Source organism: Chamaea fasciata, unplaced genomic scaffold (genome assembly GCF_029207755.1).
Source record: "Chamaea fasciata isolate MVZ Bird 193981 ecotype frontalis unplaced genomic scaffold, bChaFas1.0.hap1 SCAF_1, whole genome shotgun sequence".
Classification (NCBI taxonomy): Eukaryota; Metazoa; Chordata; class Aves; order Passeriformes; family Sylviidae; genus Chamaea; species Chamaea fasciata.
Window position 1 is genome coordinate 132,655,059 of NW_027094086.1, and position 62,312 is coordinate 132,717,370.

At 40.9% G+C, this 62,312-nt stretch overlaps 2 protein-coding genes and 1 long non-coding RNA gene across 7 annotated transcripts in view; 1 reads left to right on the top strand and 2 right to left on the bottom strand.

Moving 5' to 3' along the window:
• The window catches only part of LOC136292604 (uncharacterized), a 5,331-nt gene extending 4,593 nt beyond the window's left edge, over positions 1-738 (bottom strand). Inside the window, exons 1-2 of the long non-coding RNA XR_010721923.1 lie at positions 573-738; positions 99-260 (exon numbers count right to left, since the gene is read on the bottom strand). This is a non-coding gene — a long non-coding RNA (uncharacterized lncRNA). The remainder of the gene's footprint in view (positions 1-98; positions 261-572) is intronic.
• A 24,173-nt stretch (positions 739-24,911) lies between these two features.
• Positions 24,912-45,793, top strand: PTER (phosphotriesterase related). Of its 5 annotated transcripts, none has more exons than XM_066198358.1 (5): positions 24,912-24,995; positions 35,680-36,154; positions 37,869-38,134; positions 41,532-41,672; positions 44,964-45,792. In XM_066198358.1, the coding sequence occupies exons 2-5, from the start codon at positions 35,723-35,725 to the stop codon at positions 45,172-45,174; spliced, it is 1,050 nt and encodes a 349-aa protein (XP_066054455.1). In that variant the 5' UTR covers positions 24,912-24,995; positions 35,680-35,722; the 3' UTR covers positions 45,175-45,792. The 5 variants fall into 5 exon arrangements, with proteins under 5 accessions (XP_066054455.1, XP_066054448.1, XP_066054476.1 ...); XM_066198351.1 differs by lacking the exon at positions 24,912-24,995 and adding an exon at positions 26,007-26,092; XM_066198369.1 differs by lacking the exon at positions 24,912-24,995 and adding an exon at positions 29,585-29,759.
• A 2-nt stretch (positions 45,794-45,795) lies between these two features.
• Positions 45,796-53,793, bottom strand: C1QL3 (complement C1q like 3). The gene is made up of 2 exons (XM_066198390.1): positions 53,176-53,793; positions 45,796-48,686 (listed from the first exon to the last, which is right to left on the bottom strand). Exons 1-2 carry the CDS (start codon positions 53,761-53,763, stop codon positions 48,507-48,509), a joined length of 768 nt encoding a protein of 255 aa, XP_066054487.1. The 5' UTR covers positions 53,764-53,793; the 3' UTR covers positions 45,796-48,506.
• Between the last annotated feature and the right edge of the window lie 8,519 nt (positions 53,794-62,312).

The window sequence follows — 62,312 nt, forward strand, 5'->3', positions numbered from 1 at the left end:
AGGATTCAAATAAAAAATACATACATAAAAACAGACAGTTACTTCTAGCAGAAAGCCAGGATTCGTGCATGATAGGCACTAGAATAGATATTACTCACTAGTTGCATCTGCTGAAAGTCTGGATCATTCCCTGGAATCTGTCATCTTAGCTTCAAGCCACATACTGAACCGAGGGGCTTCTCAGAGACTGCGAGCTTGTGTCTGCCGTGAGGGTGAAGATGGCCACAGGTGTTGAGGACAGCTGAGACAGCTGCGTGCAGCTAGAACACCGAAAAATATTAGTCCTACTGTCAGAAAACTGCCAGCAATTGAATGATTTGTCTTTCTAGTGTACAGACAACCACTGAGATTATTTAAATTAGCTGTACACATCTAAATGAGTTGCATGTGGCCACATCTGCCTTCCTGATCAGTTTGCAGCACAAGAAATTACGTGCAGAAAATTGCAAGTAAGTGGCTTATCCTGGGCAAGGCCCAGAGTTGTTGAAATGGCCTCAAAATCATTGAGTAAACTTGCTGTATCCCTGAACCCTCCACATGTTTCCCCATTCAGTTCTTCCTGTCTGTCACACCTTTGCTGCTAGAAGTGCTTCATACTGGATTTCTGCACCCGTTACTTTCCTAAAACACCAGAAATATCTTCCCTTGGTATGAGTGTGGCTATTCACAGTGACAGGAGTCTGCAGAGTCTCAACCCTGGCTGGGAACACACCCACTGTAATTGATAGATGAGGTGATTACCAGCAGAAACACTACCCCAAGGAAGGGAAAAAAGCAACTAACTGCTGACAAAATCCTGCTGTCAAGTGGCAACCAAGTTGCAGAATATGAGTCTCACCTGTTAATTGTTGTGATTTGCTTCTGAGGCAGCTGAAGGTCAGCAAGAAAGAAATTTGTTTTGTTCAGTGGAAAATAAAAGCACTTTTGGGATGTAACACAGTTTTTTTGATTACTCACCTGGGCAAGGTCAGACTTAAACCTCATAATTTTATTTGGAAAAGAGTCCTAATGAAGGAAGAATGTTTAGGCAAGTGGGGAAAAAATTCCCTCTTTAAGATTCCTGTGATTTGAACTTGAGTGAGAATTAACCCTTGAAGTCTGGACAGCAGGAAGTAGAAAAGGCACTGACAAGCAAGGCTTCGTTTCTCCCTGACTTATTGTGCTGACTCTAGCAGGAACGTGGCGACAAGCAGGAAGGACAGAAAAGGTGGTCAGATGTTGCCTAGGAATAAAAGCAAAATGCTTTTTGCAAAAAGCACAAAGAAATGAGTCAAACAGAATCAAAAGGAAGGTTAGAAAGCAGATCACAAACATAAAGAAAAAAAAACCCCACCAAAACAAATAATGATTAAGATGGAAGAGGGAAAATGCAACTAAAATGGGGAAAGGACCTACCTACAAATTTACTGTGGTCCAGGAGAAGAAAATAACTGGACTTTTAGTAGAAGCTGCTGACTCTAACCATCCATAGGTAACAGAAGTAGCAAGACAGGTCTGTGTAATTCGCTACATCCTCAGCTGCCTTCAGGAAATCAGTACATGTACACTGAAGTGATACTAATGGAGTTCCTGCCCCAAAGATTTCAAATGTTCGTGATTAGCTGGCTGTCAATAGCAGATGTGTAACTGAAGTAAAATCCTTCCTTAAGTGAAGCTACAAGTGTATCATCAAACACAAATCACAATGAAACCCAAAAACTGGAGGACTCATCCACGCTCATTCAGTGATGTTTGAGAGATCCAGCTTGGTCATGGAGTCTTGTTTTTCAAATTGGACAGAACAATATTTACACTCTGGACTTGGGAAGCCTCATAGCTTTGAGTGTAAGCAATACTTACATGAATCTGGACCAGCTGATCATCCTCACTTGAATGGTGGGATTATAGTAGCAAATAGCCATGTCTGCAGAGCTGGTTTCTGTTATTGCTATTCATGCTTAGAATAGCATGAATTAACAGGTTTAGAAAACTGGTTTCTGTTACTGCTATTCATGCTCAAATGTCTCTCAGCAATTAAACTGCAACTTTACGTTTGAAAAGCCTTGTTAGAGGGAAATTAGGATGGCATGTAGGTGGTCAGCCAACATAGCCAGCAAAGGAATCCTCCTGGTCTTATTGGAAGGCAAATGGTGAAATATGACAATAAGCACGAAAGTTGCAGTGGAAAAGGTGAGGGTTGATCAAGCGCACTGATTTTGGGGACCCTTAGAAACAAATCTGGCCTGATGTAAAACTCCTGTAAAGATTCTACCAAAGCAGTCATTAGATGTGACTTCAGCACCGGTCAATGTTGCCCATTCAATATTCCTCACAGTGTTAACAATAATTACTTCTCAATACAGATAGTCTAACAAAAGTCAATGACAGTGAGGAGAGTGAAATAGTTCCTTCTCTCATTGCTAGGCCACTCCTCTTGCAGATGCAAGAGATGCAAGAGATGTTGGTGAGAACATGAGTTGGCAGGCGGTCTGCAACACACAAGAACTTCCTGTAATCAGCTCTGCATGGGGGGCTGGTCTCTTACAGGACTCTGAAAAGTCTAACAAGAATTTCACTAAACCTCACTGAACCTCACTGACCTTCACTGAAGTGCCAAGCAAATTTAAAAAAAAAAAAGTTAGAAATAGTTCTTCTTTTCTATTTTTCCATCCTTTTACTTTCCACTTTACGAAGTCCTTCCTACTCTTAAACAGTCTTTCTTTACAGTATTTGCAGTAGTTTCAGACCAGATGGAGTCACTCACTGATAGGCAATACTGTATAACAAGTGTCCAGTAATTAATAATTACTTGGCATTTCATAATTTGTTATAAAAATCATCATACACCAATTTACTGCAAGTATGAATCCAACAGGCAATTCCAGATGACTGCTATAGCTTGGCATCAGCTCATATTCTTCATGTGTGTATGGTAGAGCATTTTCATTTTAAAAAAGAGCTCCAGCAAAACTTTACAACCAAAATACACAGAAAAAACCCACCAGATCTCTTCTGTGCAGTGGGCTTTTCTGTGTCAGTAGAGAGTGTAGATCTTCTCATAGAAACATTTTTCAACTTTTCTGATGGCAACCTTGCTACTGCATCCAGAGCAACGAAAATTCTCCTGGTCAAAAGCAGTAGGAGAAAATTTTACTGTATTTAAAGTAAATGAGGATTTCTGGCCTGCGACCTTTTAAGTAAGGAGTATCATGACTTGGGTACAAAGCTTTTCAGCTACATTGCATGGAACCTGCAAATGTGGGTTTTTTTTCCAAAATATTGGTGAGATCTTGATGTTATAGGAGAAACTGTTCTGAAGGAGCAATAAGGGATCTATTCACCTGTGATGTGGCTCTCGCAATGTTCATATGATACAATTTCATAGGCTATTTTGTAATCAACACATGATCCCTCAGGAGCCTAGAAGTAGGAGCAAAGCATAATTACAAAGGTTGTCAGCACATTTCTGCAAATAAAGTGGCCAAAACTTCCTCCCCTTAGTTCCAGTTTATCTCAGAAGCATAACTGAGGGAGTTCCTGAGATACAGGGGAGTTTCAAATGCTTCTGAACAGTTCCCCCAGTATGGCACAATGCAGCAGAACTAGGTTTAATCTTGGTGTGATCTTTTTAAAATGATTTTGCATCAGGTTAAATCAGAGCTCAGGACTAGTATTCAGAGAAGCCAAACTTCTTATTCACCCAGAGATGCAAACTATTCCCACCAACCTAGGGTAACTGCATTTTTTCTTATGATCTAACAGTATCTATCAGTGCAGCAAAGTATCTGAAAATCTTTCAGATATGAAGGAAAGTACTATCTAAAACTATGCTTGCAGCTTTCCATGACAGATTTTTGCAAGTTTCAGAAATGTCGGTGTATGCTAATTGGATACAGTTAACTATACAGTTAATGAAAAAAATGCCTATATGGGCATGCAGATACAGGGTCTAATTGCACAAATCTCCAGATGTGCTCTGACAGTACATGGCAGATTTGGTTTAGGGCATCAGGATATGGGTTTTCCCCTTTCAGAGGGATTCTGCACAAGTGTCTGTGCTGTTTGCCACAATAGGAGCTATGAAGAATGAGTTTCCAGGCCACATCTAATACACAATTTTGCTATTGAAATATCATGAGCCTTTTGCAATATTTCATGGTGATTCTTAAAATTTCATCTCCTCAACTTAAATAGTTGAATCTAAAAATGTTTGATGTTGGTTTGAAAACCAAAACAAATCAGCATACCTCTCCCTCCCCAACACTTCTAGTCCTTAGGGGAGCTGCTGAGAAAGTCCTATGAACATAATTCAAGCTTTCAGAGACTGAGAGGCTAAATGAGAGCTCAAGCTGCATGACTTTGTCCCCCAAAAGCACCCCTTCCCCAGATGCTGGAGGAACCCTCCCCATGACACTGGGGAGTGGGCAACAAAGCTCCCTGGGGCTGTGCAGCAAAGCTTCTGCTGCAGAGCAAATCCTTCACTTACCCTATGACTCTGTTACCAGGAGCATCCATTCCAACAGCTCCCTGGCTGCTCCCACCTCAGCTCTCTGAGACATGAATGGTTCAGATGTTTTTTCATGTCTTGTTTAAAGCCCTAAAGAGCCTTTGTGAATAAGCCTAGTTTCAGTGCATCGTGCAAGCTCAGTCTGCTCTGCAGATTTCAGATCCCAGCTTTCTCCTAGCCTACAGGCAAATTAGAAGTACATGCGCATTTTAGGAAACTAGAAATCTCAGAGGGACATCTAAAGGGAACTGGAATGGTTTCACAGTTAAGTCACACCAAGGGATCTTACCTTTATTCAAATAACCTTTACATAAGTGATCATTTGTACTGCTTGTGAGATGTCAAAGCAGTCGAGACAATCAGCAAAATGTCAATTCTCCTGCTTTCAAAGACTTTGCTACAGATCCCAGCAGAATCCTCTGGCCCTCTGGGAATAAAGTTGTCATGCTGCAGAAGCCAGAAGTGAAGGTGGGGTAGTTAATATCCCCAGCAAGGCAGCTACATTGATCTCCAGTCTACTGCTGTTCATATTTCTCTCGTTGGGATTAGATGCAGAGCAGACTCCCCAAAGACCACTTAGCAGGAGTCTGTGATTTGAACCACTTCAGGGCTTCTCGATCGGGCTGTTACCAAGCACTAACAGCCAACATTTCTCAAGCTGCTTTGCCCTTTTGCTTAAGGTTGCTTTGTGCCTGCTAACCAAACTGATATCTCAATCATGGCAGATTAATGTCACTCTGCTATACCCTGAGAAAAAAGGGAGGAAAAAACCCTTGTGTTTCTTTTTCATAAAGGCTGCCATGCACGAAGGGACAATGATGAAGTTGCATGATACACTTGCCCATCTGCTCTGCACCCTCTCCATCAGGCGCTATATTTAATTCCTCTTTAGCAAGGGAGAATATCCTGAGCAGTGAAAGATTCTGGGTAACACAGTTATAAAAACTATCAAGCCTGTAAATGGGGCAGTAAGTGGTAAATAATTTACCTTTATCAGAATTACTAAATCTTATTACAAGTTCAGCAATTGCATGTCCTTCTAGTGCACAACCATACCAGAAAAGGGAAACTTTCAATCGTCTGGTGGTTAGGTACATTGAACTGCTGTACAAGTACTGAACTTGCCAACCTTTTACCTTTTGTCCTTTCAAAGTTGCCAAGGCCACTATTATGGCGGGATCTGCAAAATGTGAAATACAAACCATTTCAATTTGATTTTTGGAGAAGATTTTGTCATAAATAAATGACAAACTGTCCCTGGAGGACAGATATATCCTCACCTTCTTTTCAATCCCATTTTAAGGCTTATATTTTAAATGATCAGAGATATATTAAACCGCTCTGATTTTCTCCTGTTTCCCTCCCCACTCTAAGCGTCTGTATATAGAAAAATATGTGCGGTCACAAAAGAAATCAGGCAAGGCAAAGTAGGGGGTCCTCTACTAGCCCTGCAGTCTGGTTCAGAAGTGACTGCTGAAACACCCACTATGTTATGTTAAACAGAACAAAACTCTTTTGACACCTCAGAACTGCCAAAAGACCCAGGGCGTGATTGCACTCAAACTCCCATTCTTGGTTTTCATAACCAAATTTGGCAACAGCAACAAAGAAACCTTTCTCATCTCTTCTTTTCTTCAAAAAGCTGGAAAATAATTTTTTACATGTTGATTTTCATCTTGATTCCAGGAAAGAAACAGCTTGAGAAAGCACATGCCTCCTATGAAATAACCAAAATTCCAAACCACTTCTCACTGTCTGTTCTGTTTCTGGCCTTCTGATCTATGCTAATTGCTAAACTTTGAGTATGCACTTGAAATTTTCTGTGGGCAATGTGACTCTCTTCAAATAAAAATAGATGCCAGAATTTTTTTCTAACTGAAATACATGTGAGAGAATGACATTTAATGTAAGTGTTTAATCATTATTAATTGCTTTGGTATTCATTGAAATCATGATGGGTTCATTGGAATGTATAGCACCATTTAAGAATAATCTGAACAAGTAAATATGCCAGATCAGTGTAAAAAAGCATAGTGAAGCCTTCTAGGAATGTTATTTAATCCAGAAATGTGTATGTTGGAGATAGTTAGAAATTCCAATTAATTGCATGAGACAACTTCAAGAAATAACCCCACCTATTTTACTGAATAAAGACTTTTGTTGAAAAATTGAAGTCTAAAACATTTTTTAAAGCAAAATCATTAAAATAATTGTATAAAGTTTGAAATAATTTTTTTTCCTAACAAGTTTAGTTATAAAACTATGATTTGTATTTTCTTTAAATTTTCATTCAAAAAAAAGTAAATGCTCAGCTCCAGCCCAGGTAGGCAGAGAAAAGTCATCAGCCAAAGTACACATGACCTGTCAGGAAACATGGCATCCCAAAGTCTTGCCAAAAAGGCCTCTACAGAGCTCTTTCTTGTGAGTCCAGAGAAAACTGTTTGCAATCCTGCCGCCTTAAGGACACAGAGACTCCAGATCACAATTTTCAGCAGATACCCTCTCTCCATTAAAATATCCCTTAACCTCTTAACACAGAGATCTGGTCTCAATTTATCCACTTTTCCCTTCTCAAAAACCCCCAAAACCCTGTTAAGACTTTCAAGCTCTTTACACCATCAGAAATATAGTCAAAAGAACTGACAGATGTAGCAAGCCAAGCAGTTATAACCACACAGGGCAATATTCGGGTATCTATGAACACGTGCATGCACACAGATGCCATACAATTGAGTTTCAGAAGAAAACAAGTCTAAAATTTTATTATTTCTTCTTCTTATTTAGTAACTACACTATTTCTTCCAATTTCCTACTCATTAAACAGACAATTTTCCAAGTCTCAGTTATGAATCCCTGAGCTGAACAGGGTCAAACTTTTCAATATTAGACAGCAGTGTTTCTTATTGAGCCAGTTGATGGCATTGCAATTTTACTCAGTTTTATTGCTGACAATGGGCATCAAACAGAAGAGAGAAACAGAGGCTAGATAAAGGGATGGAAGACAGCTTTTCCACTGGAAAAATCTATCTTGATGATTGGGAAGAGCAATTTGTTTTCTTTTTAAAGTTGTGTTTCTGAGCAGAGTAGTGTTTTATAAACTGCATAACTACAGATGTAGGAATTTAGAGCAATGGATGCTACAAAATAATGGGTTAAAAGTAAATTATTTTGAAAGACAATAGATTTATTTACATGACAATTTCTATTGCCATATCAGAAGGTGAGTGCACAGCTGAAGATACACAGTGGTGAACATTTTGATATCTATCCTGCATTGTACAAGTGCTGCCCATCCTGTCAGCCCTCCTGCACTACAAATACAATAGCATAGTAGTGCACTTCTCTCTCATGTTAGCAATTTTATCTTACCTCTCGTGCTTTACAGCTACAGTTGAGAAATCTTAAATAGAAAGATTCATCTGGCCTTTTACATATAAAAGTTGCTATTTCATTTTAATGCAACAAAAGGATAGTTAAGATACTTAATCATACAGAAAGACTATTTTGAACCAGGCAGGAAGATTCTAATAACAAATTTTATATATTCTTTTACAAAATAGGGAGATGTTCCGTTCTCCTGGCTTAGAGCAGCTGAAGGAAGAAAAACAATGGCATTTCAAAGTAAGAAGAAGAAATCTGGCTTATTTGTAGAAGCAAGACAAAAGACAATGGGAAATATGAATTCAAGACAAAAGGCAAAGGGAGATATGAATTCTCTTTCTCAAATTAGTGAAAATATTTGAAAATAAGTGCTCTAAACTCTCTACGTTTATATTTTTTGGTGGAATTCCTGATAGAATTGGAGTCCTCTTGCTCCCCTCCAAAAGGTCAACATCAGAGTTGGTGGGAATTTTTCTGGTAAAGTGGCTTTCTGTCACAAATATATCAACTGCTCTAAGCCAAGCATTTGTACAAAATATAGATGTGCTTCCATAAAGATGAACTTCCCTCTGCTGGGGGGAACCTGGAGGGGGAAAAAAAAAAAATTAGAGATAATATTTGCATCCCAACCTTTTTTTCTCAGATCACTGGCCAAAATACTTTCAATCATTCTGAAGTGAGCATGACCAGAAATAGAATAACAAGGACATGATAGGCTGCCCCCCCCCAATTTTGTATGGTGTGACTTTCACTTTTAAACCTGAGACAGGGAATAAGCTTCCCCTTTCATGACCCCATTCACATAACATTTATGTCTATCCAGGATGAGAACCAGTCTATCCAATTTTCTCATTTTTCCAGTTTGAAAACAGGTGAATATGTTTGGGTTAATCCCCATGTGGAAAAGGCAATCAAGAAAACTTTTCCAAGGAGGAGGAAAGACATTTCCTATTTGGACTTTATTAATATTACTAGTGGCTGAAGAGCACTTTCAGAGTCTTAAAAAAGTGTGAAAAGAAGATGTCCTTTCCTGGCTAAGTGAAATAACAAAAAGCTTGACAGCAAGATAGCTCTCTTTGCAATTAAAAGCATCAGCAAAGATGTAGCTAAATATGTTTCAAATTCCGTTCTAGCAAATGTTAATCTGCAAATTGTATGCAGCCAGCTCTAATAGTCAATGGCTTGTTAGTGAACTGCATACAAGTTCTGGTACATTGATGCACATACATAATGAAAGCAAGGCATTTGAAGGTACTTCATGAAATTTTTTCAAATCAGCACTGAAATTTAATTCTCTTTTACAACTGGAGTTTTCTACTCGGCTAGTACCAGCAGTCATATGATGTTCACAGACATTACTAATATGAACAATTATTACTGTGGGCAGCATCGAAAGTGCAATTGTAAACCAACAAACGTGTTTGAAGCCTTTTCTGGGAAGATGGCTGAGGGTAAAAAGATAACAGTATGAAAATTATAGGGGAAAATATGTTTGCTGCTCCCTAGACAGCATGTGGTCAGCATACCCAAATTCCCACACACAGCACAGCCTAAGGGGGGACTAAACAGGGGGTGGAGAGGAGAGGAGAGGAGCGGAGACACACCGAGTGACCAGGCTCTGTTAAAACCCTTGTAGAGGAGGGAACTCAGTGGTACTTTCTTGCTGATAAACTGCACAGCAGCTGAAAACCAAGGGAGATTAAGGAAGATGTTCTGCCATTGAATCAGCAACCATGGCAAAATCACTCTCCTTGGACTGATGCATGTCACCATCCCAAGGTTATTTCAGGTACAGAGAGATGAAACAACTAGCTCACTGTCCATATGGACCCTGGTTTTCCAGAATCCTGATGTGGTATCTAGCACTGGATATGTTCCTGTCTTGCAGAGATATTAAGAGCTCTCAGTAGAAAGTACTAGAGAAGTATAGAGTGCTGTCCTTGAAGTCAAGCAACCAAAAACAATTAATGGACTCCAAGAGTGTGGGCCTTATGGAGCAGAGAATTTTGTCTCAAAATTGTAACATCACAATCAAAAGTTTGGATTGAATGACTATGGATCAAGTACAAATGCATCCTTTGATTTACAATCAAGATGTGGATACTCTGCTCTTTCCCTTAATAAAATATTCAAGGGATTAATTACTCTGGCTTGTTAGACAACAGAGTATTTTAATTTGAGTTTGTCTAGTTCAAGTTCACTATTTTTACCTTTTCAGATGAAGAGCTATGTACAACCAGTTGCCACAACTTAATGTATAAGGATCATATATTTTAATCTTACCCTTAATAAACAATATTTGAAAAGGTAATGGATTAAGCATGACTCTCTATTTTCCTTCAACCCTCCTTGTAACTCTTCTCAGAGCTTTTTTTTTTGTGATTTTTAGTCCTGTTTGTGAAGAGACAAGATGGGAAGGAATGGTCAAATAATACTTGAGTCAATGTCACTGTAGATTTGAGATAATTCCATCTGCCTACTCCTGTTTGATAACGGCAGATGTAAGCATGAAGGAATTACATTGCTGTATTGCATACAACATCAGATTGGGGTCTTGGCTTCTTTTGATTGTTTTCTGTGATTTCTATAGAATTTTCGGAATTACTTAATCACACCCTCACCTTATCACCTTAATATTTTCTCTAACTCTAGATACAGGTTTTCATATGGGAATGAATTAAAAAAAAATTATTGAGGTAAGCATAGCATACTCAACTTATTCCACTGTGAATTTCGTAGCTATCTGTAAATTTCAGCATGATGAGTCAAAAATAGTTAGCAAGACAATTGAACAGCAACAGATATCTTCTTTCTGACAGATAATTATTTTCACATTTTGTGAGACAAAATATACAAGTTCTAGGTAATACAGGCAACATCAATCTTGCCTTCTCAGTAACTTTTTCAAGTTTAAAATTGAATTTCTAAGAAACCACTATGAACAGTCGTCAATTGTAAATGTTGATATTTTTATTTGTGAAAAGTAAAGAATTTTTCTCTTTAAAAATATCAACATGTTATTAAGAAAATCATTACTCTGGAAAACCCATGGATCTCTAAAACCCGTCTTCTTTGATGAATTTATTAAATGCAGGGCACTTTTTTTTTAATGTAAGTATGGAATATTCATTTGTTTTGGAAATGTTCAACCTATTCAGGGACTACTGCTATTGAACAATATCTTAATATCAGCAAACAAATATAATTCATAACTTTGACTATAACTTCATAAATACAGCAATTATAAAGTCTGTGTGTCTAGCCGAAACAGATTCACATTAATGCATACACAGGATTATTTCAGCATACATTTACCACTAATTATTTAATATATTGCCATTAAAGGCTGCACTTAGAAGCATGAAAAATAAGGCCTCAAAAAATAAACTGATTTTGTACTATGCAGATTGCAAGTAAGATTATTTTCTGAAGCTTTCTTGCTTTAAAAAAGGCTTTCCCCTCCCCTCCCCTCCCCTCCCCTTCCCTCCCCTCCCCTCCCCTCCCCTCCCCTCCCCTCCCCTCCCCTCCCCTCCCCTCCCCTCCCCTCCCCTCCCCTCCCCTCCCCTCCCCTCCCCTCCCCTCCCCTCCCCTCCCCTCCCCTCCCCTCCCCTCCCCTCCGTAAATTCATTTAAAAACAAGACATTTGGAACAGGCAAATATTGTGTTCAGTTTACTATGTGGGCAAAACCTAAACTTTTGGTTTCAGGTACCCAGGAAATCTTCTTTGTCGGCATTCACTGATTCTCATACATCTGAAATGCAGACATTTTATACAAAGAAATAGAAAATGAGAATATTCTGACAGGATGAGGAAACAGCCTTGTCTTGAAAATCCACATTAGAATGAGCTGGATTCCACCCAAAAAGCCAATTTGTTTTCAGGAGAGGAAGTTTCTTGAGATATTTAATATTTTAGCTACTATTAGTAAATTGTATCCACATTTTTACATCACAAATTAGACCATTTGCTTGTATTTGCTCTGCCAGCTACACAAACCATCTCTGTTTCATTAGTCTGCCATTAAAAGATGCTAGGGGCATAGGTTTAATTTAAATGAAGCACCTTTCTTACAGTGAGACACCAGACTGATTTACATGCTCTTGCAACACATGCCTCATGGCAAAATACAGACAGCTCTCATCTGAAACCTGAGAGCTATTTAACAGTGCACAGTGATGCTAAACTACACTCCAAGCCTTGAAGATAAGAATGTTTTATCCAAATCCATTACCAGGGTTTTGGACAGCATAACACATACCTGCCACATTTTCTAGCACATGCGTACATACTCAAAGCTGTAGGACTAGCAGCCTACACCAAAGACCTCATCTTTCACACAGCTACACAAAAGCATAGTCCCCTGATTATGCTAAACGAATTACTTTTTGCTGCTTTAATGCAGATCTGGTATATTCTGTAGGTTTGGACCATTCTGTTTTCCTAGTGAAGGAAAACACATTCCTGGGTGCTTCAGTGCACCAAGATTCAATGCTAACATAATGATGGCCTGAGAAAAATGAATGTTCTCCAGATGCAACATCTTACAAACTGAAGGACTAAATAGCTGAGCTTTGGTCTCTGATTTGCCTTGCCCCCTTACCCCTGGTCTTGACCCACGGTTTCTCCAGCTTACAAGCCAGCTGGCAGAGGAATTACTGCTGCTTTCACCAACACTTCTGTGCCAAAAAATTCAATGTAAGCCTCATCTGGTTCTTACTGGGCCAACTAAGTATAGAAGCAAATTGTATCACTAGGTTGGGAATCTACATGTCAAGCCTTGAGAAAAACCTATTGTGAATCTACTGATAATGCTATGTCATAATTCCTGCCTGGATGTTTCACCAAAACTGTAGTTTTAAAAATCTTCTGTTTCCCCTATTCCAGCCCTATGCATATGCAAAAACTTGCAAAATCTTGAAACAACAAAACCTCTGAAGTTTTAATTAAGGAACAAAATTTGGGTGCTTTCATCCACACTGGAAGCCAGTTTTTCTTCTGTATCTGCAAAATCAATTGCAGGTGCATTTGGAAGTATTTGTACTGCTTGACTGTTTGACTGACATCTTCAAATAAATTGTTCATGGTCCAAGTACTCAAGTGCAAAGTTTACACAATTGAATTCTAAGTGGATGAGAGAAGCAAAGCTTGACACCTGCTGTATTACAGTTGCAAAAATATACCTCTTTGAATCTGAGGTCCTGCCTGCACTAGAACAATATGTTCCTATCAGTTGAGATGCTAGATCCTAAGTCACTCAAACACACATCTTAATACCCTGTACCCCCAGATATCTGCACGTTTTGATACATAAAACAGAAGCCATGTCCTGGATTTACCTGGCTTTATAAAGTGTTACAGGAGGACTTGATCATCACCCAACAACTTTCAATATTAAGCAAAAAAAGAACATTAGCAGAGAGCTTTTAGTAAAATAAATTTAAAGGACATTGAGAATGTGAGTTTAATAGAGTGCTTAAGTAAACACTTAAATTAGGACAGGTAGCCCATTGTCTTCTTCATGTTCAACTGCTTTTTTAAACTCATTTCTACATAGCTATCAACAGCACTTTTAACCAAACTTTGCAAAACACTTTTCTATAGCAAGTGACAGACCTTGCAAACTTATGTGAGGAAAAGCCAATGACTTGTCATGAATGCCACAGAGCAGTGCTTCTTCTGGGGCAGTGTGAGCAGGACAAGCAAACACCCAGTCTACACGAGTCTGAACTACCTTCTCCTTCCATTGGCTGGTAGACTAAATGTCACATTACTGGGGCATTCTCACTGCTGCTACTTGGAATGTCCACTGGAAAGAAAAGAAGAAAAGAAGAAAAGAAAAAGAAAAAGAAAAAGAAAAAGAAAAAGAAAAAGAAAAAGAAAAAGAAAAAGAAAAAGAAAAAGAAAAAGAAAAAGAAAAAGAAAAAGAAAAAGAAAAAGAAAAAGAAAAAGAAAAAGAAAAAGAAAAAGAAAAAGAAAAAGAAAAAGAAAAAGAAAAAGAAAAAAGAGGAAAATATCCAGGGCTGTTAATTTGTCATCTTTCATGAACACGAAATTCACACAAAAAAAAAATTAAGAAGGGAAAAGTAACTGAGCCAGTTTCAGCAAAATGACTGCGAAGTTGAGCTGAGTTGTGGTAAACCACCAAATCACAGTTGTGAAAAAGTGTGGAGTGACTCTGTTTTCAAAGCAATTGAAAAGGTTCTATTCAAATGCAGCACTAAGCATAACTAATTTGTTCTGGTAGTGTCTTTAGGCTGCAAAATGCATTTTAAAAAGAACCTCAATTAAAATGCTTCCTTATAGCAAAATGTACCAATATTATCTAATTGGACAGTTAAAGGAGGGGCCAGCTGCCTTTACTTCAAGCAAGAATGGTTCAATAAAAGAACATTTCTGTTGCACCACAATAACAAAGCTGTAAGTGAAAACTGCCTTTTCCTATCAGTTTCAGCCTTGATAGGTCAGTACTATCACTATCACACTGAACTTCAACTTGCTGTATCAAAAAAATTAGAACAGACGGGCACCGCTTTAAGGCAACTGGTACAATTTACCTTGACTTAATAGGGTCTTTCTGTGGGAGGATGGCTAGGGGTATAACAGTCCTAAAGATTTATTCACACCTTTCTTTGATGCTTCATAAGATCAGCTGCTTTTATGATATCGGTCTTAGAGATATTTATCTGGCTCAGAACATTTGCTTAGTACTTGTTTGAATATCTCAGTCTTCGTTCTATTAAATGTTAGCAGTTTTTTTTCTTTAAATTTTCATCAAGTTTAGATGCAAGCAATGACAAAGCTTTTTTTAGTTTTTATGGGTTAATTCCCATGTGGAAAAGGCAATCAAGAAAACTTTTCCAAGGAGGCTGAAAAACATTTCCTATTTGGACTTTAATAATATTACTTTTGGGAGAGCTCTTTGCTCTCCACTCCATTTTCTGTGCAGACACATTTTGGAACTGACCTACGATGTATTGTTTCTGCTGCACTCCAGATGCCTTGAGAGGTTACCTAGAGCAGAGGCTAGACAGTGTTAAAGGAATAAAGTAGGTATTTATTTAAAAGATCTTCAAAGGATACACCTTGGGCAGTATAAGAGCCCGGCTGAGGCTACATCCAAGATAGACGAGTCACACATTTGCACACTTTTATAAGTTTTGGTCCATTTACATAGTGGGGTTAATTGTCCAATTACAGCTCCAAGTTATGAAGTCCCATCCTCCCAGATTTCTCTCTTCAACATGCTGTTGTTTGTACATTTTTGGGCCTGAAGTTGCAATGGTGTCCTTGGTTTTGGGCTGGAAAAGGATTGTTTTGTCTAACTAAACTGTGAAGAGAACTTGCTAACACTTTATATGAAGTTCAAAGTTATATATTAATGCAGTACAGAATCTGGAAAATATGAAAGCAAAAACTTAAGGCATCATTCCCAACAGCAAGACTGATAGAACAGTAGACAGTTCCTGAGTTCCTTCTTTAGACAAAGTAACTATTTAACACAATTGAACAAATTAGCAACAAGTCCTCTGCTGTTTTACAGAACATCATATTTTCCATCAATTAAAGGTGTCCTTGTAAAAGGAGGTATTCACTTCTCCAGGTCCCTGGGGTAAGTGATACAACTGAAAGGAACTATGACCAGGATTTTCATAATCTGGATTGTGTTTTAAGGGTTACTGGCTGGAAAATCTCATTGAGTCTGGCTGAGTCCAAAACTCTGGCATGTCATTATTTCTGAGTTGTAAATATTCGCCTAAATTTAATAGAGGGAGCAACAAATTGTTTGAACACAAATAGCTGGAACTGGGTTTGCATATTTCTAGCAAACTGGCACACACTTTACAGACAATTATATTAAATATACCAAGTTAATATTTCTGAATTGATAGATTTTTAATCAAGAAACAAAAATATACCCCAAATTTATAAAATGTGCCTATTATCTCTTAATAGTTTGTCCCATCTGTTTTCCTCAGACAACGATCTCTCTATAAACATGGGCTTCCATGTAGGATTGCTGTCACTGGTACAAATAAAAGGTGGAATTTCACTAAATAGAATTTTCACATTCCTTTGCACAGGTGATTATATAATCTGCATGACAATATAAGAACTTAGACTTACAGCTTGTGCAAGGCAATTAAGTAGGAAGTACAGTGTCTCAAGTGCACTGTCTGAGATAATTAATATAATATGCAGAAACTGTAAGTTATCCTCTAAAAATGCAGCTCTTCTGATTTATCTATCACTGAGAGAGGAGAAAAAAACCACTCCTGTTCATAACAGGAATACTGTGGCATGAGACTTGGTATCTTGTCCAACAAGGCAATAAATCAAAGAACACAGCAGCCAGATTTTTGAAGAAAGAATATTTTCAGCTGAAAGAGAACTGTCCTTGACTTTCTTCATGTGGATGTAAAAGTATGATTCAACAGCAAATATGAATAAAAAATTAAAATGTACATATAAAATAACTATAGCTCTAACCTCAGAAATAAAAACATAGGAAAATGAGAAATCTCTCCCTGTAAGATGTTGCAATTGATAATGCTGTTTCAGGATACAAGGGGATACTGTCAGCTCATACTTTAGAGAACACAAAAATTAACCAGAAAAGCTCCTTTTAATGTCTGTTTTGTTTTTGTGCATGTGTATTTCCACGTGCATGTGGATGAGGATGCATGTGTGGCTTTCAGTTCTTTGCTACCTCTTATCTTCCTTTTTTTTTTTTTTCCTGCCTGCAAGAGCAACACAAACAAGGGAAGACTGACTAATGCACCTCAAGCTGAACGTTTCTCTCCAAGGAGAACTGCCTTTGCCCACACAGCACACCATTAAAAATGGTGAGGCTGCACATGGGAGCACAAGGTTTCCCACATGCAGCAACCTGCAGGATTAGGGGAATTAACAATGAAAAACATTGTCTAAAGAAGACACATGACTAAAGTGTAAAAAACTACACAGATGTAAAAGTTCAAGGAGCTCCTTGTAAACGCAAAATAAAAACAAAAAAGGTTTCTTTTGTCCTGTTCTCCCACAAATATTCAATAGGAGAAAATCCCTTTTACTTGTTTGTCTGATCTCCAGTTAGTTATTCTTGAAGAGCTGTCAGTTTTCCCCTTTTCCCATGGCTACATCAATTCTTGCATGGTGTGCACAACACAGAAGGGAACTATTTTCAAGCCAGATTCTTGTCCCTGTTAGAAATTTGCAACTGAGGAATTATGCAAGAAAATGATGAATCCAGGTCATCCTCACTCCGGCAATCCCCAGCAGCTGCTATAGACCCTGGAAGCAACAGTAGTCAGCCTTGAAATTTCTACAGCTATGTAATATGACTGGAAGCAATACCATTGAGTATACAGTTGGTATCATACAAATTAATACAGTGTAAATTCTGCCACTTTGCTGCTCACCCCAGTGAGCTCTTTCTTTCCCTTTCAAGGAGTAGCTGTGCTGATCAATAACTAGAAAATCTGTTAGAACCAGAGAAAATTGTTTGCCCTGTGAAAACCGTTTCTCTCCTGTAAACATTTGCTTTTAAATAGCATGGATTGCAGCTGCATCCTAGATTGAGCAAGCCAGCAGAAATTGCTCACCCTAGTTTGACTTGAAAGGGCAGTCAGTTCTACTTCTATCAGTCGGCCTCAAACTTGACCCCTCTCCCACCCAACTTATGGTCAACACCAAGGGATTGCAGGATCAGGATCATTAAGTAGTGCTGAATGGACAAGTCCTAAAGCAAAACAGAGGGACAGTCAATTGCAGGCAGAATGCAGCAGATTTATATCCACTAGGTGAAAGAAAAATGACTCCTAAATGGGCTGGAGCAGCTGTGAAACTAGTCTGCCACAAGCAAAGATGAAGCATGGCAGTCTCAGAGAAGAGCCTCTTTGCTTTCCAGCTCTAAAAGCAATTACCATAGATAAAAGCAAGTTCTTGGCAGGGCAGGCAAACTGACAGGGCTCAATTCTTAAACAGCAATCTGATCCCAAGGGACCTTCCAGATCACTCACAGACCAACCATTACAGCACCATTACTGACTGAAAATATGACAACAGAGTAGGAGTGGGAGAGACTGTCCCTTCAAGTAAACTGATGTTGTCCAGAAGGAGAGGCAGTAAAAAAGTATTCCAGTGTAAATTACTGTCCTCAATGCACGTGTTAGGGAAAGCAATACAGTCAGAGTTGGTAAGAGTAAGCTTCCGTTCTGCAAATCAAAAAGTAAAACTCTCAGGCATTTAAATTCTTAATTGAATCCCCTTATAGTGTGCTAAATCTGATTGTGATTAGTGTTCAGTAGTTAATTTCACGGATCAGAACAATTGTTCTATAATCTCCCAAACATGATTCTGTAAGGCCTAAAGCTGTATTACATTTTAGCTCTAAGCACAAACTAATATAATTTTTAATATAATATGAAATAGTAATATATTACATTGTATGGAGAGGCAATTATTTGGTCTAGCGGTAGGCATTGATTTATTTAAAAAAAAATCAGAGAAAAGCCCAAGGTTAAAGTGAGGAGTTAGGAGAAGACTGGAGAAAATACAATCTCTTTCATTCTCTAAAAGAAAGTTTTGAACTATGTGTCTCATGAGCCATGACAGAGAGCAAAAACTGAGAAGATAGAGCCAAGCAAGAAGCTGGACATTGAAGCATGGAAAGATGTATGCTTATTATTACTTAGAGAGACAGGTGAAAACAACAAGTAAGTGAACAAGCAAGACTAAAAGATCAAGAAGATGCAGTTAAAGCTGAAGTGGTAGCAGGTGGCCATGCTGCAAGAAGGGAAAATAAAGAAACCCTACTTCTGAAAAAAAAATAGACAAACAATATAAGTTTACAAAAAGAAGTCCTCACAAATAAAACTTTCAGTATGTGGATGGCTGGAGTCAGAACTATCAAAGTTTAACCCAACAGGGAAATGGTTAAAGGCATTGTGTGGTAACCCCTCTGCTGATGGTGCAGTTCCTTGGATCAGGCTACCTTAGTGCAAAGTTCAGGCAAGCTTAGGCATGCATGGGTGCATCATGATCACCAGGGGTAACCCAGATAGCATTAATAAGTACAAATACTTGAGCTTTCCTTGATCTAGCATTAACCAATTTCAGATCCATCTGTTCCACTTTGGATTGCAGCCTGAATGTCTCATGTTAACTTCATATGCTTATAAATTGCCATCAGTTGTGTCTTCTATTAAATAATGTTCATAATTCAATAACCATCTGGACAGAACAAGGGCAGTGTTCTCACTAATTTCAAAAAGCCTACTTAGAGAGTGGGGCATAGAAGACCTGATCCCATGCCCCTAAATTCACTCATAGGTTTAAAGAACACTACTTATAGCATCTTCCTGCCTCCAAATTAACAGTGAAACATTTAAACAAAATAAAAATGTGCTTTAAGCAAATAAACCAAAGGCTTGTAAGCCAAATTTTATCTTTTGTTAAACATAAGCAACCTCGTGACCTTCAGAGCCCTTTAGCTAAGCAATGGAAATTTGAGGCAAATAAAGAACAAATCATGTTTCCAATAAAGAAATGGGAGGTAGGGAACTGATTTAAGGAGATAGGATTTGATCCAGTGAATTAGTAGGAAAACAAAACAGTCTAGCCTCCTTTTATGGCTTACTTTGAGCCTGTCGAGCCATCTCCATTTCAATTCCCCTCATTAAAGAGTTCTCTCATTTTCAGTTTTTCTCATTAAAGACATAAAGTTTAAAAGGTGTCAAATAACTGGATGAAATTGTGTTTGTACAGTGAATTGAAATCTAGCAGCCTCAAGTTTTGCCCTCAATTACATCCACATGAACATATTTGTAACTTTGGTACTAATTGCAAGTACAGATGGTATCAAAGTCATTTATCTGCAGCTCTTGGGATTTATCAAAAAAATGAAGGTAAAGTGGCAGGCTGAAGTGACAACTCTTGGTTTACTCATGTGTGTTATCACTGATCACCAGCAGAAATAAGCTTGAATTTTGTGATACTGAATGAAGTCACCCTAGCACAGAGCTGGAAACAAAGCAGCAGTTGTTCCAAAATTTCCTCCACACAGCACTATAAAATGATGTTCAAATCAATACAAGTGAGTGAAACAGTAAAATTTACTCTATTTTTGTGTTGCATTGTAAAAAAAAAATGTTCATTGAGAAGAGCTAGAAATGTTTATTTGGGAATTTTTTGCTGTTGACCAGCAGCCCTTCTAAATTATGCACATTTCCCCACCAGTCCATCTTCCACCCTGTCAGTGAACCTTTCCTCTCCTCTGCTCCTTTTCATTCCTCTCCTTCTTCTGTTCCTCTACTGTGTGTGTCATCATCAACAGTAAGACACCTGCAGTTTAAGATTATATGTGACTTTAATCTGTCATTTTCTTTAAAAAGTCTGTGCAGTCACTTGTCATCTAGATCCAGTAAACTTATGTACATGTCTTTGAAAAAATTTCTCTTAACACAGAAGGTGAACATGCACTTTTTGCTGAAAACACCTCAGAAGCTTACAGACTCCCAGGAATACTTGTCTGTGTACTCCTCCCTGGGAAAAAAAAAAATTGTTTTTGGATCAAACAAAAGCTTGAAAATACTTAGCTCCTAAAATATTAATCAACAAGATAACAGGAGAGGTACCATCATACAAGCTGCTTAGAGTTTCTAGCCCAGTCAAAAGGAAAACAGATGAAGGTGCTGAGAGAATTGAATTCAATGGTATTCTGAAATAACATTAAGCTGAATTCTGCAAACTTTCTTAATGATCAGCCTAGCTTGGCTTTTTCTAAATACCCTCCACTAACCCAAGTAATAACTAAGAATGTAGGATTAAGCAAGTCTAGACAAAGTCAGCATTGCTCTGCCTTTTGCCTCCAGAGACATGTTTACTTTTGCTGTTAATGAATAGCTTTGTGTTATTTCTATTTAAATATTATGTATTGCCCACTTCTTCCAATTTTTATTTGCTCCTTTGAGCATCTGCAATTTAACACTCAGACTGGTACCTACATCTTCAGTACATCAGAATTTTTCAAAAAAAAAAGTAACTGTCATTGTTGAATAACACTTAATCAATAAAACCCCATTTCCTAAACAAAAAAGTCATACCTGAAGCCCTTTCCAAACAGTCATGGTTGATTTTAAAACCCTACTTACCATACTGTTCATGTCCTGCATGCATAGAAGGAGTCCTGTCTGTCGTTCTGTCATTTAAGAGCAATAGGCATATGCCAGATTGACAAGGAAATTATTCATTCTAACCCTCTAAGTTCATGGAATCCCTTTGGAAAGAGCATAATCAATAAAGGGTTTCCCTGGAGGATTAATTTTTTTCTTATTTTTCCCTTTTTGAATGAATTATCTCTGCAGTGTTTTTTATGCTCTGTCATCCTACCAACTTGTGGGTTATATGGTGCATGTGTGCAAAAGATACCCTCACTTCCCATTTCTAAACAGCATGTGCAAATGCTTGTGTTTGCAATGGCCCTTGCACAAATAGTGCCTAAATTACATTCTGCCTCTTTTTCCTTGCTGTGCTTACTATCTCTCTGAAGAAGGACTAATAGTAATCGGGGGCCTTCAGTCACTAAGTTTTATTATAGCAAAATGGAATTTTCTGTCCTCAAGTCATATCAGAACTCCTCATTTACAGCATGATATTGAAGAAGCACTTGTTTGTACCTGAAATTTTGTCTGGTTTTCCAGTCACATTAGAATCTTAGAACCATAGAATTTTTGGACGGGAGAAGACCTGTAAGGTCATTGAGTCCAACCATTTACCTAACACTGCCAAGCCCACCACTAAATCATGTCCTTAAGCAGTACATCTACATGTCTTTTACACACCTGCAGGAATGGTGACTCCACAGCTTCCCCAGGCAGCCCAGCTGGCCTATATGAATTTTGTAGTGTATTACTGTTACCACAGTCCTCCCTAAAAGGAGTTTGTTTCAAAGAAGAAAAATATTGCATTTAAGCTTGAGTAAACCTTATCAATTGTTCTCTGAGTACAACTAAAACATGGCATGGTTTCTCTATCTTCTATATCACCTGAGAAATTGAGCCCTGAGCAGAAGATTTCAACCTGGAAGACATCACTCAGTCTCAGGGGTCCTGCTCCCTGGCGTCCCAGAGTAGTGGCTCAGCTGTTTCCATAGCTACCCAGATGCCAGTGGCTCTCACAGCCTCTCTGCTCTGGGAAAACCCATGTGCTTTTGGGACCTATGCACCCTCTGGGTACAGACCCTTGACAGCACTTTCCCCTGGGTCACCCAGGCCTGATCTTGCAACTATTGATCGGCTCTCTTCTTCATACACCTTTGGAAAGAGAAGAAATGCTACTGAAGCTCAACCATTCCAAGTATTTGGTCCTTATTTTGTGTCTACTGTTAAACAGTGGACCGAGTTTACAACAGTGTCCCAAATGGAAAAGGAACATTGGCTTCAGTGCTCCTTATGGTCATGCCATGATTGAGGTGGACAAAAGCACAGGCATGATTTAACCCTTACCAAACTGTAACTTCTACAAAAACTACTGTCATCAAGCTTTGCTTTAGTGCAGACCTGGCAAAATAAAGAACACCTTTTTTTTTTTTTTCTTTTTTTTTTTTTTTTTTTTTTTTTTTAAATAATAAACTACTTCTCCTTGTTTCTGAGCTATGCAACATGGATATTTTAGCTTGTGATGTTACTGACAGTTGTCACTGCTCTTTGTATAGCTAAGAGGCTTTGGAGGGCAAGGGTGGTGGGTTGACTCCCCAAATTCATGAAACATTTAGTCTAGCAACCAATTCAATATTTCTAGAAAGACCACAGCCTGGTTTTCAGACTTGGAAAAGTGGATACAAATGCCAGATACATTACACAAGGTTGTATATCACCTAAATTGTGAACCAAGCGTCACATGTATAGACTCTGCCAGCTGCTGACTTGTTTTCACTGTTCACTATGCATTTGGTCTGAACGAGCCAGTCCTATTACTTTATGTTTACAAGCCTCTGTTTCGTAGCAGGTTGAAGTCAAGGACGTAAAAATATAGTATCTTACTTTGCTTTGGACATAGTGAAGATTGCTTTAAAAAGAAGCTCATTCTGTATGTGTAAAAATGCAGTTTGAATACGGTTTTACTTTGCCCCTACCCAAGTTTTAATACTGTTTGTATATTTTAAAACACAAAAGATGTAGAAGATGTAGAAGGCCTTATGTAAAATTCATCACAAATCTTTAAAACAGGTTGGATATGGCCAGTGACAAATGATGTTCCATGAAGTATTGCATGTCTATTTTTAACATAGCTCTCATACATAATTTCTCCTGCACTGACTGCCCAGCAATATGAACATGTTGAAATACAAGCCATTAGAAATGACAGGCCTTCATATCTCCACCTAATCTTTGTAGGACCCCTACCCACCTGACTTCATATGAGAAGCAAATAAAAACAAGTGATGTGGACAACTGGAACCATCCCAGCAACTTAGCTCCAGCCATCTCTTTGTATTAATCACTACTGCATATTCCTGGTGAGTGGATGCCAATTCAAAAGATCCCAAGCATTTCAATTGCGTCCCTGTCTTCATCTTTACTTCCCTTACTGGAGAGTAATTTCCCTTTAGTTGAGATCCTAAAGGTTGTGTCCTCCCCACACCAATATCAGTAGTCATTGTGGATGGACTCTAACCCTCAGGTCTAGTTTTCTCAAAATGCCTTTTTTCCCCTTTTTCTTTTCTTCTTTTTCTTTTTTTTAAGCCAAAATTTCATTTCTCCATCACTTTCATAAAAGAACAACTTTCTTTTACCTCCTACCTCTCTAAAGTTGTTTACTTTGGCACCCTCCTCATTTTTCATCCACTACCTCCACTTTTGTCCTTCACTGTAAGATAGGTGATAAACGGCCCATGCATCAGCATGCATTGGCTTCCATTCCCAGTTTTGCCCACTCATTTTCTGCATCACAGGATTATCAGGGATCTGAATAAAAGCTAGGATCCATCTCCCCCAGGCCATATTAAAGGCAGGCACTCAAGAATCCATTTGCTGGCATAGTGCTTCAGTGCTGGCCACAGCCTGTTACAAACGGGAACAAGGAAGAGTCAGAGTAGAACAGACAGCAACGAAAAGTGCAAGTACTTCTCCCAGAAAAGCTTGAGGTCCACTTCCTGACTTCAGGTTACACGCCTCCACAATGCACTGGGTGACTTAGCTGCAGGTTTGGCTCTGTGCGAGGGTTAGAGTGGTCGCCTGTGCGTTTGCTAGTCACGTTACCACCATGTTTACCCTTCTATAAAATGGAATACTACCACACTGGATGCTGTGAGCCTTAGGTAAATAAGACACTTTTGAGATCCTCGGTAAAGGATTCTGAACATGAATTCTTCATCAGAAAAAAATTCTTTACTGAAAGGGTTAAAAAGCATTGGAATGAACTGCCCAGGAAAGTGGTATAGCACTCAGTGCCAAGATTTGTTTGACACGGTGGTGTTCAGTCAAAGTTGGACTCTATGATCTCGGTAGTCTTTTTCAACCTTAATGATTCTATGATTCTAACTTGATGTTAGCTGTGTTTTCATTTCATGCTCTCGACCTGCACTTTCTTCCAGAGTCAGTCATTATCATCCTGTGTGAAAATCCTTGGAAGTGCCTCTTCAACATTCCTATTTGCATTGAAGGGTATATTAGAAAATATTGCCTCCTGCAAGCGCAAGCACTCAGCACGAACTCCCCCCCCGCGCCTCCCCAAAATGACTCAGTGGATTCCAGCCTCCTCTCTGTGTAAACAGAGGGTACGCACAAGGACAGGCGGGATGCTCACAGCCACCGATTCCTATTCGTACTAGAAGCCAAGGATGACACAAAGCACAGCTGCCCCTCACTCCACGGGGGAACTCCTGGGGCCGGGGAGCGGGCACGAGCTGGGAGGCTCCCCGCATGGAGGCAGAGGAGCAGCGCTCCGCTCCCCGGCCGTCCTCCCGCCCTCCCGTCCGGCACCCCGGGCTCCCCAGGCCCCGCCGCCCCCAGCCTGCTCCACCACTCGCTCCCGTCCCCGGGAAGTCCCGCCCCGCTCGGGGCGGTCGCGGCTCTTCCAGCCGGGGCCCTGCGGGGTGCGGTGCTGCCGGCGGCCGGCCCGCGTCGCGTGGTGAGCGAGCGGGGCCTGGGGAGCGCCTGCGGAGCCGCTCCGCGACCTCCCGCGGCCCAAAGCCGTGCCGGGCTCGCCCTTGATGCCCTCGGCCCGGCAAGGTGCCTGGGCCGGGAAACCTCGCCCGAGTTGAGGGGCGAGAGTGAGCGGCTTTCGCTCGCTCCGCTGCTGGCCCGGGACGGTCGGAGGCGGGAGGGCGGGAGGCGATGGCGGTGCTCGGGGCTGGGGCGGCCGCGGAGCGGCGGGCAGCGCCGGGCTCGGGCCGAGGGTCAGGGCTGCGGCGGGCCCGGCCCGGCCCGTGCTGCCCCGGCGGCTGCGGGACGAGGGGCAGAGGTGGCCGGGACGGCGGCGCTGGGTCAGGCAGGGCTCCTGCGGGGAGCCCCGCGGCACGGCTGGAGTGTGAGGGGACGGGCAGCTCGTCTCTGCAAAAGCGTTTTACAGCACCAGATGATAGCTACCAACAGAGTAAGCCCCAAGCTCAGGCGGCTTCACTGTGTGAGTGCAGCTACGCTGCTATTATTAGTGCTGGTATTTAATATTTGTACAGCCATAACAAGTTAAATATTGGAACTGCGTCCTCTCTAGTACTCCTCTCCCAACAGTTCCTGAGGGTGTCTCTGTGAAGGAACAAATGCCTCAATCCAAAACTGGGACCTTCAGATTCTGCCTTCAGCTGCCTCTCCATCTGGAAGCACCAGCAGCCCTCTGCAAGAGGCTTCCAGAGTTGCTTAAGCTTGTCGAGGCTCAGCAGCAGAGCTCCAGACTTGCCTGTGTGCCCAGTTGGGATTCCTACACCGTGCATGTTCTCGGTGGCCTGAGGCTTGCTGCCCGTTCCAGGACACAGTTGTGGCAGGTTCGCTGCTCCCCTGGCAGCGGCTCGGGGAGCTGCGGGAGGGAGGCTGAACATGAGCCAGGGAGGTTCTGCTCCCCCTGCCAAGTGTGCCTCAGCACGGCGCCAAAGCCAACTGCTGGGCAGTGGCCTTGGGTTTTGGCAAACCCTCTGCAGCAGGTCTTGTGTTGTGGTTAGTTTGGTCTTTAGTTGAAGCATCCAGGTCCTTCTGGTGAGGAGCTCTGAGGAGCCTAGCAAGTACTTGAATGTATGTATGGTCTCTAAGATACCTGTAAAAATAATTTTTTTTTTTTTTTCAGGTGTCTGTTGTTAAGGGTGGTATCTTCTGTATGCTAGAGGCAGTTCTGTATGCTTGTGACAGTTCTTGAACGAAACAAATTTTTAGCTGGAAATCAATTACTTTTAGGAAATTTTGTTTTACTTGTCTGGAATTCCCTTCTGCTTTACACTGGATAGATTCATTATTCAACGTCCTCTGTCATAATATGTTCTGTAGTGTTTAAAGGTTGCTGCCTTCTTTCTGCTGGGGGCTATGTTTCAGTGATGGGTGAAGCAATGCTTCTAATAAGTAGTTTTGTATCATTTTGTCAGGTACTTTGGGATTATTTTATGAAAGACTACATAAGTGTCATTTATTATGAATGCATCTCATGTTTTGGAATTTACCAGACATAATATTTGCCATCCTATCACCATCATCACATTCATTTTCATGTTATAATCAAAGGTGGCAACAATGGCATTCAGATGCTTAATTGTATTTCATGTAGGTGACCGGTGCTAATTTATTAAATTAGTGCATGGTGCAGCAGGAACAAGTGTCACAGTTTCCCTCTATGGTTAGGGAGCCATCAGCTTGCTTCTCACACATAAAAATCAGTATAGAGTGAAACATATGGCTCCAGTGAGTTCTGTGTTTATTAAAGGACTATGCCTCTGAACAGTCTGTGATTTTTTTTTTCCTTATTTCACTTGATGTAGATCTAAAATGTTTTTCCCATCTTTCAGGACTTGAAATACTGAACAAATTCATTTTTTAGTCAGATGAAACCAAGGCTTTTTAAGGTTCATGAAAACAGTGAGACTTCTGTTTGTATCAGACTGGCCACCTGTCTGGTATGGAGGAATTAGAGATCCATCTAGACTGTGGAAATCTAAAGTTCAAGTCTCTGGTTTGACTCAGAACAGTTTTGAGCTCTTTTACGTTTTCTGCATTTCTGGAAAATTGGATTTCAAGCTGTATTGGAAGGGAAGGGAAGTATCCCGTCCCTCTAGTTCTAAGAAGAAATTACATCTTAGAACTGGTAGGGTAGGTTTTCTGCTTCAATGTCATTTTTCTGGTCACAAATTTAAAAGCTTCCTCAGAATTTTCTAAGCAGTGGCCATATCTTTGGTCTTATAGTAATATGTATGTTGGTCATAATCCAAGAAAAGCATTTTATCCTAACAATAGCTGCAATATGTTTCACAAGTACTTAACTACTCAGATGAAAAGGAAGTAAGAAGAGAGACCACCACCATCATCTCTTTGATGGCAACTTTACGTAAATCACAATTTTTTACTTGGATCTCAGAAATGTAGAATCACTCTTTTCAAATATACTCTGATACCCTACTTTTGTGTAGCCAAAGCCACAGGGTTTTTCTTGAAGTAACTTCTGTGGAGGAGGTAGGATCAAAGAACAGTATGTTACCTGCTAAACTACTCCCTTTTTCTGCTCTTTTGGGATCTCACCTCTTTCCTCAAAATGTAAAGGGAGAATTGTTTTATCCCACAGTTGTCTTTGCCCTGTCCAGAGTCACTACAGTGAGGATTAGTGATCAAGTGAAAGGAATGTATTATCTCTTTTTCTGTGATTTGTGTACCTCTTGGCAGATGGATTGTCTTCAGATGGGTCTGGAGATCTTCAACTGGTTTTAATGCTTGAATTCTGGTGTTCTGTAAACTTTATTGCAGGACTTTGTTCTTTGTTGTTCACTTTAGACTGGGTAGCCAGGATTTTTTGAAAAACAGGTAATAGGTTCCAGGACAAAAATACTGAGTTCGTATCTTCTTTCAGAAATTATGTGGTTCAAAAAGGCATAACAGTGGCAGGGTTCTGTGTCCAGTTCTGGTTAAGACTGAAGATTCAGCAATACCTGGAAAAGAAATAGAAGGATATGTAGGAGACCTGACAGTTTTGTCAGCCTGCGTGTTGTGTTGGTTGTTCTTAGTGTTCCACTGTTGTACCCAGATGGGGGTAAGAACTTAAAAACAACAGGAGTTGTATAAGGTAGAGGTCATTGACTGACCACTGACAAATTGTGCAGACTGAAAAGGCAGTCTCTGAGGTAAAAGATTGCTCCTTGAGCTACACCCATCAGCTTTGGGCTTTCCCTTGACTTACATTAACTTTTCTTGTGTGGGCTCATTTCTTTAGGGCAGAAGGGGACCTTGAGAAGGACATACAGCTTCCATTTCCTGATACAGTCACAGAGAACAGTCACAGTCCAAAGGCTTTTCTCAGGGTGGTTTTTTTTTTCCCATTAGGTCTTCAGATTGGTTGCAAATTTTGTGATAGAGTTGTTTGCCATAGTGGGACATTGAATTTAGTTCTGTGCATCTAAACTCATCACACCCTAGTAAAGAAGGTGGTTTTCTGGAAGCCCCTGCTTATTTTAGTTGCTGCAGTCTGTGATATTGAATGAGACAGTAAACCAAATCCCCATGCTCTTTTCTACCATGCATGGCTTTGCAGGTCTCAGTGGATCAGTGGCTAGTGTGTTCTGTGGAAAAACTGACTTGAGGTTCATTCATCTGATTTTTTCTAGATAGTAGTAGTGTTCAGTCTTGATCAAGAGGTAGTAATGCGTATCACTCATCCATTGCTTAGATTTGTTTGGTGCATTTCGGCTTGTAAAGATCATAGAGTGATTTGGTGTGGCTCTGTAGGACTGTACAAGTGAGTGATAATGCTTACTGAAATGTTTAAAGTCATGTGAAAATGCATGTATGTGACCTTAAATAGAGAGAAAACCAATGAAAGTCAATGAGAATAACAGCAAAAAGTGGAGTTAGACGTATGCTTGTTACAAATTTGAAATGTAGAGGGAATTAAGGCTAGATATGCATTCCTGAAAAGGAGACTTTTTTCCTACATCTTGTTGTCCTAGCAAGAAAGAGAGTATGTGCTTGTACCCCAGAACCCTTGAGAAGCAAATGTGAGTCCATTAAGTCTTAAGAATATGAAAGTACGTATCAACATGCAGGACTTAGCCCATATTTGCATATAGCATAATGTGACTTCAGTTCTGATTTTTGGCCTAAAAACACTATGTGTGCATGTAAAATATAATTAATGTAATGTTTGACCCTGGAGGAGAATTTTTATCTGACCTTTTATCAGGAGTAATTTTGGAAGCTGCCCAAAATGAAAAATCCCCTGAAGTTCTTCTAAAGAGATGTTAATGAAAAAACACTTAGGGGTATGCTGGTCTCAGATCTCTCTGAGGAAGAGAAACTTCAATGTGACTTTGCTCAGAGAAGCCTAGATTTTGAGACTGTTATCTGCACAGAAATAAGGTAAAATAGAAGTCTGACTATTCTGGTCACAACAGCTAAACTTTAACCAAATTGGAAAAAAATTGAGCAAAGTTTCGTAAACAAAGTGACTTGGACTCTGCTTCTCGGGGCAAATCACACGTGCTTGCTTTGATCCCCAAGGTTTGTCCACTCTGCGAGACTGATACAAGACACTGCGCTTATCCTGGTGTGGCAGTTCAACTGTTAGGAAGCAATCTGATTTAGATATGCCTGGCTTAAAGCCTGGCTACAGCCAGAATGTGACCCTCAGACATGCAGAGCTGGGAGGTCTGTCTGCCACGAGCTGAACCACAGAGGGGAGATGCTGTAAGAATTTTCTCTTTCCTTTCAGGTGAACATTTAAAAGCTTTGCTTCTCGCTTACCCAGCTCCTTATCTGAGTGTGCTTTTTGGAGGTCCTGAGGGCAGGGGGTCAAGATACTGGCCTTTGCCATATGTGTACTAGTGTTTACATTTCTCTTAAAATTTAAGTGACTTTGCTTTTAGATTGTAGAACATTGACAGTGCCACTCAAGCACTGTAGCTGCTGTGGAGTGTGTGTACCTGCATATTTTGGTGGCACTTCTCTTTATCATGGTTGGATTATATAATGCTTGGCTAAAGCTCTCCTAATTCTTTTTCATAGCATGTACTGTAACCTTATATAAATAAAGTCTTACTTTTAGTATTCCGTCTCACTTCTGTAGTGTAAAGGTTTTTGGTTGCTCAAACCATCTATAGAAAATTTAGTGAAAAACAGTATTTAGCATTTCTTTTAGCTTGACTTCTCAGGGAAATATGTTTTTGAATGGTTTGGGGACCCGAGGTAGGTTACTGAAGGCCACAATATTAACCCACTATTCTGAGTATTTCCAGAATAGTGTGTTTCATGAAGAAATGTGGCAAGGTAGAGTAGATGATGCTTTTTAAATAATCCCTCTGAGAGTTGTCTAGGCTTTGAGTCTGTTGGCCAATTCCTCCCCAGTCAAGAGTTTACACGTCCGAAATGGTGAGGTTTGTATGCATGCTATGTGAAGATACAGCCACCCAAAGGTGGGAAAGTGCAGGTGTCCCACGAAGGGAAGGAAGAACTGCAGCAAATGCTCCTGTGGGATTAGGGAGGAGTTTGTGTGGGAGAGAGGCAACATTAGTGTTCTCTTCCTGTCTCATAAGAACTTTATTCAAGACATGAAAAATCTCCTGTGTGACATTGTTGCTTAGGACACAAAGCCTTGAGTTAGTTTGAAGTTCAGCAAAATGGTGCTTTCATAGCTCCATTTTGGGAGAGGAAAAAGAGAAATGCCACTTCTGACTAATGGCAATTCTGAAGACAGGAAAGAACATTTATGACTTTTAATTAAAATAATCTGTCACCTTTGGAGCAGAATACCTGCAATTTCTACAGGAGAGACAGGAGTTTTCCCAGAAACCTCAATTTTTTCAGTACTTCCACTCATTTTCAAATTCTGTTTCTTGGGCAGAATAACCCAAAAACAGCAAAAGATGTGTTGTTACCTCATGTTACACAAACTAGTGATGGTGTGAGAGTGCCTGTGTAGGAGTACAGTGTCATAGCTCCTTGATACCTTTGTGATGACTGGTGCACAGGGATTTGCTGGACTGAATGACAGGTGAATCTGCATCTGTCCTGGAGCAAATGCAAGTTCTGTCCTCCTGCTGCACTCAGCCACCCAATTGTGGCAAGCTCAGCTCCACAGCCCCTGTAGCTGTGCTTCCCTGACAACATGCATGAGCAAAAAAGCCATGCTTACTGAAATCCGTGTCTGAGGGGAGTGCTGGGTTTCAGGCGTCTTTGCACCCTAATTAGCACTCGTGAATATATTTTTGAAGAAGGTAAAGCAGATCTGGCATCCATCCATTGGAGAGGTTAGAAAGCTTGCTTGTCTGGTGGGGAAGAGGAGGAACTGTGTGGGCAGTATTGAGTTCCTTCCTTTCTGTAAACCTCTACAGGCTTGGCAGAAACATGAGGGAAGAGAAAGCTAAGTTTATTTTTTAAATTCTTCCTGACATAGTCTACACGTGTTGTCTTACTCTCTGTCTCTCCTCTTCCTTTGTCTTGCTAACTTTTTCCCTTGTCACAAAATGTTTACATATGGGGAACGGTGAGATGACACAGCATAGACTAACTAATAATAATTTCCTACAGATGTGTCACATATTTCTAATTAGTGGCTTTTCCATGCTCTGTAGGGGTTGCTCAAACTAGAATCGAAAATTGAAAACATTTCCTCCATCTGTAAATATATAGTCAGCCTGTTCTATGTCACATTTGCCAGGGCTGTGTGGTTATAAAAGAATGACCCACTTGAAATGCTCTTGATGCAGCCTGGGCAGCCGTTGTTTCTAAACGGCAGCTGTGTTTAACTTTTTCTGGATAGAGTTAATACCCATTGAGCCATTCTTTTTGCTTTTATTTGTAATTTTATGTCGCAGCAATGTGCATTTAATGTTGCACTAATCTCCCATTGTAATGTAACGGGAATGAAATGATTCTCACACCAGTCTACAGAGAATCTGTGCTAATGCCATTAAAATGTGCTTACCGAATCAAAACAAATGCAGAATTAGCATATGGAAACTGTGTTTATGTGATTATAATGTTTCAGCAATATGAGATTACTGTAGGAAGCAACTAATCCAAACCTAGAGGGGCTTCCCATTACAAGGCCATTAAAATGACACAATGACTGAAGTGCACGTTTCACATGGGAACAGGGGAAACATAAATCTTGTCATCAGTATTCAAGCAAAACATCTATTGAACTCAGTGGAGTTTTTGCCAGAGTCAGGAATGCAACACCATGACCTTTTTAGTAGCAAGTCTCTTTTCTCTTAACAATACCTCTAGGAAAAATATTTACTTCGCCAGGCTTTGATAGGTGGCTAATGGTGAGAGTCGTATTTTGTGTACCATGGTGGTTATGAAGATTTGTCCAGAGTTTATTACAAGAATGATAGGGCAGTGTTTCATGGCTTTTGTGAAATAATACAAGTTTTGGTTATATCTTAAAGCAATTTTCTCATTTTTTTAGTTTGACTTTGTAATTTTCAGGAAATATAACTTACTTCTCTCTTTATACAGCACCCAGAGCTGAGAGGTCTTGGTCTGTGCAGGAGCTCCTTGGCAATACCAACACATAAATTAGCGATTTTCAAAACCAAAATAGTTGTTATTGCCAGATATGAACCTACCTATCTATCTTCTGTTGTAGAAATCGGCACATTTTCCCATCCCCTCAGACAGGTTAAGATTAAGGAAATATAATTCACAGATCCTATGTAGAACCATTTGAAATATATTTGTCTCATCCTGGATTGTTTCTTGGCTTCTTCCTTAGTCTGTGGAAGGAGGATAACATTACAGAAAGTGACTTGTCCTGTCCTATTACAGGCTTTCACAATAAGCTGGATGAATTGCCTATATATATGTCCTTCCATCTCCACTATGAAAATGGTCTAGATGATTGTTCTGTAGTAGACGTACATCATTTAAATGGCAAAATGAGGTGATATGAATGCAGTCCTTGGTGTACGAAAGAAGAAACTTTTTCGAAAGGAAGTTCTGTGTAAAACAGGGCATGCAGGTCTTAAGTAAACCACACAAACAGTGATTCCTGTAGTAACATATACATGCTTATTCCGTTTGAAAGCTATTTGCACCTAAAATCTGTTTTAAAAACATGTAGTTCTGATTCCATCAAGAGAATTTTAATAGGAATAATGCATCATAGCAGGCTCTTTATGTGAATGACAGTAGGGAAGATACCAGGACAGTGGTTTCAAAAATAATTCCAGTCACAGGTTGTTGACTGTCTTTATTTTTTATATTTCTTTTATTAAGAATAGTGGGTTTCTAAAACTGTGTTAGTAAGCAGGAACAGGCATTAATATATTTTTCATTAACATAAAATTACGCCTGCTTTAAATGCTGTTTGTGTCAATTTCCATTTTTTGTAATGCTTATATTTATAAAAATCCTTGGCCTCAGTCAAAAGGTTTTGTAAATTCTGTATGTGAGCTGTAATCTGAAATCTAGAGTTTAAAAATCAACAGGTTGGTGTCTGCCGTAAGAGAAACCTGACATGACAACTGGTAATTGATTTGTGTCAAGTTTTATTAAAAGAAATTAAATACTTGTATATTTAATTGTATATCAGTTTGTTTTGCTAACTTAATAAATGAATTGGAAAATTGTCAGTGAACATGGGGAAAGAGAAGTGTGAATCCACTGCAGAGGGTATTCATCACTCTGTGCTGTCAGGGTTTTACTCAATGCCAGAGTGTAGGTATTTAACATTAAAAAAAAAGATGAGGGGGGAGCAAAAAAAAAAAAACCAAAAGTAATGCTTAGAATTATGTCAGTTGCTTTGCTGTTGTTGCATGTAAGTTGTGCATATAAGAATGACTCAGATCACTGAACTTTCTCCAAAATAGTGGGTTGCTCTATATAGAGCACCAGCCTTCTTCAAGGACGGAAGTAATGACTGCTTAATTGAATTGCAGTTAGGAGCAGTTTCTGACTAAGACAGGTATTTTGCTTTTAATTATTTGCTCAAGAATAATATTTTCTAAAATCATGCACTTCTTAATTTGTTTGGAAGAAAAATAAATCATCCTATTAATCAGCCAGCAGTCTGTTCTATGAGAGTAATTACTCTTCTACCTTCTCAAGCAAGTTAACATGCTAGTTCAGGAACAAAATTCCTAAAAGAACAGTTCTTCCTAAGTCTGCTTTTACACAAAGCAAGTAAACATCGTCAGTAATCTCTCTTTTTTATGGATGGCAAACTCATCATATTACAATGAGCATCAGCACTACAGACTTCACTGGGCAGGCAACAGCTGCCTTTTCCAGGGGCTGGGTCACTTTTGTGTATTGGTGCTCTGACAGTGACTGCTTCTCATGAGATCAAAGAATCCCCAAAGAGATCTTGATGTTCCTGTGCCCTTTGATATGCAGAGTTCAGTGCCCTTCAGATTTCAGTTTTTCTGTCATCCTGGTAGATTAACTTCAGCAGTTAAAAGGAAAATGTCCTCTGAGGGCTTTACCAGTAACAAACCCGTGTTTATGACATTATTCACTAAAAGGGAGGCAGAAATGGGAAGGACCTCTCTCTTTAATCAATAATGCATGCTCTAGTTAGTCCTTTCCTCTGGACATGATTAAACATGTATTTTGTTTCATAACTGATGATTTTGGTTGACTAGGGATTTTAACTATATATCCTCAAGCCTTTGTGACTAGCATCTGGAAGATCTATCATGAACTGGTTAGTCAGGACTACCCCCACTCTCAAAAGGAAAAAAAACCCAACCAAAATCCCAGTGGGGAGAGCTGCAGTTAATTCCAACCTGCAGTGAGTTAAGCCAAACTGGCAGTGGGCCTTTGACATGAACCGTGCAGACTGTAGCCGCAGTGTTTGTCACTGCTGGTTTGAAGTTTTGAGAAGTAACATTGTTTCATTGATGTTAAAGATGAATTAAAAAGTGTCTGAGATGCTGAGCCACATATAAAATATTCGATTAAGGCCTGTTCTTAACTGGTAAAATATTTGCCCGCTGAAGCTCTCTGGCTTCTCCATTGCTGTTTGTGGGCCTTGCTGTAGCATTGGTGGCTGTTGTCAGCCTTAGAGGAGTGGTCCTGGGCTGTTCCAGACCTCCAGAACACAGCTGGTAGGAGAACCTGAGCCCTGCTGAAGCCAGAGGAGCATATTATCACCTCCACCCCTGCATTCCACATAGGGAGGGGCAGACAAGGTGCCCAAGCACAGACAGCTTCCTCAGCATGTGAGGGGGACACTGAGTCTTGGAGGCCAGACATAAACATACTGAACATACCAGTAAGGAATATTCAGCCTTGTTGCCAAGTGTGTTCATCTGGTGACTGAAGCCGACAAAATTTGACAGCTGCTGAAGAGCAAAGAATCCTAAATGAACATACAGTGGTTTTATTAAATAGGAAACATTTATCTGGATGTGATACTGACTGCAGCACAATAAGTGATGACAATTGCCATGTACTGGAATGTGATGTGTTTATGTTGTTGGAGCACTGATACAAGCACAGTTGGGTAAAATAAATGCCTTGTTTTCATATTGACCACCCTGCTGCAAATAGCTTTTGGAAACATCCCGGGAAACACACACAGAGTGTAGGTACATGTACAAGAGGGAGGAGGGATTTCAGAAGTTGCCTGGGAAAAACACTGCTCTTTCTGAAATAGTTTTGTTTCCTTTCTTCTTCCTTCCCAGACTCCTTTAGGATCTGATATTCTTTTCCATTTGTTAAAGAAAAATGCCGTCTTTGAGCGGAAAAGTGCAGACTGTCTTGGGCCCTGTGGAGCCAGACTGTCTTGGCTATACGTTGACTCATGAACACTTGACTATGAACTACAGCAGCTGCTTTTGTCCACCTTCTCCAGGCCAAGAGCCTTTGTCTAATGGGCCCATTGAGATGAAGAACTTGTTTTGGATTAAGCAAAATCCCTACAGCCATAAAGAAAACCTTCTTTTGTATCAGGAAACAGACGCTGTGAGGGAGGAGCTGCTGCATTTTAAAGCAGCAGGTGGTGGGACGATTGTGGAAAACACAACTACAGGAATTGGCCGGGATGTGATTACTTTGAAGAAACTTGCTGAAGAAACTGGAGTTCATATTATTGCTGGTGCTGGGTTTTATGTGGATTCCACTCATTCTGCTCAAACACAAGCCATGACAGTGGAGCAGGTAAGTCCTAACCATTGCTTCAGTGCCTCTGTCCTATGAATTATCCCTGGGTAAGCCAAAGTTGGAGAGAAGTTCCAGTAAAATAGATGAAATACAAAGGTGCTCAGCATAGAAAACAGGAACAGCATTACTGCTTGTGTGTAATAACTGGAGCAGCACTACTTTCGTGTGCTTGGGTTACTTGTCAGAATTTCCAGTCCTTAAGCTCCATTTTCTCTGTTACAATGTTACAATGCAACAGTGAAAGGAAAACACAGTGTTTTGTCCTGTGGGGACATTTGGTACACTACCAACTATCTTGAGTTTTTTACTATTTTTTAAGGAAGGAGTTTATCCTTGCTATCTCTTTTGTCACTTTTTCTGGCTAATTGCTTCCCAATGAGTTTACCCAGTATTCTTGTAAATAGCATAAATAATTGCAATATTTTTAGGACAATTCTAAATCACTGCTCTGCTCAGGCTATGTGTTACAGCTCTCTCTATTATTTGTCCAGACTTTTCAGGGCATAGTCTACATCAGTCTGTTTGTATGGTGACTAAGACAATGTGTTAATAATAACTGAGGTCCCTAGATATTCCTGTAATAATAAATAGTCATCTTTTATTAAGAAAATGTGGTGATGAGGAGAAGAGGGAATGGAACTCTCCAAGGTAGGAGGCTGTGAATGTGTATGAATAGAGCTGACTTTTTTAAAAAAAGGTCTGTCACAGTTTACAAATGAGTCAAATTAGTTTTAAAAAGTAATGGTCAAAACTTGAGCAGTGCTGCCAACAAAACTGGACCCAAACTGTACACAAGAGTACTGCTTTTCCTAAATATTCTTCCGTTGCGTGAAATGCAAATAAATACAAGTAGCATAGACACAAATAGATTTCTCAAGGCAAAGGTTTCCCTTCTGTGTTTGGTGGACTGATGGAGATGCACAGATTTCCTGTACTCAGCACTTAGAAGGTAGGCAATCATCAGTGCCATTTTGTGCTCTCAATTCTGAATGTATGCTCAATATATATGGCCTATTCTGGGAAAGAAAAACTAAAGATTGTATAACAAAGTAGTTTTATTAAGAGATTCTGATGGTTTTTGTCTATGTGTGCTCTAAAGCAGGCTAATTTTGATCCTGTAAATTTGTCAAATGAGCTTTGTTTCTGTTGTTCTGAAGTCAGCAGAGCTCCTGTTGTTTTACATTGGCATTCCCATAAGCAGGTTTTGCCTTAAACTTATCTCTTCAGGATGCTTGCCGGAGTTGCTCCCTTCTCTTACTGAATGACAAGGTTTCTTTATTCTCTGATCTCTTGTTTTGCAAAAATTACATTGAATTGTGTCTGGAGGCAATCCAGGAATGCAAGGCAAAGGTTTTGGATAAACTAACCTTTTTTTTTTTTTTTTTTTTTTTTTTTTTTTAAAATTCAAACCTAATGTTTGTCTAAATCAGAGTTCAAATTATGTGTAGACCAGCTTTTTTTGGCACACCTGGACAAATGTGTGACTGGATACTGTTAAATTGATTTGCTTCTGTGTTTGTTTTGGTCTTAGTGAATGGCTAGCATAATATTAGTTGACAGAAACTGCAGTGTTTTCACACACCCAGCTGTTAATTAAATAAGTTCAGAAAGACATTGGGAGTTTAAGTAGCCCAGCGTCCATAGGCCAAATTTGATGGTATTTAACACAAATAGTAATAATAACCAAAAATCTGATTTTTCTCTTCTCTAGCTGACAAAGATTATTGTTGATGAGGTACTCAAAGGAGCAGATGGGACTAATATCAAATGTGGTGTGGTGGGAGAAATAGGATGCTCCTGGCCTTTGACTCCAAGTGAACACAGAGTGCTTCAGGCAACAGCAGAGGCTCAGTCACAGCTTGGGTGCCCTGTTATCATCCATCCTGGCAGGAACAGCGACTCCCCTTTCCAGATTATCCGCATTCTGCAGGAAGCTGGGGCTGATGCTTCAAAGACAGTCATGTCTCACCTCGACAGGTAAGGAGACTGTTCTGTGCTTCCTGCAGTGTTGCCACAGCTCACTGGGATTTTGCAGAACTACACTGGGAAAAGTTGACATAGAATGTTATCCTCAAATTTACTGACTTAAAAATAAGTGCTTATATAGAGCTTGATCTGCCTCCAGCACTTCAGTCAGGATCAGCTTTTCGATTCACATTGATAAGAGATTTTGATATTTTAAATGCCGTCTTTGAATGCCTAGCAGAGGAATTGGGAATAACCATAGCCACATTTAAAAAATGGGAATTCCATTCATTTGTATCCCTGCACAAATTTCTGTATTTACAAAGCACTGGACACTGAGCAGCTCTCACTAAATCAGGTTGGAAGTTGCTGGGCTTCCAGTGTTTTTGAAAACTGGATCACTCTTAATGGCCTTGCCAAAATCTCACAGAAGCTAATGGAAATTTCCTTGATTTGGCTGGAGTCTGGATCAAAGCAAAAGGCAGATTTTTAATATTCTACTACCAGACAGAGGAAATACTGCTTAAAAAGAAAATAGTTGGGTTTTGGATAGCTCATAGCATAGACCAGATAGTTAACTTTTAGTTTTCTTGAGAACAAAACCCAGGAGTTCCACATGAGGCATGGAGAGAAATTGGGATGCTTTTCTCTCTCCAGCTTAGAAATACAGCCTCTATTACCCAATCAGGTTTGTATGACCTTGTGTTGCTCATGGTGAGCTGGAGTGTGTCCAAGCATTGATTAGTTTGGCCAGTTGCTGAATAATGGAGACTATTTGTGGTCATATGATTCTCAGCAATTGGATTGTTTGCCCTCAGTGTGAATGTAATACAGGCAACAGCACTGTTCTCCAAATTTCTCATGGTTACAGGCTCTAAGAGCTTGCAAATTGAGCTACAGGTGTTTCTTATTTGCAAATAAGAAACACCTTGTTTACTTGAGGATTTTAGGAGCATAAAATTCATGCCATGAAAGTATATTTGAATATTTATAAATTACATCCTTTTTTGTATTTACCAGCATTCCACTGTATCTGTAGCTGTATTTTTCACCCTTTTTTGAGGAAAAACTGATTACTTAAATCTTTTTATGAAAGAGGACGGAGCAAGCTGCAGACATCAGTACTTATGTAGCCATTATATGTGGTACAACATAAACACACAATTATGGCCTTTTGCCTCTTATACACTCTTGTAATGGTGTTGAATTCAGTAATTAATTGGTGGAAATTAAGCAATATAAGTAGGAAAACAGAGGTGCAGTTTCAATAACAGCCACTGATGCACAATATGACATTTCCTTTTATCTCTTTCTATCGTTACTCTCACACATTCAGGTTGGCACTTGCTCTAACATAAACTACTGTGAAGTTTGGCTTTGCAATGTGCATTTAACATTTTAAGTCTCCTCCAGTAAGAAAAATCCACGTGGGAGCATTCCAGTCCCTTAAATGTGAGATAAATTTGTACATAGCTCCATATTTCATGTCTGCATTTCACATAGACAGAATGGTAGTTTTCCAGTGGATTTACAATTAAGTGATAAAACTAAAATGCTAGCTAACATGTCTTGCAATTTAGCACCTTAGAACAAAAGCAAGCAGGTATCCATAGTGGAACTAAGGTGTACTAAAAGGCTGGAAGCAACAGCTATTGAGCCTTGGGTTTAGGCATTTGTTGAGGGTTAAGGTGATGAAGGAGATCAACATCTTGACTCAACTCACTTGAGTAACTTTCGTTAGAAGACTCACAGCAACTGTTATGAATTTGGGGCATCATAACGGTTTGGTGTCTGTCCCTGTGGTGTTTATGGCTGAGGTCCAAATTACAGGGTTCTTCACCATGTCTCACCTCCTTTTCCATGAACTCAGGGCTGTTCAGGGACAGTGTTGCCCAAACACCCAATTCCAGCTGAGAGATCAGCAGTTTGAACTGGGAACTGCTGCTGTTGCTACATCCTTGTGGCTCGCAGTGGGACCCAGTGTCTGATAAAACTAAGTTCTCTTCATTGGGATAGAAGACCCAAAAGCATGACAGTAGCAATGGTTTTCAAAAGAAACTGTTCTGGCTGTGATTTTGAAATAGATTGTTGGATGTTTTTGCCAGGTGCACAGGATTGATACTTTGGTGATTGTGTCCCTGTGAACCAAGCAGGGCTAGATCTAAAATAATCTGTTCTTTTGCTCTGCACTTTAAAAACTCATTTGGTGATAAATGTTCTGTCTCTGTAAACTGTAACATTTATTTTAAAATAACATTTTTTTATTAATTACAGTTGGCAAGTCTTACACTCCTGCTGATGGCAGGCTTGTTTGAACATGGATTTTCTCTCTCTCAACCCATCTGTTCCTCCTACTTGATCGGTTGTTAGGTCATAATATTGAAATTGTGACATCAGTCATTTCCATAGCAACAGACTGTGATGTAATTGTATATGGTAAAACTGCTTTGTGACATGAATATTTGCAATAATAGAAAAATCCCCCAACAAACTACTGCCCTTTTGGTTAACTGTGCTGCTTTTGTGGAAATTTGGTTTCTTCTTAAAAAAAAAATTGTAGCAGCCATAAAGATAAAATTGTATCATTTGAGTGTTTTTGTTTTTCTTTGGACAGCATATAGACTTAAGTAAAAATGGTTCAAAGAAAACCCAAAATATTCCAGAGAACTCTTATTTCTGTTGCTGTTCTTTTCCCAATGAATGAAAGATGTTAGAAGCTTTGTTCTTCACTTTTCAAATCTGCTGCAAAGCCCATGTCCCAGATACTCACAGTGCCACTATATATTTTGGTGAGAGCATTTCCTTAAGGCGTTCTGGCCAGATCCCAGTGCAAACAATGATATATTGCTGTTCTAATGGCAATCTAAAAACATCACTGTACAGAATAGAAACTAAAGATGAAGTTGTATATTACTGGTGTGTGATGAATGAAACAAGTCCTGTATGAAGCTGTCTCCTGTAACTCTTTTGGGAAAGTAAATCTGTCTTGTGTATGTAATCCATTGTCTTTTTTGAATTTTTTTTAATATCACTATGAATTAACCTCCTCCTTAAATGTCCTTCCTTGTTAGGCTGTCTGTTGAGAGGGTTAATGATATCAAAAGTAAGTAACTTTCCTGTTTCTATTTAAAGATTGCTGTAGAGGTTTTCCTTATTTCATGGGGCAAGAGTTGGTTTTGTTTTGGTTTTTTAACGCATGAAATCCCAAATGAATGTAAGAAGGGCAATTCTGTGTATTGTCTAAAGTTGCATGTGTCAAACAGAAGTCCTGTTTTTCAAATGGGTGAATTGAATCTTAGATTATTTGGTTTTTTTCTTGCAATTAGGAGGTCACAAAATACCTGTCCTCATACCATAAGATGTCTTATTCCTGTTACAGTGCTGACTCTGTGTTATGTATGTTCTGCAGGACCATATTTGATAAAAAGAAACTTCTCGAATTTGCTAAACTTGGATGTTACTTAGAGTATGACCTATTTGGTACAGAATTCCTTCATTATCAGTTCCATCCGGATATTGACATGCCGAACGACAATGAAAGAATTGCAAGGTATCTGCTCCCGTGCAGTTTTAGCTACAGCATGGCCATTGATAAAAAAATATTATTTGAATAAATAATATTTTACTTGTTTGAAGACCATTGCAGAGTGATTCTGCTTGTTGTTCAGCGTTGTCTTCTATCATACTGAAATAATGTCATTTTCCAGTACTGCTGTCATGCCATTAGAGCAGCATGTATCATTTCTTCTGTCTGAGAGGAAGATGCAGAATCTTACTGTTGTAGGAAGTTACTTGAGAAGAGGATCAAGAGCTTTTTTAGCTTCATTCTTTGTCCTAATTCCATGCTGATCTGGTCGAATTTATAAAGTCTGTAAAAACAAAAAGGCTGGAAATACTGCATTTAAGGTAGGATTAAGTACTTCTGTTTGAAACATAGTATTGGAAACTTAGTGCTGCTACTGAACATCATCTGAGCCTGTTATATCTCCTCACTGGTTTGCTAACCCAGCAAAACTCATTGCTTTTTTTTGGATGGATTTGTGCTTCCATCCTGAAAAACTGCCTTTTTTCTTCCAAGCACTCTATCACGTTTCCTCCCTTTGTCCTTTTGCCCTTTCTCAGTTTTGAAGGATGTGATTCCTGTCTCCTCAGAGCTCCCATTCTCCTCAGACTCGCTCACAATGTGAAAATATTGGCCCCACTGGCAGGATACCTCTTCCCTGCTTCTCATCAGCACCTGCAGTCTTAGCTCAGCTGCACAGCAAATCTGTTGTGCTGTGCTAACACAAAGTTTTGCCAAGGAGATACATTCTGTACAGATACTGTCTGAGAGAAGGTAGGATGAGCCGGGAATGGATACCTCACTCCTTCCACTCCATCTGGAGGTGTGATGCTGCCGTGCTGTTTGTCCACAATGTCTGTGAGCAGTGAAGTGGCAAGTGTCTCAGGGGTGGGTTGCCATCCTGCCTGTGTCTTTTTACCTTCCAGAGTCACAGACAGTTTTTCCACTCCTTGATGAGAAAGATTTTATGATTGCTGATCACTTACGAAGTAACTTCTAGCTTTCCCTTTCATCTCAGACATAGCTTCCCTCCCCCTCATTGTCAGATTAATCTTGAAACTAATCTATTTTCAAACTGTTCTCTCCTAAGAAAGTGCTGTGGTTATTCTTCCACCCTCCCAAGTGTTTGCTGCTGCTTTTCACACTAGAAACTGTTTTTCTCTTAACAGTGTTCTCAGTCTTGCACTCAGTATTTTAAACTGTTGCAAGGAATCCACAGTTTTCTCATTTAGTAGGAGTAAAGTTGCTTTCTCTGCTGTGCCTCCTGCCCTCTCCTGTGCCTGATGGAAAGTCAGCATCTACAGCATCACTGGGGAATATATAGAGAGGACTAGACAAGGCCTTGGTTAACAAGTGCATGTTCAACCGTGGCAGAGTTTTCATTCCATCCATGATACTTGCTCAGCCACCATTGTCTCTCCTGAAACTCTCTAGTGTCTGAGTATTTCTTACAGCAGACTGTTCATATGAGGAAAAGATGAAAGGTTTGCCGTCTCATTGCACAGTGTGTTTGAGTTATGTCAGTGCATCCACAGTGGACTAAGGATGGCTGGGGTAATCTCCTTAGGGTTTTGTTTTGTCAAACAGCACCACAGAGGTAGAAATAAAATTGACCTCTAAATGAAAATACTGAATGGATAATACTTGTTCACATCTTTTCTGTTCAAAACACAAACTTCTGTAGTCATTACTTGACACAGTTTAGTCGTCTGTGTACTTCAGCAGTTTGGCTGCTGTCTACTGCCAATGTGAACAAAACACTGACTTTTGTTCTGGGGCAGTTTGGAGTCAGAAGCAGGTATTACCTAAATATAGGGCAATGAGCAAAAAGGAGCAATGGATACAGAATGGAAAGGATCATATGCCTCCCCAACCCATGAAATTAGTCCAGTATTATTAAAGGAGGTGATTCTAATAACATGTTTTGTCAGCAAAAACTTAGTCCCTCCAGTGCCATTGCTCTTACTTTCTAGTTGGCTTGTGGTCTCTCTGTATTTCAGGCTGGAGGAGATTCTTGTGATGTTGTAAGACTGTGGTTTATGTAGTGTTGTGCTCTCTGTGGCACAATGTATGGTGGGTTTTTGAAAAACAATAACATTTTACCAAATTCTATCCTATTTGCCTTCTTTCTGCTGCCCATGCTGATTAGATCCTGCTACATGTATCTCCTTGTAACTGCTTGCAATAAAAGCTGTCAGTGAGGGCTTTCAGATACAGTATGGGTACTTGTAAGGCTAGTTTTTGTTTTCTTGCTGATCAAAGCATTGTCAGGAAGGTAAGGAACAGAATTTCACAGTGCTGGCAACTGATGGAATTGGAGGCCTTCATGAGGAATGAGCACTTTCCAGGGCTGGTCTGTCAGTCCCTGTCACTTCAGTGCTGCAGTCCTCTACCAAACTAAATGGAAGCTTACTGAGAAACTTAACAGTCATGCAATACAGGAGTGTAGATGCTAAAAATGAGCTGATCAAGGGAGTAAGGCTACCTGAAGGAAACATGGAACAGAAGGACTTGTAGTAGTCCTGCTATAAGAGTGTGACCAGAAAGATTACTTCTTTTTCCAAGCTGAATTGTTGTTTTACCAAGGCTGTTTTGCTGCACTGCCATATTAATTCCTCTTATTTCCTGGAATGTGCTAGTGCTGTGCCATGCCAGTCTTATTTATCTTCTTTGATGAACATATTTGAAATGTGTTTTGATGATAACTGTCTATATGGAGGATGTTACTGGCAACTTCAAGTTTTTATTAGCCTGCTTTGCTAAATGGGATCCAACTGAAGATATGAAAGTATTTATATAATTGAACCAGGCTCCTTTAAAGACCTGTCACACACAGAGTCTGCTCATTAGCAAATGGAAGGGGACCAGCTTTGTGACAGCAGCAAGAAGCAACCTGCTGAGAAGGAATTTATGTAGGAAATTAATATTTACTCATTTATATAAAACCCGTGTCCTGTGCGTGGTGGTGCTGAAGTTCTTGAATTCCATTGCGGTCTTAATGGGTCTTGAAAGGCAAAGCCGTATTCCAAAAGGAAAGAGTTTTACTTCTCCATTTTGATGTGTGTGGTGGTGTGTTTCAGAGGTGGGGTATTTTTCATGAAATAAAAAATGCATTTTATTTTCAGATAAATGTAAGGAGTATATCCTCTGAACACCTAAGTATTTTCTATGTTTTAATATAGTCCAACACTACAGTAATGTAAGAAATGTAAATCCTGGTGGGTTCTGTGCTGCTGCAGGGAGAACTTTCACTGACAGGGATGCTTCTAACTTTTGCAGGGTTCGCATGCTGATTGAGGAAGGCTATGAAGACAGAATTCTGATGGCTCATGATGTGCACACCAAGAACAGGTTGATGAAATATGGAGGTCATGGATATTCACATATCTTTAAAAATATAGTTCCTAAAATGCTAATTAGAGGCATATCCCAAGATAAAATTGATAAAATACTCCTAGCAAATCCAAAGCGGTGGTTGGCTTTTAAGTAGGCATAATGAATAAATATGCCTGATTTATAAGGAAGCTTGATAAAATTCAGATTTCAGTAGAGCAGTTGTTTAAAAAAAATTCCGAAAAACTGAAAATTATTAAGTAGATGCAAACAAACTGATTATAACTTTCCTTTTTAATTACAACATCAAAATTGTGTACTGTCTTTACATTTTCTCCCTTCTGAAAGTTTGCTCATGAATGATTTGCTGAATATGAGCCTACCTACAGAATCTTTTCAAGTGAAATTTGAAAATAATTGTTTCAAAAGCATAGTCTAATACTGTTACTGAATGTTACCTCCAAACTACTTCTGAAGATGCGTCACCTGGACTTGGAAGGAAATTACGATTTTCAGTTAAATTTCCTGTCTCTAGGGACTGATTTTTAATCCTTGTAATACTGTCAATCTTCTCATTATCCTCATATTCTTTAAGTAATACTTGAAGAAAGGTCTGGAACTTTTAATTAGCTTCCATAGACAAGAGAAGACAAGAGGAATCTCAAATAAATCTGAAAAGATAATGTTTCATTCTAGTTTAACAATTTACTTAATTGTAACTGAAAATGTAAAAAAATACATGGAAAAATATATTTTTGAATAAAGCATTTTGATCACCTCTTAAACTATGTGCAGTATTGTTACAGACGTCTTTTTCTAATTGCATTCGTTTTTTATCATGAACTTGGAGTCTCACAGCAATCATGTAAAGCTTGACACATACCAACCTGTTTTTGTAAGGATGCAACACCAGCACTCAAAATATATTACATAATACAGTTTTAATGAGCTGTAATAGTTATAACAAAGGTTGTGATATAAGTCTTTACAAATCAGTATATCAAGATATGATGAAAAAGGAAGAAATGTTTGCCTTATATGTGGTTTTCACATAAAGTGTGTTCTTTGCTCTTGTCTAACTTGAACCAGGGCAGGTGATTTATCCAAAAATGGTCTTATCCAATAGCTTGATTTCAGAAGCTTCTTCAAATTTGACCATGTATGTCTCATAGTATTGAGCTTTACCAATGAACACTGTAGTAAATGCACATTGCTGGTTGTGAATGGTCTCTAGCTCTAGGTGCAGGACTGTTGGACACCACAGAGGGAATCTCTAGCTACACTGCCGTGGGAGTGCACTGGCCAGCAACAGCAACAATGGAGCGAACAGACAAGTCAGGTACACATCTGTTATTAAAATAATTGCCTCGTAGAAATTAAACAGGAGTAACCACTACAATGTACAGATACAGGCTGGCACTTTGTCATAAGGTAAAAGCATTCACCATCTGGTGAGATAATACACAAGCAGCTGGCAGCACGATGTCCCCTTGTAAACCCTGGATGAGTTTGCCTGGCGATCCTCTCAGTCAGCCTGGGCTCACTCGGCATTTGTTTTGAATTGGACGACTCAGAACAGAAGGAGTAACACGTTCTGTTTAACAAAAGGTTCACTCATTCAAACGAGATTTTTAGAGAGATGTGAAAAATCTCTATGAGACTTCTGCTGAGTAGCCAGCACTGGAGAGCTTTTTTGTCAGAGTGGCAGACACTTGGGAAATTTTAGTGCAGATAAATCTATGTTCGTATTCTTATTACATTAGACAAGGTTGCTTGTGACAGAGTATATGAAATAGCAATGCTAGGGGTAGCCACTGTTACTCTTTAATGATTTATAGAAATGTTACCTTGATTTTGCCTAAAGATTAGAAATAAACAACATAACAAACTGTGCTAAAGAAATTTGATAATCTTGCTGAAATTTAGGTTTAGAATGCAATCTGCAAGTTTTAGCCTGAGAGAAATAGCCTCCCAAAACCAAAACAAATAATAAATACATTTTTGAATAAAAAAAAATCCTGCTTTGACATTACTGCTGTGACTGATTTTAAAGCATTTTTATAACTATGTATCTGTGTTTAGTTTAATTCTCCAAGGCGTTAATCCTCTATATGGATTAAGCTTCTTTGAGACTTTATATATCTATATCTATATCTATATGAATGAGAAAAATAGGTTTTGATACACACTTTTTTTGCATGTAAATATCTGCTTCTTTCTTTGCATATGTGTTATCGTTTTTGGTAATATGCTTCTCCGTGTCCATCTCGTAGGCACACCTTACCACAAACTGGTACTAGCTTCTATGGAAAAGGTCTGTGTGACAGCATTTTCTCATGTGTCAGATCTCCCACTCTTCCTTTGTTGGAAAAATCCCACAAACTTCAGTGAGACAAGACACCTAAGACAATTAAGGTTTTGACCCATTATATTCCTATGAAATTCTAGTGGAACATCTGCTGTATATTAATCCGTAACTACTTTATTAAAAATAGAACCCAGGTACAGACTAAGTGCTAAAAGACTAATGAAGACTAATTGCTGCAAAGAAAACACTCTGCCTTAGTCTGATGGTGTGGATGCCAGACTTTCTAAATATTTACACAACTAACCATCAAGAATGGGCCTGTAATAATTGTCTAAATATATATTTACATGTATACAAATTAAAAGCCAAATCCCTTTTCCACTAATAGCAATGAGAGTTTTGCCATTTGCTTTGGTGGAATCCAGGATATGGTCTAATAGAACAGTTTGTCAACTGTTAAATTTTTCAGGAAAAAATAGTGTTTCTTCTACCTTTCTTTTTCTTTTAGAGGACAGCTAAGGGAAAGACAAAATTTAAATAACTCCACTGGATTGATTTTATGTTAAAAGTCTAATGTAAACCTACAAAGCAGGACCATTGAGTTAAGGCTTGAAGCTTATTAGTTTCTAGTTTTAAGTGGAAGGGTAAGAAAAGTAGAAGGCAAACAATTTCTTTGCAGAGAGAAAGTATATTTTGATTACCTCTTCCTTTTATTGTAAAATCATTCCTCACCACACTATGAGTGGACTCCAAGCATCGTTAGCAGGTAAGTCACAAGAATCAAAGCTGAAGTATGGATAAAGCAGCAAGGTCATAACACATCAAAGTATCATATACACTGAAGAAATAACTCAGCTTCCTTAGGTGGGCTTTTCTTCCCTATAAAAATTTGATCTATGTAGAACTTTATTCACATGGACACTAACAATGAGGAAGTATTTGCTTTGGCGGAAGTGGATCGCACATCTGTTTAACTTGGTTTGTGGTTTTTTAACATAAGGTTTCTCTGTGTTGTACAGATGTGAATCAGGTAGCATTCGACTTTTTTCCCCCGCTGCCGAGGTGTTCGGTGGTCACTCTCTGCTGGGGTGCTCGTTTCATTGGCTTTTGCCACGCAAATCCATCGCTTAGAAGAGCAGGCTTCATTTCTCGACTGGTTTGGTGGGTCTTTTTACTCATTATCAGTCAGCATAAATAATAAATCCAGAAAATGTGCTGTATTTGTTGTTGTTTCCTCCATGTGCTTTTCCTCCATCTAATTTAATGTAAACTTCGTCTCCTGGCTCCAAGTGAAGAACCACGCTGTTACTGGCATAGTCGTAGTTCTGATCAGCATCCTGAGCAATCGCACTAGCTCGAACCTACATAAAATACAGAATGACTGGTTAAGAAAACTCGGGCAATTTTTCCTGCCTGGTGAAATTAAAGCATATCCTCAAAGTTTTATTCAACATGCATCAGTTGCCACTTTAAACATCTGGCAATCTATATTGTAGTTTATTCCTATTCCTACTGTTTATTTTCTCCTACTGTACTTCTGAAAATAAAGCAATAATATTCTCCTTTCTCAGTCATCTGGAATACACAACTGCCTGATCTTCTGTAGATGTCTGGAGCCTTTTAAAAAATATGTGTAAGAATAGCTGGAGTTGGGAGAAACGGATCTGATGGTGTGCCAATTTTACATTGGTGTAACTTTTGTATCGGTGGGACAAGTGATTGACACTGGTGAGGATCCACAGGGAGGCCCACAGGGAGCTCCCAGGATGGACTTTCTCCAGAGGCAGTTTATTGTCATACTAAGTAATAGGATCATGCTGCAAAACAGAAGTACACCCCCCCACACACACATGCACACAAGCAGTCTGGGTTTGGAAGAACTGCTATTACCACATTTCAGTAAGCAAACATTTAATTTCACTGTGTTTTAAGAGATGCACTTTTGAAAAATCACAAGCAAGTCACTATTTGCTGTAGGAGGTTTTTGGAATTTAGAAGTCATTGAGGGCTTTTCATTTGCAACTTTCCTTTAAACATACTTTTTTCCCATTTCTCTCTTGGTATTCCGCTGCTGATTAAATTTGACATTTGTTGTAAACTGGAAGTAATCTGTAATTTCAAGATATATGTTGGTTTCCAGCAGTGAACAGCCTGTGCCACTGTAAGTCTCCAAATCATTTATATATAATTTGACTCTGTTTGGTAAAATATTTAAACAGGGTTGTATGTGATTTATTTCAGTGTAACACGTCATCTGCTTGTTGCTTGTCTTTGTTCTAGCATAGTTACAGAGCAGTAAATGATTTAGTGGCATTGCAAATCTGAACTAAGTAATAATGCATGACTTGGCGTACTATATGTGGGATTTTTTCTGCTCTGAACTGAAAAAATAGGCTATAAGTCACAATTTTCCATGGATTCCTTTCAAAGTTTACATGATAAATTTCCAAATTAAATTTTCATGTGATATGATTTCACATTAATATTGAAATGTTAAAAAGGAGGGGGTTCTTTTACCATGCAGGATCTTATGGCATTATGCAGCTTAAAAATCACAGTAGGTGGAAATTCTTTATGCATCCTGTAAGAACAGTGGGAAAGGCTGCAAAGGCTTGCAGAGCTGTGACAGGCTGCAAATTTAAACTGATACATGGCATGATGAAAAACCCCGACCATTTCAGAATTCTTGATCCTGACTTGTCTGGTATTGTTTACAGAGGTGATCTATTTTGGTAGTTTTTAAAGCAATAATTATTCTAAGTACTGGATGTTTCCTTTGGAATAGTGTGACTGGCAGGGCAAAGTTGAAGGCTCTGGGCCATTAACCCTCTAAAGACCTCCCAGAGAAAATAACAGACTGAGATGGTTGCTGTCAGTGGAAATGGAAATGGCAAATGGGGAGGAGTGAAAAGGCTACTGACAAGGTAGAAAAACTTTCACAGAGAACTAGTATCTTGCATAATGGTGAGAACAATGGTTTAAAGGACTTTTCAAATTCCCATTTACTTCCTAATGAAATGCTACTTTGTGAATTTGTATTAAACCTTGTGGATAGTAAGGGAGAATTGGAATTATTTCAGTGACTATCCCAAGGGAGTCAGCATGTAGACACTGGCTACAACAGCAATGGATATTTTATTTTTTAAGGTTCCACATGATTCATATTGGCTGGCAAAAAATATTCTGGATATTGAAAGTCTAGAAACCAAAATGCAGATCTTACTGCCCTGTGTGTAAAAGCAAAGGTCCTGTGTGCTATTCATAGTGGGTTTACCTTCTTGCTTGGTTGGCCAGAGCAATTTCTTTTTAAAGCCTAGGAGAACAGTCTCAAATGAATTCTCTGTGAGTGTACTGCTGCAAGAGGGTAAATGTATCTCAAAATTAAAGCATTATGAGACAATGCATTTCACAGGTTCCATGTAAGGTCTTTCATGAAGCTACACTCTCAGCCTGCACACACATACCTAAGCTGAATGCACTTTCCTGTTTAAGCTTGATAACCATTAAAGCAGACAATGTGGTAACACTAGGGACCTTGAGGTTCCATCTATGTATTGCTTAGGAATGGGGGTTTTTTTTTCTGTAAGTCATACAGTTTTCAATGTTTCAGCTTTTTTCAGTGTTAGAGAACACTGGATTTATAATGTTGCCTTTGTCACTCCATTTAACTACTTACTTCCAAAATTTCTGAGCTTCCTTACATAAATATACATAAAGCCTGTCACAACAGCATTTAGTGTTTTAGGTATAAATCATAATCAATCATTGAGGCATTAAAACTGTGGGTCGATTTAAAATCATTTATATGCAGATATTTACCTGAATATCTTGTATATACAAACATATACAAATTTATACATGAAAGCCCTCTTTGGGTGGGTTTTTTTTTTCTTTCTTCTTTGAATAACTGAGTTTAATTTGTCTCATGTCTGGCAGTGGAAGTACCTATATTTGGAAATGGTTAGACCTCAGGTTCAATTGAATATTTGTAATTGGATGCTTCTTTAAAACTGCTGCTACGTATTTATTTTCCAGGGTTTGGGAAAATAAACACTCTACAACATTATAAATAGAGGTAAAAATAGATCAATTCTTTAATTGTAAGTAAAATAGTATTCCTGCAGTGAACAATATTGCTTTTGTAGGAAGATATCAAAGTGAATGTATTAGGAGGTACTTTGTTTTACTAGTCCTGGTTTATCTGCTGAGACAGTATTTATGGTAGACATTTTCTAATTTAATTAATTGCCGCTGATGTCCTCATTATTCTGTTTTCACAGTCCTTCTGAGGAGCCATAAACAAAAGGTTAAGTGGCATATCAGGTTAATTTACTGGCCGCCGCCGCTCCCGTGTGCGCTGAGCACAAAGGGCCGCCAGCCTGCCGCGCTCGGCGGGGGAGGAGACGCGCAAACGAACGAGTTTTTCCGCGGCCGCCAGGCACGGCGGGGACACGGGGTCCGGTGTTCAGCCCTAGGGACACGGCGGGGAGCCGATCCATCCCCCAGCCTACCCCGCCGGAGGGCGGGCATCCCACGGAGAGCGGCAGCGCTGCCTCCGGGCTCCCCGAGCGGCCGGCCCGCCCTGCAGCCCCTGCGCGCCGGGACGGCTCAGCAGCTCAGGGACCTGTTGAGCCGCAGGTGCGGGTCTCTAGCCCTCCCGCCGCACGGGGGGCCGGGGTACCGGCGGGAGCACCGCGGAGCTCCGGCCACACGGGAACGATTGGGCACCTCGCACTCTCCCTGGGCACCCAAAGCCTTGAGGGATGGCGGTGCCTCTAAGCGCCGTAGGAACTAGTGCCAGCCTAAACGTGTTTGCTAACTACCCACGAAACAGGCGCAAAATTGCGAAGGACGGCTCCCTGGGAGCAATGTAACAGGCACAGTTCCTGCGAGCGCAGTGGCTACATTAATCCTAATTAAGGGGGATGATTCCTCTGTATTTCAGGCGGCAGCATCGCAAGGCCTTTAATTATTTCCGATGTCTTCATCCTGCCCAGGGGATGCCAACAGACTCGGGTCCTGCCTGGGCTCTCCGGACGGCCGCTGTGCCTCCTGGCGCGGTTCGTCTGCCGGCGCCGGCGTCCAAGGGCTCAAGGCGCCCATCTGCGGACGCCGACCTCGCTCTATTACCAGCTCTCCTGACAAGGAGGAGAAGCCTCGCTCTCCTCCGGGGGCTGAGCGTGTCAAACCCGGCGCTCCGCTGCGTGGGAGCTCCGTCCCGTGCCGTGGCTGCGTTCCTCCCACCCACCTCACCCTTTCCCCACACAGCACCACCCTCTCCTGAGCTCACCCACCGCCCCTGGCTCCCCTTTCTTGCCAGGGACTGTCCCCTCCCCGAGGGCGCGCCGGGCTCTGGTTGCCCGTGCGGAGGCAGCGCTGTTGTAACGCCCGTTCCCCGCTCCGGTCCCGGCAGAGCCGCGGGCAGCGCTCCGCGGCCGGGGCCGTGGCCAGGGCGGGCTGGGAGCGGCACCTGCGGCGCGGCTCTCGAAGAGAGCATTCACCCAGCAGCCCGGGCGGCCTCGGCTCTGCGCGGAGCACCCGGACCCTCGGGAGCCTCCGGGCACCCGAGGCAGAGCGGGGCGGCGCTCCCGCAAGCTTCCCCGCCAACTGAGGAGAGGCGGCAGCCAGTTCCCCTAGCCCCCTTCGCGCCGCCCGGGCTCGGGCTCCGCTCCCCCGGTACGCACCCGCGCCGCCTCCAGCGGCCGCCCGGCTCCCCCTCCCCGCCCGCTTCCCGCCCTTCCCGCGCCGCTCCGCCCGCTGTCCGCACAGCGCCCGCTCCCACGGGGAACCCCCCTCCGCCCGGGCGCCCGCTGCCCTCCTGTCCCCGGCTGCCCCCGGCGCGGCGCCCACCTGGTTGTTCTTGCAGAGGTCGGCCCACATGCTGGTGCCGTCGCCGCCCCGCATGAGCACATGGTAGGTGAAGAAGTAGATGCCGGGGATGGAGCAGGTGAACTTGCCAGTAGTGGGGTCGTAGTGGTTGCCGAGGTTGGTGACCACGTCGTCGAACTTGAGCACCTCGTAGCCCTCGTGCTGCCGCTTGAGGCCGGCGTAGAAGGCGATTTTGGGGACGGTGCTGTAGGTGGCGGCGCTGATTGCCCCCGCCGCGTTCAGCCCCGGCGCCCCGGGGGGGCCCGGCAGGCCCTGCCGCCCCGGCTCGCCCTTCTCACCCGGCGGCCCCACCGGGCCGGGCGGCCCCGGCTCCCCCGGCGGGCCGCGCGGCCCCGCTTTGCCCGGCCGGCCGGCCTCCCCCTTGGGCCCCTGGATGAAGGTGGGCAGGGACTGCATGAGCCCGCGGTCGGGCGTGGCCGCCGTGCTGGGCGCCTTGGTGCCGCCGTAGGGGTCGCAGACCATGCGGCAGGTGCCCAGCATCTCGTAGTGCGCCGAGGTGCCGGCCGAGCTGACCAGCACCGGGATGAGGATGACCAGCAGCAGCACCATCACCACCCCCAGCGCGCCGGCCGCGATCAGCCGCCGCCTGCTGCCCACCAGCCGGCTCAGCGCAGGGCGATCCTCTTGTCTGCTTTTGGACAAAATCTTGATGGTTGGCGGGGTTCCTCCTCAGAGCCGAAAAAACGCCGAGCCCGCGCGAGCTCGGCTCCCCTGGGGCTCGGCCGCCCTCCCGAGGGCCGCCGGTGTTGCGGGGGCTCCCGCGGGTCGCGGCGCTCCGCTGCGGCCGCTGCAGCCGCTGGGCGGGCGAGGGAGCGGAGCGGAGCGGGAGAGGGAGAGCTGCCGCCGCGCCCCGGCCGCCCGCACTTTTATGCTCCCGCTGGCGATCGACTTTTTTTTTTTTGCAGGCTGTGCCAGTCCGAGTCAACTTTCCCTGGAACTTGCCTTTCCTCTCGCGATCGCCCCGCTCGCCTCCTCGCTCTCTCTCTCCCTCCCTCTCTCTTTCTTTTCGCAGAGACGACAGTCCTCAGCGGGGACGCGCCTCCCGGCCGCCCCGGTGCCTGCCGCCCAGTGCCCGCGCCGCCGCGCCGAAGCCGGAGCCGGAGCCGAAGGGAGAGCGGGATCCTGCCCGGGTGCCACCTGCCAGGAGAGGAGGAGGCTGACGAGCGCGCTGGAGCAATTTATAGGCACCCAAAAGCGCAGGGGAAAGGGGAGCTGCTTTGGCATCTCATTCCAGCATCTGCTCTGCTCTTCCCACTCACAGAGAGTTTGGCATTACTCTGGCAGTGTGGGAAATATATATTTTTTTTCTTTTCTCCCTCCCCCACCCCTCCCGCAAACGGATGAACAGCGAAATCGTGAGCCTCACTCACTAGCTGCATCTTGCGATGACAGCTCTTTCTGAAGCAGACCGAAAGGAAGAGATGTGTTTTGCAGCCTCTGGGTACCCTTCAGGTCACCGATCGAGAATTAAAAGGTCAATCCACCTCCTGCTTAACGCTTCCCTGAGCTCACTTTGCCCTGTTAGTGTTTTCTGGGAAATACCGCTTTAAATGCAGGGATGTTTTACCAATTGTCCAAGTAAAAGTTATTTGAAACTATACCTCCCACAATAATAAAGAGATTAATGTATCTGGCATTTTCGGATCTCCCTCTTCGTCGTCGTCCCAATTGCAACCATAAAGGCATAGAAGGAAATAGTTTTTCCCGTGAATTAAAATTGACATTCTCATCACCGGCTACAGTGTTTCCCGGTGTTAAAGCCAGCCCCTGCTCTGCTTGCAAACTGACACTGAGGGAAAGTGTTCTGTTTTGTTTAGGAGCCAAAGAAAAGCCCGGGGTCTATGCAAAACGACAGATGCCTGAGACCTGAGAAAAAGATGTCTTTGGCTTAACTCAGGGGGAGCAAAGAATTTTGCTAAATCTTGAAGTTCTGTTTTGTTGTGTTGGGGTTTTTTGTTTGTTTGTTTTGTTTGGGGTTTTTGTTTTGTTTGGGTTTTTTTGTTTTGGTTTTGTTTTGTTTGGGGTTTTTGGGTTATTTTTTTGTTGTTGTTTTTTGGGGTTTTTTTTGTTTTATGGTTTTTGGGTTTTTTTGTGCATGAAAGGCTTCAAGGCTTCTCCTCCCCCAAGGTCTGGTGGGGACCTCTGTGACTGAGTGGGAAGGTGAATGTGCAATATTAGTGGCATTGTTGCAGAGAAAATATTAAAGAACTTGCCCTGCTTACAGATATACAAGGTACACAAAGAGCTGTTTAAATAAACAAACGGAATTGATTCCTAAATCATACTTCTGCATTCAGGAGCAATGGACGTCAATCAAACCTGGGTGACATTTGCCTGTCAATATAGGGATGATGGCTGGAAAGAGTGTGACTTATTACAGCAAGGCAAGAATCAGAAATGAGCAACAGCGGCAAATAGGACAACAACCAAATAATGGCATCTCCAGTGATGATCAGAGGGCTGTGATCTTGTCTTGGATTTTATTAGCACGAATCTGCTCTCCCCTCACCGTTCTCTTTTATTTCTTTTCTATTCTGCAACACAATAAGGTCAAACAAGCAGGCAGTGGGAAACAAAGATTCATTGATTCTTCCTTTAAAGCAGAAATGTCAGCAGCTCCTTTTGCTCTTTCCTGAGAGACTCAAAGGCATCGAGTGTGTCCATGCCGTGCAGAGATGGGCCAGTCCAGCTCCTTATCTCCCCAGAAAACTGTCGACAAAGCTTCCATTCATGCACTTGTAAATATTCCTCCCTCCCCTTTTTAAGAAGTTTTTTTTCTTTTCTTTTCTCTAATGCTGTCTTAAAAAAAAAAAATTCTTTATCTGGCACTGACACAAGCTAGCCCGTTCCCTTAGCTAAGGGCTTCCCCTCAAGACCCAGGAAGGCAGTCGAACACACTTGGAGGATTATGTTCATATCTCATTGCTCTCTTCACCCCATGGGAAAGGGCTTTCAGCACTGTTTGTTCTTCTGGGCAAGAAAAACTGAAAAGATGTGCCAGAAATGACTGCTCTTTCTCAGCCTGTAGCTGGGCCCTTGAGGTGCTGTATTTAGTAATCCCTAAGCCAGCTGGTTTTTGTGACATCAGGGTGTGCACAAACCTTCATTGCAATGGCTGTGTTACACGTTAGGCAAAGAACAATCTCATCCTCAAATAAACACAAACCCATTGTGTTCTGTGAAGCCATTGTGATACTGGGTGACCTATTGGCATCAAGCACACCCTCAGTTTCTTACTCCACTATGATAAGCCTGATTCTTACAGTGAGGTCCTACTATACCAGCCATGTTTTCTTTTATAGTTTTATCCTCACACATATTGCTTGGCATGCTCATTCACTCTGAACTGTTGCAGACCTTCTCCAAAAGAAGACAGCCACAAAAATCACAGCCAGAGTAACCAGAACAGAGAGATCAGGGCAAATACTGGGTTGTCAGCAGAGCTTATATGTTAGCTTGGAACATAACCTAGGACCTTGGATTTAGTTACCAGATTAATCTTAGTTCCAAAGGAAAAATCATATTTTCTTGGAAAACTAAGAATGGGAAACCAAAGTGCTCAGAAGTTAGGCACCAGAGATCTCAGTAGCCTGATGCAAATTTAAAAGAAGAGTGGAAAACTTTTTACTACGGGATCTTTGTTGTCCTGAAATGGGGTGTCAAAACATTGATCTGCTGTAATTAAGGCTTGGGTAACACTTAGGTTATAATCTCCTCATGCTAAAGGCTGACAGTCCAGATTGGCAGTCCATTCTTAGTATAACCATTAAACCTACATGAGCTGCTGCCAGTCTCAATGTGTTAAATTTATTTGTATTTTTGAAGCCCTCTTGCTGGCCTGCTCCAGCCTTTCAGCTTGTTTACTTCTTTTCCCATTCTCTGGGCCCTTGTGCCTTCAGAATCGCAGTTGGTGTTTGAGCTGTATCCCCTGCAGCTTCTGCCATTTGCAACAACCTTGTCACAGCCTTTACTGACTAATTAGTTAATATTCATACAGACACTTAAAGACACACAGCACAACATGCATGTCCATTTTACATATGGGCTGTTGCCTCAGCACCACCACAGTGGAAAACAGAAGAAAACCATTTACAAATTCATCCACTGGCACACAGGGCAACACGTTCTGCAGGCACCAAGCACAAAATGGCTCCTCATGCCTGCGCTGCTAAATTCAAAGTTAGCCCAGGAAAAATACTCTGTGAAAAAGGGCAACCCTTTACCAACTACAGTAGTCAGGAGTAACACGGAAAAAGGCATAGGCCTAGCAAATGTGTGTGCCAATGCTGTGCCAAGCTCCATACTGCTTCTGCTCACTCCTATCTGCACCTGGTTTGCTCTGACTTATATTTTTAATATCTTTTAATATTATTTTAGAGAAGTGTTTCAGATTTCACTCTGATCAAAAATTAAGTCTTTGCTACACTGTACTGTTATAACCACTGGTTTAATATGTATGTAAAGGTTAGCATTTCAGCCTGCATACCAGTAATATGGTCAAGATAAAAAGCATGCACTCATTCCAACAGTAATTAGGTTCAATGTTGTAAAATATAAAGAGGGAAAAATATTCATATCAGCACAGGTGGCTCAAAGGTAGCATGGTGACAGACATGGCAGTGACATGTCGCTATCCCAAACCATCCTTGGTATCCTATTCTTGTTTCCTTACTCTGGTAAAATCAGCACTGGCATTTGCGACAGATAGCAGGTCCTGCAGAGGACCATGGCCTGCACCAGTTTTGGTAGGAGCTTGTACAGGCAGCTTTAACTAAACTCTCACAAAACCCGTTTTGTTCAGGATGACTGGAGACCAAATATGTTTATAGAGCTGCAAGATGCCCACTGGATTCCTTGATAAAAATTAGGGTATTCATGCTCATGGAAAGAAAATCAGCTTTGGTGTGTGAAAAAAAAAAGTAATTGTTTTGCTGTTTTTCGGAAGTTTTTATCTGTCCTTTGGAATATACAAAGTCCTTTCCCAGGCTATACTCTGCTACTAAGGGATTTAAGCCATCTTTACGTGTGATTGGAAATAACTGTAGATTAAGTTTTATTGTAATTAATAAAGCCCTTTGAAGATCAGTCTCTGAATGCAAAGGCAGGAAAATGATCCAAAGCAAATGTGTCCAGCCTTGAAAGGGTTACATCCACTTTTCAAATCCAAATGAGGAGGGAATTCGAAGAGGGCTGTCGCTAAAGTGACAGGGCTCAACAAGGAGAATTTGCAAATAAATTTGACATGTTTCTTCCTTTTTAGTTTTTAATCTGAAAAGATCAGTCAAATATGACTGGTTACTGGGGGGAGAGAAGGGTTGAGAGCAGAATTAAAGTGGAAAGATTGGAACCAAAATCATGCATATCATGTTTCGACTGGTGAATTACCACAGATATAAAAACATAACGGTGTATGTAAAAATAAGTCTTAAACACATAGGGAGCTAAAGATTACACATTCAGCTGACAAAGTTTAAGGATATAAAATAATCATATACGACACTAGATAATTGCCAACATAAATAGCAGTAATTAACCATAAAAGATGCTCGTAATTGTTAGTGCCCCTGTTTATTCAAAATAAAGCACTAGTTGCAAGGAAAAAACAAATGTTCTTTCAGGTTTCTTCTCTCCTGTTCACCTTCAAGCCTGCTGGTCTGTGTCTTCTCTCTATTCCATCCCTCTGGAGTCATGATCTGAGGTGGCGAATATAAGGCTGTAGTGCTGCTTGGGAAAGCATATGCACAGTCAACCTTGGGGCTGTTTTTGGTTATGATGCAAGTACACCTCCAGCCACAGTGTGGCCTGAGCAGTTCATGGCTCTTGCCTTGGTGATGCTACAGAACTGCCAGAGCTGTGTCAGATTCACGGTCTCTGGGTAAAGCTGCACCCACTGACATCCTCTTTCTTACCAGACCCCCTTTCCAGCTGGCAGGTCCACACTTTGCTTTGCACAAGGAGCTGGGATTTGGACAGTTTCTGGAGAGGGTTTAAGAGCCACGGTGCTATGGAGGGGTAATTGAGCAATACTCAAAAATGAGCAACCAGTAAATGCTTCCTGCATAAATAGACTCAGTTTCCCCATAAGTGCACTGCATTTCAGGAACTGGATTTCCAGCCGTGAAGGTTTTTTACACAGCACTTCTACCAGCTTTTCTCACCGGAGCCTGGGCATCCAGTGTCCCTACAGACCATGATAAGCATCTGCTTGCAACAGGGTCCAGCTCACAGCCTAGGTCAGCTGTACTTGCTGAAAACACCTTTTTTCTCTACACACCCCACTTTTCCCTTCCTGTAGGATGGGCATTTTAACTCATCACCCTCTTTTAATGAAGAAGTGCTGTCCTCTGCCACCACCTATGTAACCACAATAGTGGTGGCAACATTTTCCATGTAGGCTTTCTGCTTGATCCACTCTCTTCCTTTTAACTCCCTTCTAGTCAAAATCCATAGAAGATAACCTGTCAGAAGGAGGCACTCAGAAGAACTCACAGTGTTCATTAATAAAGCCCCAAATACAGAGATAGTCATAAATGCTATTTAATCAAGGAGTACTGCTAATAATGAAGGCTACAGTGTCGGCATTCTTATGAGGATGTAAATAGTAAATAGAAAGGGGTGGAAGATAAATGCCTCTAACATGGGAGTAAGATTAAACAACCACTTTGTCCCTGCTTAAAACTATACCAATAAGCAAAGGCATATATCATGTTGCACTTCTATTAAAAATTATGTCAGTAGTTAGAGTCAACCAGGAGGAGATTTCCAGATGATTTGCCCATGAGAACGATTTTGGTTACCTTTGAAATGATTACTGGACTGCCAATGCTATTAAAGAGAGATGTTAGGGGCGAAAAAGCAAGAGCAGAGACAAGCTTTTCTAAACTGTCATCTGTGATTTGCCCTTCCTCCTCCAAACCTGAAACACACCCTTTCCATTGTTCTACCAACCCAGACATCTTCTGGCATTTCATACTGGAGTCCTTTATATTCATCAGGAGGTTGATGGATGGGCAATAAGAATGGATAGATGGGAGTGGAAAACTCAAAATTAAAATCCCCAGAGTGGCAAGATGCCCAAGAGATTTATTTTTTCTTCTGTCATCCCCTCAGCTGAATTTCTTTTTGTGCCTGATTATTGATTTCTGGAGCAGTTAATGGTGTAATTTACTTTGCAAGTTGCAATTACTTGTGATCATTCATTTTTCTTCCTATCAGTTCATTAGCTAAAGCAGGAGACCGTTTGATCCCAAACAATCCTCCCCACAACAAAATGGCATACAGTGGACTTTGGTGTGATCCTGCAAGATGCTGAGCTTTTGATTATTATGGCAGGCAACTGTGTTTGGAGTTTCGTGAAAGTTGGCTTTGCATTGTTAAAAAAGGCACGTGGCAATATTATTCTGTAGGCCAAATCCATCACAAATTAGGAATAACTCCACTGATGTAAACTGTAAAACTGAGATGTTAACTAGCACATGTGAGAGGTCAGAATTGGGTCTGCTATTTACCTCAAATTACTGGAATCTTATTCCAGTTCTGTTCCCCTCCCTTGCTAAAATCAGTTTGCTGCAACAGAGTTGCAAATCACAGGGAGATACAATGAGTGCTCTCCTTCCCAAGAGGGACTGATTATGCCTGCACAATGAGGAAGGGACCAGGACATTCCTTGCAGCATTGTAGAGATACAAGCCTCACAGAGGAACAATTGAGTGTTTTTTTTTCCCAGCATAATGTATTGCCAATGCCGTTATTAATTAGCTGTCCTGTGCTGGATGTAACTTTGGGTTTGGTATTTTTTATTTTCTGTTATGTTATTTGGGCAGTTAACAATAACAAGTAAAGGATGCAGATCGGAGGCAAAAATAGAAGTATTTATCCCCTCCTGAGATATGCGTGTATTCTTACGCAATTCATACATTTTCAGCTAGACCGTGTTCTTTCTATGTAGCATTAAAACTCTAGTGTGCAGAATTACTCCAAAAGCCAAAATGCCTCAAGTGAGAAATGGAACATGACTGGGTAGAGAGCATGTCTGCCATCTGGGATGGAGATTTTCGGATCTCCAGGAAGAGAGAATTTCAGCTAGAATGTTGCTTGCATGCACTGAGACATTATACATATGTTTTCAATATGGAGAGACACACATATGTCCATGCATGTGTAGGAACACCAACGTAAAATAGAAATGTGCATGTTTTTGTGAAATCAGAACAGAACAAAAAAACCCCCTGTGACTATCCCAATTCAGGAACCTGCTATTTTGCGTTTTATTGTTTAAATGTAATCCAAAAGAGTATGATAACATACACAATATTCCATGAAAATATTCTCAATCACTGGCATGCATTACTCTACTGAGCTAATTGATGGAGTGCCAAATGTTGTTTGCACTTCACCCATGAGTGATTCCGTTGGCCTGGAAGGAGCCCTCACTCCTGTGCTGTCACAGAGTGAAGCTCACTGAACTTACATTGGAGTTTCACTGCTGTTTGTGAGAATGGAATTTACCCTGGAATCTCCTGTTTCATTAACTTTAAAACACTAATGCCAGTCTTTCAGTATCTTAAAGAGGCAAGAATCTTTAACGGATATTAATTCCTGGGAGAGAGAATGAAATGAATTTTCACTGAGTGTCCTGATAAATGCCACTTCTCCCTGCAGTGCTGGAAGGGATCAGAAAAGGATATCTGAGCAGAGGGCAGTGCCTCAGAGCAGAGTAAGACTGTTGTGAACCTGGGTTACAAAGGAAATGCCATTTCTGGAGAGCAGGATTTCCTGCCACATTGCAGTGATAATATGTTGAGAGAAACATGTTTAGGTATTATTTTGAGAATTAATTTTGAACCAGGCAAAATGCAGCACAGGGAGTGTGTCTGCAGGAGGAATCTTTGTATTTAGGCACAGGGAGCAATCTGCAGCAAAGGTGAATGACGGCAACTTCAAGGCAGCTTTGAGCAAATCCTTCAGACAACTTGTCTGGTGAGTGCTTCTCCAACATTTGTCTCCCACCAGGTAGGGATATTAACGACTTTAAGCACAAACCAAATTCGTGCTGCCAACTTTGTGACTCGGGTTCCTTTATTCAGGAACTATGGCAA

Coding starts and splice junctions, on each gene's coding strand:
- PTER (XM_066198358.1), top strand. CDS start 35,723: ATGCCGTCTTTGAGCGGAAAAGTGCAGACTGTCTTGGGCCCTGTGGAG. Junction 38,135..41,531: donor GTCATGTCTCACCTCGACAG/GTAAGGAGACTG, acceptor TATGTTCTGCAG/GACCATATTTGATAAAAAGA. Junction 41,673..44,963: donor GACAATGAAAGAATTGCAAG/GTATCTGCTCCC, acceptor TAACTTTTGCAG/GGTTCGCATGCTGATTGAGG.
- C1QL3 (XM_066198390.1), bottom strand. CDS start 53,763: ATGGTGCTGCTGCTGGTCATCCTCATCCCGGTGCTGGTCAGCTCGGCC. Junction 48,687..53,175: donor ACCTCTGCAAGAACAACCAG/GTGGGCGCCGCG, acceptor TATTTTATGTAG/GTTCGAGCTAGTGCGATTGC.